This window comes from Anolis carolinensis, chromosome 2 (assembly GCF_035594765.1).
Source record: "Anolis carolinensis isolate JA03-04 chromosome 2, rAnoCar3.1.pri, whole genome shotgun sequence".
NCBI classification, from domain to species: domain Eukaryota; kingdom Metazoa; phylum Chordata; class Lepidosauria; order Squamata; family Dactyloidae; genus Anolis; species Anolis carolinensis.
The window spans coordinates 142,540,584-142,612,672 of NC_085842.1; the positions used below are offsets into that span (position 1 = coordinate 142,540,584).

Below are 72,089 nucleotides of genomic sequence, written 5' to 3' on the forward strand. Positions count from 1 at the left end.
GGTTTGGAGGAAGGGTAAGGGTGAGTGGAGAGAACCAAGAGAAAGAGGGAGTTTCACCCATATACTTCTACTCTGAGGTCCTTAGAGGAAGGAAGTGTCTCAAGGGCACTAAGTGAATGACATATATAAAAGGGATATTAAAGTGATGCTACACCTCCAGCTTCAAAGAGATGATATGCATGATATGTCATTCCATATGTCTTATTTCATGACTTATTTGCTTATAGTGTCCCTAAGGATGATTGTTATGAAATAACCATGTAATAATAAATTAATTCTCTGAGTACAAGTCTGAGGTTCCGTCTAGGACAGTGCTATTGTGGTTTTGGTACCATCTTTCTTTTGGTTTGTTGGAAGTAAAAATGTATGGGGTTTCCTCTTATGGATACTTTCAGTTTTTCTGAGAAAACTTACACACCCTACTTTTTTTAGCACTCGATTCTTCTAGTGCAGATTAACAATGTGTGTGTGATTAGACTGCATAAAATGAAGTTATAGAATAACATATACATAACCATAATATTGGAATTGCTCTTGTACGAAATGCATTTCAAGAGGAATACCAATGCATCAAGATTTGTACATCCTGTCATGCCAAGTAGAAATGATGAATTTGTTTATTGGTAGCATTTTTATTGCTCATAAATTAGTGATATCCTGCATTTCCTCAAAGGAGCTCATGGGGCCATGCATGGTTCCCTCCTTCCCTGCTTTAGTTGCAAAAGAACCTGATAGATGCTCATTTCAAGTACCTTTGTGCAAAAAGAAGTATAGAACTCCAACTCTATGTTTATGTGCTTTCAAGTTATCTGTCAACATATGGCAACTTTAGTTAAGGCAGAAGTTTCCACAGCACTCTGGGCCACATTGGAAACCCTTGTATTTAATGTATTTGTCCATTATTTTATTTTGTGTATTGTTGGAATATTTTAAGTTTATGTTAAATATGTTGTTGTTGTTCAGGCTTGTCCCTGTTGTGAGCCGCCCCGAGTCCCTTCGGGGAGATGGGGCGGGATATAAAAATAAAATTTATTATTATTATTATTATTATTATTATTATTATTATTATTATTATTATTATTATTATTGTAGGCTGAATTCAGTTTGAAGGCAACACATTCTCCTCCCCTGGCTTACAGCTGTTCTTGAACTCTGGCTGCACTATTGGAAAAAACAGGCCTGGCTGGCTCACAATTGAGGTTTTTACTTTCTTTTTTCACAGCAACAAAAATACATGGTCAAGATTGCCCTCTACTGGCAAAAGAGTTACTTTCAGCACTCTGTAAAACTTAAGACCACAAAGGCAGTTGTTCTATGAAGCTGAATCTTTGTGGCTGTACACAGCTAAATCTTGCCACTTTCTGGGCAAGTAAGAAAATGTTGGATCTAGGCATAAATGAAAGTTTAAAAAACACTCACACATTCACTGTTATCTGTAGGTCTTTGCAATACCAATAGGTGAAAGAGAAAGATATTTGCCTTAAAGTTTGTTAAAGGATTTATTGTTAGGTGTAGGAAAGCATTTTAGTTAAAGTTTCTTCGGTGCTTATGGCATCATGAATGTAAGTAGTTCTTGATACATTACTGAGATCTATCACAATAGACAGTTTACTTCTCTGTGTATATTTTGGTAGTTTTCTCTCACAATTTTAATACACAGTTTTGTTAGTAATCACAGAGTTGTGCTGATATCCTAGAGCAGGGGTGTCAAACTCATTTTCATTGAGGGCCACATCAGCCTTATGGATGCCTTCAAAGGGATGTTGAATCCATGGATGGAGAATCCATGGATACACTGGGCCAACTATATATTGTATATAGTGGCCAGTGCTCTTTAGTTTTTACCCAATTTACGTCCCCAAATGTTATTGAACAACAACTCCCACCACTTTTGATTATCTGCAATGCAGACTGGGGATAATGAGAACGGCAACTCAACAGCACTTGTGGCTCAGAGGTTAAAGGATATTTTGAAGCAAGACATCATATCCACAAGCCTTGTATCTAAATTCAAACCCTACTCTCCTGACTAAACTGAAGTCTTTCAGATGTCACTGTATCATAACTCCCAACAATTCTAGTCATGATGTTTAATAGTCATAGAATCATAGAGCTGGAAGACACACATCTAGTCCAACACCCTGCCATTCAGGAAAAGCACAATCAAATATACCCAACAGATGGCCATCCAGCCTCTGTTAAAAACCTCCAAAGAAGGAACTGCCACCAAACTCCGAGGCAGAGAGTTCCATTGTTGAACAGCTCATATAGTCGGGAAGTTCTTCCTAATGTTCAGGTGGAATCTCCTTTCTGGTAACTGGAACCCATTACTCTGAGTCCTAGTCGCCAGGGCAGCAGAAAACAAGCCTGCTCCCCCTTCAGGAGTTGTAGTCCAGCATCTGAGCTGCATAAAATGACATGGAGGTCTGGATTCGGCCCACAGGCCTTGAGTTTGATACATTTGTCCTAGAGAGTCAATGTATTGAAAATACATTTCCACTATATTTATTGTACACTGCCAAGATCTATTCCAATGCCACATCACATGGGTTTGATCTCCAGGAAATGAAGGCCAGAACTTCCACGGATTGAGAAAAGACACCTATACATTTTATAATTGGGGAACCATATCTTCACTCATTGAGATTGTATTCCTATCTTCAATAAAGGTAAAGGTTTTCCCTGACGTTAAGTCCAGTCGTGACCGACTCTGGGGGTTGGTGCTCATCTCCATTTCTAAGCCGAAGAGCCGGCGTTGTCCATAGATACCTCCAAGGTAATGTGGCCGGCATGACTGCATGGAGCGCCGTTACCTTCCCGCCGGAGCGGTACCTATTGATCTACTCACATTTGCATGTTTTTGAACTGCAAGGTTGGCAGGAGCTGGAGCTAACAGCGGGCACTCACTCCGCTCCCCGGATTCGAACCTGTGATCTTTCAGTCTGCAAGTTCAGCAGCTCAGCGCTTTAACACACTGTGCCTCCGGGGGCTCCCTCTATCTGCAATAGCAATGTCAAAAAGAAAATATGTATCTCCTTCTACAGGGATAGGGAAACTTTGGCCCTCCAGACATTTTATGGCCTTCCAATCCCACAAATCATTATTACTAACCCTTATGAGAGTTGTTGACAAAAATATCTAGAGGGTACATATTTTGTCTCTTGTAAGTTGAAGTCACAATTAGCCATTAACAACCTAAGAACTGTGCCCCCTTTGAGGGCTTTGATATATTTTTCTCCAGGTCCTCTACGGCTGTATCTATACTACAGAATTATAGTGGTTTGATAGCATATTAAGTAGCAAACCACTATAATACATGAGTGAGGTCCTGCATCAGTCCATCCAGTTTCATTTCATTCCCCCATTCCCTAGTAGCTGTCAAGTCCCAGGTGGGCTGGGAGCTGCTGCCTATTGGCAGGGAAGGCAGGCAGGTATCACTAAATGCTTGGTTAATACCTATTTCACATACCTATATACCTGGGGTGACATAAAAATCTCTTGGACCAAAAGTGGTCTCAAGTGGAAAAATTTTAGAAGCCATGCTCTAGGCCAACGTTTCTCAACCTTGGGGTCGGGAGCCCTGGGGGGGGGGGTCACGATGGTAGTTTAGAGGGGTCACCAAAGACCAGTATTTTCCTTTGGTCATGGGGGTTCTGTGTGGGAAATTTGGCCCAATTCTATCGTTTTTGGGGTTCAAGGGGCTCTTCAATTATAAGTGAACTATAAATTCCAGCAACTACAACTCCCAATTGCCAAGGTCTATTTTCCCCAAACTCCACCAGTGTTCAAATTTGGGCATATTGAGTACTCGTGCCAATTTGGTCCAGATCCATCAATGTTTGAGTCCACAGTGCTCTCTGGATGTAGGTGAACTACAACTCCAAAACTCAAGGTCTATGCCCACCAAACCCTTCCAGTATTTCCTGTTGGTCATGGGACTTCTGTGTGCCAAGTTTGGTTCAATTCCATCATTAGTGGAGTTCAGAATGTTCTTTGATTGTAGGTGAACTATAAATCCCAGAGACTACAAGTCCCAAATTACAAAATCATCCCCCCCCAAAAAAAAAAAACACCACCAGTATTCAGTTTGGGGAGTATTGGGTATTTGTGCCAAATTTGGACCAGTGAATGAAAATACATCCTGCATATCAGATATTTACATTATGATTCATAACAGTAGTAAAATTACAGTTATGAAGCAACAACAAAAATAATTTTATGATTGGGGGTCACCGCAACATGAGGAACTGTATTAAGGGGTCGCAGCATTAGGAAGGTTGAGAACCACTGCTCTAGGCGATTAACCCTGCTTACAACCAATTAGCCTGTTGGCATGTTTCAGAGGGCAATGTGTAGATGAGCCGACATGCTACATACAACATAAGATCCCTTAATAGCTTCCATGATTGACAAGAGCTACTGGCTCTTTTAAAATCATCTGTCATCTAAACAGTTTTACATAGAACCGAGTATGGCTTTCCCATTTGGCTGCTTTATTATAACTCAGCCTCACTGAAACACAAACTATGGCATTTAATCTATCATCATTGCAGCAAGCCACTTCAAAGAGTCATCATCCCTTCCAGTGCAAAAGGATGAGATGATTTCCCAAGATAGTCCCTAGGAAACACTGGGTATTAAGACAGAATTTCTGTTTTACTCCTTTCCATTTCTAAGTGCATCAGAGGGAAAGTATGTATTTCACAAGTGCATTCTGGACTTTAACCACAAGAGGGCAGATGTCCACCATTTTTCACTTTGCTTTTAATAACAAAACAAGTCCCTAGCCAACTTAGTTCCATTCACTTTTGCTGAGTTGTATGGACACAATTTTCTTCAGTGTTGTACTGTGTAATCCATTCTAGTACTGTATGTGGAAAGTCAGCAACATGTGTGTTGATTGGCAGCCAAGGACTGTAATATTAATGCCCTAATAATAAAGGGCATTAGTAAAAGCTCTACCATGAAATCCAGTAGGCACCGTACTTTCCAGGCCACACAGTTCTATATAAAGGACAGAGATTTGGAAGGTGAAAGACAGTTTTCTGGAGTCTCAAAATTTCAAGACTAATTTGACCACATTAGGAGATAATCACCAAGGCCCCATCTACAGTGACCATTTATTGCAGTTCAAAGCTAGCTAGCTTCAAATTATGACCACCAACCAACAAACTCACATAAAAAGTGTGTGAAAGAAAGCCCTAAATGTTCATCTGTGGTTTGTGTAATCACCATCCAACCCTCAAACTGGTTTCAGGATTTCCTATGTAATCAACTGCACAACAAAACCATTTCCTTCAATTCCAGTTCAAAACTGCATTAAATGCTCAGTGTAGATGGAATCTTAATCCTGTATCATTTAGATTTAACTGAATGACATATACAGCTTGAAAATACTTGAGGCATATATTATCTTTCTCAAAATAAAGGTATTTCTTATCAGAATGAAATAGAAAACCTAATAAATAATGGAACAGACGAATTTTATCTGTGTCAAAGATGTTGAGTGTTTTTGTCTCCTAAGAAAAAGAGATTTCTGAAGTGAAACAAAGTAGAATTGGAAACTTTCAAGAACTTGAAGGGATTGCTCCCTAGCCCAGTTGTCTCCATCTCAGTCTGGTTTGCTTTATAACTCTCTCATTACCCATAACTAGGTGGGGATGATGGGGCATCCAGCTTGTTCCTAGCAGACTGGTTCTGAGAGAGTCTATACAAACTATATTCACACAGCAGGGGTGTAGTAATGGGGATGGAAAAACAAAATGAAGGCATTGCCCTCAAATGCGTATTCTATGTCCTTCATGAGATTTTTCTTAAGTCCCCACATTTCTAACATCACAGAGACTGCAACACAGAAAAGTGTTCATATCTGCAATTCATATTTCCTCTGTTATCAGAATCTTTGTATGTTTGCATGTACCTTTTCTTTGGATGTGTTAACTGTATTCTCAAATGTTCTTTTGGCGTTTCAAACTTATTGCAATGCTTGAAATGTAAGATATTTGTAAATGTAGAAATGACTTCCACTTCCCAGTGCTCCAATTTGGCCAAGTGGTTGAGATTTCTTGGCCTCTAGGTGTGATGGTGAGAATGCACCTCCCTTCCTGGTAGCACTAAGCACAGCCTCTGAGAGCTTGAAGGCCACACCTCATCAGGTTTAATTACTGTGGAGATGACAGAAAGTTCAAAGGCCAAATGCTGCTGGCCAGGGCTGGGACATGCTTCTTTTGGGCTGCCAAATTGCACCACGTTCAGTTGCCAGTTTTGCTAAAAAAGAGCTAAAGGGGGGGGGGGTTGCTTTTGGTAAAACCAATATTCTTTCCAGTTGAGCTATTTCTTAGTGGTTCCAAACTGAGACACAAAACAATGTATGGTGAAAGTGGTAATTTGTTCAGTAAGTGAAGCCCTGATTGCCTTGCTCACAAGGATGGAAAGACCACAATCAAGATGAAGCAGTGGCAGATTCTCAAGACATGCAAATGTGAATGGAATGAACTTTGGTGAATCCAGGCCATTTAATTAAAGGCAACAGACTTAACCCATGGCTACCATGATGTGGAATACAAACCATGGTCCTTCTCCCTACATTAGATACTTTATACCCAAAGCCTCACTGTTGCAAGGCCATGGGAAAACAGTCACTGAAAAGGCTGTGATTTAAAAGACAGTGCACCGTTAAGAACAACTCTTTTTGCTGGCAACTGCTAGGCATAAACACACCTGCTTCCTTTTACCTGAGCTGTATACATGCTTGTACTACATAAAAAGTTATGACAGAAGGCCAAAGCATTGGAGTCATTCTGGATTTTATTTTGTTGCTTCTTAGTCCACACAGTTGGTATAAAATCAGAAAAGCAAAGCAAAATAATTGCATAATAATGTCTGGAGTCTTAGCATCAGAAGGCACCGCTTGCACATCTAATAATACGGCTGCCAGTACATTTCATTGCCAGACACACTTCTGGAAGCACAGAAAAGGGTTACAGAGCATTGGGGTAGAATCCTATAGGGGTCTGGAAGGTTTGGTTACTTCCCTCCTGTCTGTGAGAAGGGGAGGGGTGAAGGGGTAGAAAGAAATACCTTGGTTATAAATGCTTTGTTAAAAAAATAATAATATTGATAGCAACTTTCCTAAGTACAAAAGCAGTTATAAGCTATATATATTACACAGAATTATTTATCATTCCTATTTCTTGGTTTATTTCAAAATTATTATTTGACTTTCCAGTGAGTAAAGGTTAAATGGCTTAGCAATACAAGGAATGGTAAACAGATAGCACCGTTTCACAGATTTGGTATTCTATTTTGTTGAGGGAAGGGGGAAGCAGGAAAGTGTAGGTGAGGAACTTAGAAGGCTTCATTCATTTATTCTACTTTAGCTTATTTTCAAGGAACATAAGGAGAAACTCTTTATAAAGGTTATTGGCTACCATTTCTGAACTGGATGAATTACCGGAATTATTGTTATATAAACCAGTTAGACAAACTTCTTTTCCCTTATCCCACCTAAGTGTTTCTTCCTTCTTCCTTAGCTTTAGCTTAAAATGACCCTGGCCATTTAAAAAAAAAGTATGTGAATATCCAACAGGAGTCACTCACCATATGCAAATAAACTCTAGAGCTTCCAGGTCTTGACTTCTAAAAAAAACTGGCAATTAACAAATGTTGGCATTCCTCTAAGGAGTACAAAGGGGATTTTACACAGGAAATCGATGGCACCAGTATCCAGCTTTAAGATACACAGATGGGACTGCACTTTACATACTTAACCCCATCTTAGCCATCGTCCCAAGAGAATTAGAAGGTAGACATCCTTCTCATTTCTACATTTTGGCGTCACCATGGGCAACCTAATGTGAGTATTCAAGGGTACTGGCTAACATCAGTGCAATGCATGCCACATCATACCTTTTCTGCCACCCATCTGTATTTGGCTTGGGGTTCAAAGTAGAAAACTTTGGAGGAGGAGTCCATCAGCTTCCGTGGCAGAAGGGGTTATGAATGTGTGTGTTTAGGGGGGTTGGGTAGAACCCAGGACCCTAATAAAACTGTTAGAGTGTAAAAGTTCTTAGGCACTTTCTTTAGGCTTTAAACATGGCGGCAGGTCAACAAACAAAAGCAAACAGTACTATGTACATATATGTAAAAAGTGTTATAAATAGGTTTTTTAAAACCATAGATACTATATACATCTTCAATAAACACAGTAACCCTTCTTTCAGTTTGGTTTCTTTCCTTCCTTACTTTCTCATTGGATTTTGGGTGGGTGGGTGGGTTTGGGTGATTGAAGGGATGGATTTGATGCATCTGGTGTGGTGGGTTTTGATTTTGTTCTTTTTGGTTAACTTCCTTCTTTTGTTTCTCCTTCCACTTTCTATCCTCTCAGTGCCCCCTTGTCCCAATTGCCGCTGGGTTCAGTGGCTTCAACTCCAACACTTCATTCACGCTTCCTCAAGATGACATAGATCACCCCACTGACGACAGCCAGTGGGAAGGCCACCCAGGACAGGAAGTATGTGAAGCCATAGGACAGGTTCTCTTCGTGGGAATGCCATTCTGGATACCTCACTGTGTAGATGGCAGCCCCACTCATCACACATAGGCCTGTGAAGTGTAGAGACAAAGAAAATAATCATCATTTGTGAGCAAAATGAATGAACCCACCAAGACACTCCCATCTCACTATCAGGCACATATTTTAACAAGTTCTATCAGATTAATAATAATAATAATAAAATAATAAAACTTTATTTATACCCCGCCACCATCTCCCCAACGGGGACTCGGGGTGGCTAACATGGGGCCATGCCCAGAGCAATACAATATAACAAAATATAAAACAACATAACATAGCACCATTAAAAATACAATAAATGCATCAACATCAAGAAATCAAAAAAACAGCAAAACAAGGGCAGGCCACGTGAACACAAAGATAAAACCTGGGGTGAGAGGGACATAGGGGTACTCCACTGCGGGCAGGGACATATGGAAGTGGGGTAATCTAGAGGATAGATGTTCGGGGTGGGAGTAACACAGAAATAACAGAAGTTACTCACCAAAGGCACAGCGGAAGAGCCATGTTTTCAAGTCTTTCCTAAAAGCTAACAGCGTGGGAGCTTGCCTAATTTCAGTAGGTAGTGAGTTCCATAGTCGGGGGGCCACAGCAGAAAAGGCCCTCTCCCTTGTACTCACAAGGCGGGCCTGGGATAAAGACAGTGGTGCTAAAAGGGCCTCCCCGGATGATCGTAAAGATCGGGCAGGTTTATGAAAGGAAATACGGTCACGGAGGTAGGTGGGTCCCAAACCGTTTAGGGCTTTATAGATGATAGTCTGCACCTTGAATTGGGACCGGAAAATGAACGGCAGCCAGTGGAGCTCCTTAAACAGGGGAGTGGATCTCTCCCTGTAACTCGCCCCCGTTATTAATCTGGCTGCCGAGCGTTGGACCAATTGTAATTTCCGGGCCGTCTTCAAGGGAAGCCCCACGTAGAGCGCATTACAGTAGTCCAGTCTAGAGGTAACTAAGGCATGGACCACCGTGGTCAAATCAGAAATCAGATTAGGAGTTAGTTTTAAGCAAAACCTAGGAACACTTCTTTTTGGGACAACAAAAATCTCCATTATCTGATAAGGCAAGGCATTAGTTTAGCTAAGAAATTTTGAATTTGTTTAAAAAAAAAAAAACAACGCTGTCCTTCAGACCTGGATACCCTTTGGCAACCAAGGAGGCCAAAATTCCACCAGAAACAACCCAGCCCTTATTTCCTCGAAACCTCAGACTTTCTGTGCTATCAAAATTATTCCTCACTCACAATTCTACACACTGAGCTTTTACCTGTCACTCCAACAGTTCTTCTCAAATGGGAAGAATATGCCCCTCAGTTTGTGTGAATAATTAATAGTGCCCCCACCCCACCCACCCACCCATGCAGAGGAAATTAGATAAGCACTGTCTTCATTACTGAGGCACACTAAGATAATTAAATTTCAGGAACTCCAATTCACTTGGAAACCTGTTCCATAATGTACTCTATATAGTAATTAAAGCAAAATCTATCTTCTCTCTCTTTTTGTCTTTCTCTCTTTGTCTCTCTCTCTCTCCTCCCTCCACCCCTCTCTCTGTTTTTCCTCCATCCTGTAACCATCTGTGTCCAAAGCCCTGAGATAAAATTGTGAACAGGTCAAACCAGGCCCCCTCTCTGCATTAATGCCACTAGGTTCAGCTTTCTTTCTGTATCGCTGTATCAGCAATACCAGTTTCTAAAACTATACCCACACATGCGCACACATTAAAAGCCCAGCATCGGCCTGCCAGGACTACACAATGACTCTTCTATTCACTACCCAGAACAAGGCATTTTCGTTGATCCCAGCATATTCTCCAACCTGCTCAAATGTGCCACCACAGTCGTCTGTGTTCCAAATCCCTGCGACGTGCCTCAGGACCACCTACACCTAACCACAGTGATATTTGAGCTGTACTTTCCTCTCCACACTGCCCCCTTTGTTTACTGAAAAGTGCAGGAGTGGGAATGTGTTGAATTCACCAAGCTGCTGATGTAGCTCACATTCTATGGGCCATGGAGAGGACACCCACGGCAACAGCAGGGTCCAAACAGTAACTGCAAGTCAAAACAACAATCCCTTGATTTGGGCCGGATTTCAGAGTATTGGGGGAGGGGGGAGAGAAGAATGGTCATGTTACTGTTCACCTTGAATTCATGACAAAGAAGAGCTTCAATTGTGTTTGTGAAGATCACTGGACAGACTGGAGCAATTCTACTTTTACTTGTGGTTTGAGAAATGTTTTTGCAAGCCTCAATGTCAGGAGGAACAGGAAAACTGCTTCACAGGGCAGGGTGGAGAATATTGATGCCTCTTGTATTCCCTGTCTTGCATAAAGACCCCCCCCCCCCCCCGCAAAAAAAAAAAAAGAACTAAAGCCAGTTTCCCACACAAAATTATCTGCTGCACTTCCCAAGGGAGTAGTACTCAGCAGCAATACGCCACTTGGCACAACTTTAAGCCCATGGTGTAAACTGAGATTCACTTCCTGTGTGCACACTTTACACATGTATCACAGAATATCATTGCAGGAGGAAAAATGAGTGTAGAAAAAGGAATATACATTTCCCTCAATGCTCTATTTGACCTTCAGAACATGTTTTATCATGAAGCTTTCATGAAGTTGCACAGTTGGTGCAACTGTGTTTTGCATGACAAATGTACATACTTAGGTCAATCTTTTATATATATCATAAATATACAGCCATATATGGAAGTATTCAAAATAAGTGAGAAGGTTTTCCTTCTGAGACTTAACTACCTACCATTTGTTTATCTACTGAAGGAGTCATTTGCGGCCCCCCTGGTGTTATTGGACTGTCAATCCTATCAACCACAGGCAATGTAGTGAATGATAAATACAATGGCGAGTTGCAACTCAATATATAGAGGATGATAACTGCCCACCCCCAATTGGAGAGAGAGAGAAAAATGCAAATTAGAGGCAATTATACATTGACAGAGATTTCATTTCATTCATAGAGAGCTGTTTACACTGGATTACCTGACCATTTCCCGTCTCAAATAAGCTTGGTTTATCCCCAGATGGGAAATTGTCAGAACCTGGTACTCTTAAACTATACAGCTTTAAGTTGATTTTCCTGCTGATGAGAAACTTCCCACCGAGAGAGGAAATTAAAACAAATAACCCTGTTCATTTTAGTGTTGTGGGTAGATGATGCAGCAAAAACATCACCATTTATACCACAACTCTTCTTGGCAGGAGCCATGCTGAGTCACACAGGGCAGACGGTTGCCTTGGGGAATATGTGTCTTCCAAAGAAAGATGACTGACAACTTGAGAAGTTACTTTTTCAGTGACTCCTGCAGAAGTGGGTGCCTATGAGCTCCACCCAGCAAAAATGAGATTCCATTTGCTTACCTTCCTACCTCCCCACCCTTTTTCTGCCAAGGATACTTTTTCACAGGTAAGACGTGAACAAGGGCCACCCTTACGCTGGCTTCTGACTTTCCACTGCTTCCAAGTATGGATCTTTATCCACAAAAGCCCCAGGAATGTGATGAGGAAATGCAACACTGACTTAAAAAAAAAAAAAAAAGGGAGCCTTCAGACACGCCTCCAGGAATGCATGCTGATTTCAGCACGAGCCAAGGCAGCTCTCACTCAGGAAGCTTTTAAACAGAGTCTCCTCTTTAGGAACTGGGGTGGGGAAGACACACCAACGGCTAGGCTGGTGGCAAAGAAGGATTTAAAGACACAAGTACTATTGAGGAGAGTGTGGAACTTCCCTTTGCAGCTATAACAGGCAAGAGTTGTGGATTGTCCAATTAATGGTGGTTGATGGTGCTCCAACCCTAGGAGAAGTTATGGCCAGCCACTGATAAGTATGCCACAGGTGGAGGTCAAATTATGAATCCAGCTGCTTTTCCAGGATACATTCCAATACCCTACTGCCAAACTGCTTGATGATCATCTGAGCTGGTGGAAAAACATGAGGCTAGACCTGATTGTGCCAGATCCACAGAGTCTATTCTCCTTCAAGTATGCCAGTCTTTGTTGCCATCTGCTACAGATGGTGCATTCAAATATTTGGAGTAATTCCTTCAGTGCTCAGTAACTGAAACCTTTCCCACACTGAATTCAGTGGTCCAGACTTCATATCTGTGGCAGCCATGTCCAGGCTTATCCCACAGATTTCCTTCCAGTATTCTGTTCAACACTGATGTAAGAAGCCAGGGCTGATGGCAAATTAAGCCCTGGCCAAATCTGGAAGGCAAATTCAAAATCAGCTAGGGGAAAAACTCACCCCATTGTTTTAGCAAGTGAAGCTGTTTTCTGCAGAGAAGAAAGTGGTGGTAGGAAATCTTCACCTGCTAAATTGCTCTACACCAGAGAGGCCTCAAAAGTGACACAGCATCAGTTTCATTAGAGGAAGGTGTGGGGCAGGGTGAGATGAACTTTTGGGTAACAGCAACAATTTAGTTCAGGGTGGGCCACTGGATTTGCATTTGCTTCTCCAATTTTGCCTGCCTCATTGTGTAAGGCAGGGGTCCCCAAACTTTTTAAACAGGGGGCCAGTTCACGATCCTTCAGACCTTTGGAGGGCCGGACTATAGTTGGCCACCGAGCAATAATAACAACAACAACAACAACAACAACAATAAAAAAGAGGGTTGGAAGAGACCCTTTGAGCCATTGAGTCCAATCCCCTTCTGCCTTTGTGCACCAAAAGCACAAGCAAAGCACCCCTGACAGATGGCCACCCAGCCTCAATGTTAATAATAATAATAATAATAATAATAATAATAATAATAATAATAATAAAGAGGGTTGGAAGAGACCCTTTGAGCCATTGAGTCCAATCCCCTTCTGCCTTTGTGCACCAAAGCACAAGCAAAGCACCCCTGACAGATGACCACCCAGCCTCAATGTTAATAATAATAATAATAATAATAATAATAATAATAATAATAACGATCTGCCAACTGAAAAAGGTCACCCTACTGGGATCTGCACGCATCATCCGAAAATACATCACACAGTCCTAGAAACTTGGGAAGTGTTCGACTTGTGATTTTGTGATACGAAATCCAACATATCTATCTTGTTTGCTGTGACATAATAAAATAATAATAATAATAATAATAATAATAATAATAATAAGGGTTGGAAGAGAAGAAGAGACCCCTTGGGTCATTTAGCCCAACCCCCTTTTGCCCTTCTGCCATGGGGGCCGGATAAATGGCTTCGATGGGCCGCATCTGGCCCCCGGGCCTTAGTTTGGGAACCCCTGGTGTAAGGCATGTGTACATCTAAGTTTGGGCAGATTTTGTTTTTGAAGAAGGCTGTTACATTGTCACTTTTCTGTTACATTGTCACTTTTTTAACAAACCCTTAAGATCAATAAGGAAATTATAACGACACTGAAAAAAATAAATTTAAGATGCCTGTGAAATTATCTTCTCCAATAACAATAAAGTAGCTAGAAAATGTATTCGTGCACCAAAAAAAACCCAGAATCACTGTTTGGGAATTTTATTGGTTCCACCAAAAATCTCAATTCACAGTCTCAACCCATTATTTTACTCCTGAAATACAACTAACAACATAACTACTTACAGACTACAGGATCTATGATCAGTTACTTCCAAGCTCATGTATCTATGTATATATGTATCCCATATTTAGGAATTCCAAAGGTCAACACAATTCCGAAATGTTAGTTTTATTCAGAGGAAGTCTTATTCACTTTATCTCTGTTCAAAGAATATATATGAAAGAAAATACTGGAATTCTTTCCCTCTCTTTCAAGAATGTGGGAAAGATTCATGCCTATTATCCATGCCAAGCTGATGTGTGGGGTTTTTAAATCTATGACCATCTAAGTGGTAAACTCCTCACGATTCTTCTTTTATCCTCCATTTTATCATTAGGCCTTGCTCCAGCTTGGAAAATTTCCCCCTGCAATGTTCCAAGATATGCATTTCCACTCCCCTCTACTTACCAGCAAGGATCTGGAAAATGCCAGTAAGGTAGAATCTTCCACCCTTAGTGAGAGTGAACAGCTGGCAGAAGAACAGGAACAGAGACAAAACACTGAAGATGATGGAAAGGATCATCAAGGCTTGGACAGACTGCAGCCATTCTGGAAAGAAAAACACAGCACAAATAGTCACTAAGTATTGAATTCTGAATGTGATCTGACAAAACAGCCCTTAGACAAAAGTAATTTGAAATGAGGGGGCCAACTTCAGCTGTTTGGTACCTGTATTATCATAATGATCTGTATTAGTAATGGCCAAGCACATAAAATGGATAAATTGGGAGTAGCCCCCTTCAAGCATAACTTTAGCTACAAACATACATATTTGTCGTATAACTCAGAAAAGTTATTTCTGGACTACACCCAGTTGGGAGACTCTAAAAGTTGCAATCCAAACACACACACACACACACACACACACACACACAACCCACCAACGTTTCCAAGTTTCAATCCTTCCCTAATGAAGTAACCAAACATTTCTACTGATCGCTATTAAGAGAGTCTCTTGAAAATCTAAGTTCAAATATACAAGGAGAAACTATTTTCATGGTAAAAGTCCAGCTTATTAATATGGTAAAAGTAATAGCTTATTAGTTTGTAATTCTGAATGAAACTGAACAGAGAGAGAGAGAAAGGCAGACAAAATGAAATACTTTTTATACATCGCATAATGTTGACTTCAACATGAGATGGTAACAACCAGAAATTTCAACAGCTTCAAAATGGGACTAAGTCAATTCATGAAGAAAAAGACTTTCAGGACTATGGTTATATATTGAAGCAATATATTTCTTAATCATTGTTGCTGGGAATTAAAAAAAACAAGACATTGCTGTACATACGGCTTTTATATAGCCATCTGGTTTGCCAATGTAGCAACAGAATACTGGACTACTTTAGTCTGATTAATCACAGCTTTTTATTAGATTTTCTTGAATCTAACTATGAAGCTGCTATTAAATATATCATTGATATCAGTGCCAGAGCCTACCTACCACTCTTATCATTTTGCATTCTCAATATCAATGAGATGGCAGCTCATATGCAAAAAAATTAAATGAATTGATGCTACAGTTTAGACTCTCTTCATTTTCATAGTGAGGCTGAGCCTAAAGCAACATGTCAACCATATGATGAAACTAAAAGTTAACTATCTATTCAACTGTAACAAAGTGTAGCTTCCTACTAGAGTAATGATTTCCAATCTTTAGGCCTCACGGTGTTTGAAATTTCAACTCCCAGAAGCTCTAGCCAACTAGAGTTCTATTAATATCAGTTTTTTCCATATTCAGGTGTATCTGCATTAGGTTGCCTTATAAAGAGCTCAGACTAGAATCATTCTGGGACCTATAGTCCAAATAGTCCCAACCAAATAGTTCCCAAATAGGTTACATGAAAAGACATGTCTACCACAAATCCTACTGTTCAACATACTGGTAACAGAATTAAAATATGGCTGTAGCCCCTGGCCATCCACTATGTGAGAAATGTAGTTCTCTGCTTTACTTTAATACCCTTGGCCTGAGAGAAAGAACAATACTAATATTCTTAACTATACAGAAATTGAAGTTTGAAAATGACACTTTACTCAAGGAAACCCTATAAACAAATGAGCTATACATGGTTTTATGTTATTTTAACTATTAAATTGTATATTCCAAAACTTTTTTGTCTGTCATTTAAATCTACCCAAATTGATGTTATTGCAAGCTGCGTAGAAAGCTCATAATAAAGGGCATGATATACCTATCTGTCTTAAATAAATTAAAACATAAAAACCAAGTCCACCCATTAAAAGCCACTTGACTAACCATCAACAAAAAAACCAAGAGCTCTTAAAATCTATTAAAGATTTTTCCTTACATCTACTGGTCTCATACACTGGGTTTTCAGCACTACTGGAATCCTCCATCCAACAAAGAGGTAAGGGAGGACATGGCATTCATACGAGAAAATAAAAGATGCATAGAGGAAATCAATTGAAAGGCCAGAGTATTTGAAAGGGAGTACCAGAGCAGGGAAAGTGTATTTGGACATGATCAGCAATGGTGCAATCCATTATCTCCATGACACCAGTGCAACTACTCTCATCACTGCAGCATTTTATAAACAAGGAATGCTTTGCTGGGACAAGCTTGCTGTTTCTAAGAACATGATGTTTTGTTGATCTGCTTCAGAAAAAAAGAAACCTCTTGCATGAGCCGGATCCAAACCTAGTTAAGAGCATACACACTGGACTCAATCAACCTTAAGTCAACCTTACATTTAGTTCTATTATATTAAATGGTTCTACATTAAGCATCTATGAATCCATCCTTATGGACAAATGTGGTAACATGAAAAAATGGCTAGCACCTAGTTGGAAAACAATGGTGTCTAAAAAGACCTTCACACACTGCTATAGAGACTGGCTGCATGAATTTGAAGTCCTCGTGGACAACAAGTTAAACATGAGCCAACAATGTGATGCGGCTGCTAAAAAAGCCAATGGGATTCTGGCCTGCATCAATAGGGGAATAGCATCTAGATCCAGGGAAGTTATGCTCCCCCTCTATTCTGCCTTGGTCAGACCACACCTGGAATACTGTGTCCAATTTTGGGCACCACAGTTGAAGGGAGATGTTGACAAGCTGGAAAGCGTCCAGAGGAGGGCGACTAAAATGATTAAGGGTCTGGAGAACAAGCCCTATGAGGAGCGGCTTAAAGAGCTGGGCATGTTTAGCCTGCAGAAGAGAAGGCTGAGAGGAGACATGATAGCCATGTACAAATATGTGAAGGGAAGTCATAGGGAAGAGGGAGCAAGCTTGTTTTCTGCTGCCCTGCAGACTAGGACACGGAACAATGGCTTCAAACTACAGGAAAGGAGATTCCACCTGAACATCAGGAAGAACTTCCTCACAGTGAGAGCTGTTCGACAGTGGAACTCTCTCCCCGGGGCCGTGGTGGAGGCTCCTTCCTTGGAGGCTTTTAAGCAGAGGCTGGATGGCCATCTGTCGGGGGTGCTTTGAATGCGATTTCCTGCTTCTTAGCAGGGGGTTGGACTAGATGGCCCATGTGGTCTCTTCCAACTCTACTATTCTATGATTCTATGATTCTATGATTCTATGATTCTATGATTCTATGAAGTAGCAAAGTATTCTAAGCAACGTTCCTGTTCCTATTTGGAACCTTAGGAGATCCACTTGACCACAGCTGTCAGTAGACTCATGGCATGAGCTCAGACAAAGTGATCCTTGATGTCTGAGTCAACGGCTGAGCTACTTGCATGCCTTATGGGTAGCTAAGTGCCCTTGCAAACACAACAATGAGCACTCAAAATGCCACAACAGCATTGCTTTAATGGAGGAATTTTTAAAGAGTCCATTTCTATATGGCATCATTCACTCTTGCTGATAGAAAGGGTTGAAATGGAATCCAACAGACCACATGAGTAAGTGGCTTGACCTGCACACATGGATAATTTTTCAAATGGTAGAAGGTACTATAACTCAGGCAAGGGCAAACTGCAGCCCTTCAGGTGTTTTGGACTTCAGCTCCCAAAAATCCTAGCCAGCTTACCAGCTGTGTTAGGCGTTGAAGTCCAAAACAACTGGAGGACCAAATTTTGCCATGTTTGCTATAGCTGTTACTTTCCTTGAAGTTTTGAAACCTGCAAACTACCCTGTTTCCCCGAAAATAAGACATCCCCAGAAAATAAGACCTAGCAGAGTTTTTGCTGAATTGCTAAATATAAGGCCTCCCCCAAAAGTAAGACCTAGCAAAGTTTTTGTTTGGAAACATGTTCGCCAAACAGAACAGAGCATGAAGGATCGTTAACTGTATGTACCATAGATTGTTGTACATAGAAATAATAGTAGTAACAAGAAATTCTTGATAGGATTCACAGTTTGGTTATGTTGGTTTGTGATAACAACTACTGTACAGTATATAATAAATCTTCAATTTTTTTTTGTTGAACAATAAAATGGAAGAATAAGACATCCCCTGAAAATAAGATCTAGCGCAGGGAGAAAAAATTAATATAAGACGCTGTCTTATTTTCAGGGAAACAGGGTAGTAAGTGGAAGCTCTGATGAGGGCTCCATCAGATATTCTCAGCTTTGTTTTACTCATTTAACTCCTTAGGAAAGGGAATAAGAGAGTACATAGTGCTATTCTGTAAACAAAGGGCCTTGACAGATGTGTTGTGCCTTCTGGACCATATGCTATTTCACCCCATGGCATGCAGGCATGCTCTCATTCATTCCATCTGACAATGTAATTCAAGTGTTGTGTCCTCCTCCCAATATGTCTAGTGCATATCTTTTTATAACAAAACACAGAAGGTCCCATCTTCATAACACCTCATTATGCATGTATCTGCAAATACAAATGTTCTAAAATCCAACAATAATTCCACCTTTTGGTTTTATTTTGTTTTTAAAACTACTTAGAAAATATTTTTGCACTGACATTTTTATAACAAAAATTAAGACATTCCAGTAATATCAGAAACATCTAAAATTTATAATTTTAATTTTCCGTAGCCAATCTACAGAACAGAAATATTTTTGTTCAATAGAACTTTCAGAACTCTTTGTCATGATCCCCCATCTCATGCCATCTCTGAACACAGAGGGCTGACACAGAACAGATGGCCAGCCATAAAACCTCAGTTGGGGACACAGAGGGATGTGGTATGTGGGAGGGGCAAAGGCACTATGTCTCTGAGAGTGATTTATAACATTGTAGCAAGCCCCTATATAGATGGGCGATAGAATAGACCCTGCTATTCCATACAATAAAGCTGTTTGGATCTTCCTCATCGTGTGTCTTGGTGTGTTCTTCCGGAGAAGATTAACCCACAGCACAACTGGAGATGAGAACCTTACAATTTGTACGGAATCCTCTTTACTCTCTCTAGCTTCTGCCTACAGCAACATGGAGGGAGGAGAGAGAGAGAATCAACTCGAAAGTACTTACCTTACACTCTTATTGCATAATCATTCCAAGAAGATACTTTCTCCTCTTGCTTTTAAATAAATGTTTTGTTTATACAATAAAAACTCATCTAATATTTAGAATGTAAATCCACAGATGTTTGCTTGGAAGCCAATACACCTGAAAGACATATTCCCCACTTACTTCTAGAGGAGCTGAAATGGAAAGTAATTATTTGATTGGTACAAAAGGCATTGTAAATGTGTAGTAATAGGAAAAGAATATGTTTTGGGTGGTTGTACCCATAAGGTTCCCAAAACAACTGCTTATTTTATATTATCACATATTAATAGCTTATAATGTTTAGTAGTTGTGTGATGTTTCATCAAATGCAACTTTCACAACAGTTAACAAGTAGATTCATAGAATTGGGATTATCAAAACTGTACAAAATATATTGTCCTTGATGTTAATTCTTTGCTATTGATCATGCTGGGAAGGCTATGCATAGAATGATGTGATTTCAATGAAGGGTTTCCAAGCAAGGACCTTCCATCTCCATCTGGCTACATGGTTTGCAAAAAGTAAAGATATATTGTTGTTACAGTACCCTGACTAGAGTGGCAGCAGGACATATATCAATATGTGTCTTGTATACAGATTCCCTTGGATTATCTAATAGGAGCCAAATGTCTATAAAAAGGAGACAATTTGCGCTAAAATGAACAAAAGCTGACTCATAATATCTTTAAAAAGTCATTTTTCTAATATTCTGCCCTTTTCAAACATCAGCCAAAAGAAACATATAAGTACTCCAGCACATTTGAAATATTTATTTATGACACTTGTGTAATTGTCTTACTACATTTTGGAGAATAAGAATTATTGTGGTTTCTCCTACATGGGAGATTTTCGGATAGTATGGTATAATCAAATTCTTCCAATGGAAACCAAAGTCTCCCATTATTTTTTTAAAAAATCAATAAATGTTTGCTTTGAATCAAATGCTGATCAAGGAAGTTTTATTATAGAATGAAAAAAGACTGAATGGCGGTGATTTCAGAGAGAGCTGTGAACGGGTTGGTTCACACACAGTAACACAGAAGGCAGGTTGTGTTGGAAGGATACCACAATGTAAGTGGAGCAGCCTGCCTGCCTGCCTTTGCAATCCTACCATACCCACATACATATATGACGGTTATCCAGAAAGTAGATTACGTTTTGGAATTAAAAATGAACAAAGTATAGGAGAAAACATTTACCATATGCAGTTGAAAGCCACACCCAAATACCACTCCTCAACATAGTGGCCGTTCAAATCTAGGCACTTATCATAGCAATGAATGAGCTTGGCAACTCCTTCCTCACACAACTCTGCCGCTTGTGTCCTCAACCAGCCGGTCACCCCTTCCCGCAGATGTGCATTGTCGCCAAAACGATGTGTTGAGGACGCAAGCGGCAGAGTTTTGTGGGGAAGGCGTTGCCAAGCTCATTCATTGCTATGATAAGTGCCTAGATTTGAATGGCCACTATGTTGAGAAGTGGTATTTGGGTGTGGCTTTCAACTGCATATGGTAAATGTTTTCTCCTATACTTTGTTCATTTTTAATTCCAAAACGTGATCTACTTTCTGGATAACCCTCATACAATCTCCAGTTGAAAGCCAAGCCTTAGGAGGAATGGTTTAGGTAACTGGGTATGTTCAGCTTAGAAAACAGAAGGTTGTGACATTTTAAAATATTTGAAAGGACATCATCTTGATGATGGAGTAAGCTTGTTTTCTGCTTCTCTGGAGACTTGATTAAAGCCACAGGAAAAGAAATTCCACATAAACATGAACTTCCTGCTGGAATATTTTGCCTAAGGGTGTGGTGGAGTCTCCTTCTTTGAAGGTTTTTAAATAGAGACTGGATGACCCTCTGCCAGTAATACTTTGAATGTGTATTCCTGCTGATGGGAATATGTATTCCTGCTGATGGGGCTGATGGGAACTAAAATTCAACAAATCTGGAGGGCAAATGTCCTCAGACAGTGACGCTGGGGAAAACCTCCCTCTGAGACCTCAAGACAACTCAGGATCAGTAAAATTGGTCTAGATAAATCAGTGGTCTGGCTCCATATAATACAACCTCATAGCTGAAAACACTTTGCAAAGAAAGTGCACAAAAAGGAGGATTTGGATGAGATCTGACATTAATCAGAATTATAAATAATATCTGAATTAAGAAACAGTGAATATCTGAATTAAGAAACACCATCCAAGTTGGATCAGTCATTGCAAGAAGAGAGAGGCAGAGTTTGGTCCAGTTACTTTTTTAGACTAGAACCCTTAGAAACCTCCAGTCATCTTATTCATTTGCATGAACACAGCACAGAAAGTAAAATATCTACTTTCATGCAACTGCAGCTCTGGCATTCTAAGACAAAACTCAAAAAAGCTGCCAAATCAAATTGACCATGATAAGCAGAAATGTAAGTTTTCTCTAAATATTGAGAGGCAGAACAGACTGCCAGAGCAAAAGCACTGGCTTCAAAAATATATGTGACATGTTGATACATAAAAGAAAATATAACAATGGAATAATAGGTGCAAAGAATGTAGTATATCTTAGATTGGTGCCTAAGTCAATGGGTTTGGTTAACAATGAAAATATGTAATCAAATTGGCATAAGCTACTTTTGGTAGAAAAAAAAAGAGTGGATTGGAGGGCCTGTGGGGTAGCTCAACCTCTGCTCTCTTCACAGTATGGGTGCATTCAACTCAGTATATGGCTCCAAATTCTTCTCAACCAGTCAGTATGAAAAGTGAAAAGCTAATTTCATTTTTAACAGAGATAGGAAACCGAGGCCTCATCTACACTGCCATATAATCTAGTTTCTGAATTCAGATTATCTGTTTTGATCATATGGCAGTGTAGACTCATATAATCCAATTCAAAGCAGATAATCTGGATTTAGAAACTGGATTATATGGCAGTGTGGATCCAGCTGGAGAGCCAGTGTGGTATAGTGGATTATGTGTTGGAGACCTCTTAATCCACTTAAAATGGAAGGAGACCAAATTCTTACTGAGTCATAGAAACCCACTGGATCATCTTGGTGAACTCTTTCAGACGAAGGCAATGGCAAGCCTTTTCTGAAAAAATCTTGCCCAGGAAACAAACAAATCTGAATCAAATGGAGAGCACACCACACCAATAAGTGGGAATGATGTAACTATTAGGGATAGTTGGTGATCTGCACAGATTTTCTCATCACTGGCTGTAATTCCTAGGACTGATGGGAATTGCAATTCAAAAACATCTGTAAAATGGCCCATTCACTCAATACACTTATCAAGCAGGTAATACTCATAATAATTATTATAATTATAATTAATTATAATAACTTTATTTTTATATCCTGCCCCATCTCCCTGAAGGGACCCGGGACAGTTTCTATATCTATATATCTGTATCTATCTATATCCATAATAAAAGTGAAAACCCGTATGTGTGTACGTGGCACAGGTGTCCACTCACACAGACAGCCTCCGGCCTCAACAAACAGGCTATAGTTCCCAGTGCTGAGGAGCCAGCAGGTTACTCCCTTTCACTGACATTGCAGTTACAGCGAGCTCCATGAACATGTATCCCAACCCCTGCCAATGTCCTCCTCAAACACTACAGCCCACCACCCAAGGAATGCTTTTATTTGGGGACCATTTCATCCTAAATTTTGCATTGTCCTCCATCACAGTCAGGTATCCCAGGGTTCTCCATTGGTGTGGAATTTGCATGAGCCCACCTACTGCCATTCCCTTTCAAATCTGTCTCCATAACAAACACAGCAGAACTGAGCAGCAACTACACTTACTGGAGGAGTTTGGGGAATTGACTCCACATGCTGGAAGTTGTAGTCCTCTACATTCCCTCTACATTCTCCTCTACATTCCCCGGTAGGAGTCACAGTGCTCTGACTTGATGCAGGGTTACTGCATCAAGTCAGAGCACTGTGACTCCTACCGGGGAATGTAGAGGAGTTGTAGTTCACCTACACCCAGAACCCACTATGAACCCAAACAATGATGAGTCTGGATCAAACTTGCCATGCATACCCGATATGCCCAGATCTGAATACTGGTGGATTTGGCAAGGAATTGACCTGGACATTTGGGAGTAGTAGGTACTGGGATTTATAGTTCACCTGCAATGAATGACCACTCCAAACCCCACCAATGATGGACCAGGACCAAACTTGGCATGCAGAGCCCCCATGACCCACTTTACATCCTGGTGTGGTTTGGGGGGGGATGGACCATGGATTATGGGACTTGCAGTATCTTCACTCACTTCCCAAGAACATTCCGACCACCACCAATGTCTGATCAAGAACAAACTTTGCACATAGAGCCACCATGAAATACTTTACATCCTGGCGGTGTTTGGAGGGGATGGACCATGGATGATGGGACTTGTATATGGGAGTTGTAGTTCCCCACACCAACTGAACCCAGCTGACACTGGATCTAGCCTAAATTGGAACACAGGCAAACAATGCCTTTCTCAAATGACCCGGGCACCGCCGGGTCCCCAAGCTAGTACACAATAAAATACATAAATCCATTTAAAACATATAAACATAAAATCATAAAACATATAATACATTAAAACATACTCAAGCAATAGCTACTAATCAGGCACAGTGAACATACTCTACTGGGGGCAAGGTCTATGTACAATATCTTATAAACCCTTACTGAATGGACTGGAAGAAGAGCAGTAACTGGGTCTAGGTGGAGGTAAGGGACACTCTGCTTACTAAAGGAGCAAAAAGTAAAATAATTTCTTTCCCCGCAACTAATTTTTCTCTACTTACACTTGTATAATCTCACTGTGATTTGCAATTGAATATGGTTGGGTTAGTTCACAAACCTTCAGAAACAAAACAAAAAAAAGCACTGCCACCACCAGCACCCAAAAAAGTGAAGCCCCCCCTCCCATAGAATTAACCATTTCAGAAGGTAACCATATATTTTGGAGACCCTCCTACAAGTCCCATACAGAGAGTGGTAGTATGCTGGGAAGAGATGCAATCAACTTCAAAGCACTATTTTACTAAGATATTATGTGACTTACAAAGAACACTTCGCCACTTACATATCAACTTGCTTAATGTTTTGCAAAGGTGCCCTCATGCCCACATAACAACAGACAGTACCCTTGAATTTCCATCATATGTAAGTCTGGTTCTAGTTTGGCTTATCATAATCATAATCATAATAATAATAATCATAATCTTTATTTCTACCCCGCCCCGTCTCCCTGAACAGGCTTAGGACAGCTCACAAAACGAGTAAAGCACAATAAATAATATATACAAAGTAAATTACAAAGTAATAAAGGAAAACAAATAAAACAAAATAACCATTAAAAAGTAAAAAGTAAAAACATTAAACACATTTCAAACATAATTATTTCAATAGATTAAATAAGTTAAATAAAACCCAAAGTGCCTGAGTGTATCTATAAAAACAAAGGCATCGTCCATACTAAGGGTTACTAATCATTTTCAAAGGCCTGCTTAAATAGCCAAGTCTTTAAATCTTTCTTTAAAATTATGAGGGTGGATACTTGCGTAATGCAAAATTTCTGGCAAGTTTGGCTTATCCCAACAATAATGCAAAACTTGTTATCAAAACAGGCAAAACAATAGGAATGGATGATAATAAATTTCCAGTTTTCAATCTACATATTTAACAATGGCTTGCTATATTTTTATTGTTACCCTGAGTTCCAATCCAAAATGTGCACTGCATTTGATGCACATGTAAGGGGGAGGTATAAATTGACAGCTTTGTGTTCTTGTTCTATATGCTTTCAATGCAGTATCTGTCTAGTAGATTTCATATTAATCCTTTAACGCCAAACATGCTCACTACCTATTGGCAGTTCCCCGATTTATTTATTTTTTAGTAGAGGTGAAAGCAGCTATAAAATATAAAGAATTCAAAAAATGCACTCGGACACCCTTCTTCATATCTCTATGTACCAGCAAAATATCTACAAGATTTCAAACAGATTGCACTTGGATTTGCTCACTCACCTACATGGGTGTTTTCTACCTGGTACCTTCTCCATAAGAGGAAGAAAAGAGTGCCCCAAGAAGAGGCCTGGCACACTCAAGTCTTTCTGATTAAAGGTGCATCTACACTGTAGAGTTAATGCAGTTTGACATCACTTGAACCACCAAAACATTTGGATGAAACATAACAATTCTTTCTAAAAACTGAAAAAGTACCCACTGCAACAAAATATGGTATTGCCAATTTTTCTCAACTGGTAGCAATTAAGAAGTTGAAGAAACACTTTTTGGCATGGAAGGTTTATGTGGCCAGAGCTCTTTATGCTGCTGTTAAAGAAATAGCAAAGTAAAGAAATGCAAACTTAAAGTCAAATTATTCTGTAGCTGCTGTCAACATAATGCCTTCCAAGTACCCAATGCAGGATGGCCACGAGTCAGATAGGACTGGATTTGTAACATCTGGAGAGCATAGAAGGTTTTACAACATGCAAAATTCTCTGCTGAAGATGTCTAGTGCCATAGCTCAGGGGAGAGTGCTAGAGCCCTCAAATAATTATGGGTACCTTACCAAACTACAAAACTCTGTATCATGATTTGCAGATTTCCCAGCAAATTCCAGAGTATGGTTATGGAGTTAAAGTGCTATCAAAATGCTGCAACAGTACAGTGCATACCTCATGACTGTCACTCAGATACTTTTTTAAAAAATTACCCACAATATGCTTGAATACAGGGTATTTTCTGAATGTAATAAACATTCCAATGTATTCCATAGTCTAAATGTGCATCATATCCAATGTACCCAAAGCCAAAAACATGTTCATGTGAGGCAAAACACTTGTCCTGACTAGCTGTTGGTCTTCTTTGTCTACAAAAATAAATCTATACTTACTAGGTGGCTGAAACTTACAAGGCAGGGGCCAGGATCTTACATTAGTACAGTAGAGTCTCACTTATCCAAGCTAAACGGGCCGGCAGAAGCTTGGATAAGCGAATATCTTGGATAATAAGGAAGGATTAAGGAAAAGCCTATTAAACATCAAATTAGGTTATGATTTTACAAATTAATCACCAAAACATCATGTTATAGAACAAATTTGACAGAAAAAGTATTTCAATACGCAGTAATGTTATGTTGGAATTACTGTATTTACAAATTTAGCACCAAAATATCACGATATATTGAAAACATTGACTACAAAAATGGCTTGGATAATCCAGAGGCTTGGATAAGCGAGGCTTGGATAAGTGGGACTCTACTGTACTATGATAAATAACAATGATGACAGAGCTACATGCCTGACACAATACAGAATCACACTAACGAACTACAATGCTGCACAACAGGGCATCGCATAGTATGTCCAGTTGCACTGTGGGGACTCCTATTGTGCAACAACAGGTGTTACAAGTTACACAAGATGGGTAATACTCACTCCACTTCTGCAAAGTGCATCATCTCCACTCCACTCATGAGAATATGAATGCTGCACAACTCAATTCAACTTCATAGGATCTTAAGTCAGTTTACAATGACATAACATCTCAACAAGGATACCAGCCCTTATTTATAATAGTTCATGTAACAACACCATAACAGTTTTCCCAGGAGGTCTGGAGCCATGTGAGTTTCGCAATGGAATGTGCTGAGGGAGATCAAAGCTACTTGGGTGGTGCACAATTGTGGAAATCCCTACTTCACAGCAGAACCAAAGAGGTCATGAAACACGTTCCCAGATGGGTTCTCCTGACACCATCCTGGTGGTGTACTCAGTCCCAGATAAAAGGTAAAATTCAACCAGGCAATTCAAATAACTCCATTAGAAAGAAATTTCAATTTTAAACTGTTCTTTGATTCAGGATGGTGCTTATTTGTGATTTCTGCTGTATTACTGCTGCCTTTTTGTTTGTTTGTTTTGTTATTTAAATTATTTTATGCTTACTTAACACAAGCCACTGCTAGAACTCTCTGTTCTGAGAACACCAAACCAATATCATAAATAAGTAAATAATTGAGGTAATACAGCTGCTATATTTTGGAAATAACGAGAAGTTCTGGAAAACCTTGATTCTCTGAGAACATGAAGAAACATTCAAAAATCACCCAAAATACACAGAAGGAGAACTCTAGTGTACCAAGACAAAGAACTCTGTTATTCTCATTAGCCAACCAGATTATTCTGAGAAAACCATCACAGGACATGTAGGCCATAAGGAGCACCAACCAAAACACAACAAAATGTTTTGTGCATAATGATGACAATGGCAATAATAAGGTATCTGGTATTTTGAGAGGAAGGAACTGGTCAAACCACAACCAAGTATTCCTTGCCTTTTAAAATCCCATTAAAATCATGAGGTCACCATAACTAGTAAGGCGATGTAAAGGCAGATGCATATGCACGCTCATTCTGATGCACCTATGCACAATTATCATTTCTTGCAGCCACAATACTCTGTATCCCATACTCAGCGGTGTAGTAAAATGCCATCCACTATAAACCAACGTTTCCATTTTGGGAGGAAATCGTATTTTCAAGCTGTGGATGGTATAATCTGTGGATGCTGAATCTGTGGGTTAAGAAGGGCCTACTTTTTTGGGAGATATAAGGAAGTTCTGAAATAGCCAACCTCAACAGATGATTGCAACAAGCTTATTACCAATATAAAATATAAACAGACAGGAGTTAATAATCTCATGTTTTTATAATTGTGGTAAGAGTGTCAGATTCACAGGCAAAGCCCTTCCTAACATTCATTTGTCAAGGAAGACTTAACGGCTGATTTTTTCTGATTGTGAAGCTGATGAAAACACAGGAGCCCTATGTCCTCTTTCCATTGAAAGATCTTACACAGAGCTCGCATTAGTGTTGCAATGTCATTTACTGGCCTTGTTCCTAGACTTCAAATACAATCTGATCCATGGAAAAATACTGAATGAAGCTTTACTGCTGCTGATCTTCCACCCTCTGTATCAAAGCTGGGAATCATGTGACCTTTCAAATGATGCCAGACTGCAAGTCCAGGCAACCTGGAGGAAAGCTGGGAATTGCAGTCCAAAAATATCTGGAGGGCCACATGTTATTCCATCCTGTGTTAAAAGGACTGAATAATGGGGCAATGAGAAAAGGTAAGGATTCAGCCATTTTAAGAGTATGCAGGACTCAGTAGCACTGGGACTTTAGGTTCATGTTTTTCTGCATTAAACACATGCATGGTAGAGTATCAAAAATATCAAGTAGAGGAAGGGGGAAAGCAGGGATGCACTTCACGCTCCAGCAATGTCATTCAAAGAATGTTATCTAGTCCTGATGAAGAGTTTGCAATTCCATGGGGTCTCTGGCACCCATCCACCAGCTCTTGCCTGGGGCTGCTTCCATGGAGATCTGACCAATAACCTTTTGATGCACAAGTGGGATTCAGTCCTGAATTCCAGAGATAAGTCTGCACAAGGAATGTCTGGCAGGACAAACCAAACTATGAGAACAGCGTTTGTACTTGTAATTGTGGCATTCTGATCAGTTAATTGAGGAGTGATTCTAACGGGTAAGAATGTACTCAGTCCAAACAAGTATGTTCCAGACGTGAAGCCTAAGGGAGGGGGGATTTCACTTTTAGTGATCCATTTTTGATTCCAGAATACAAAAGCAGCATTTCCCCACCTCACCCTACCCACAAGAGTGCTGAATTACTGAAAAGCAGCATTACAATAAGTCACCTGTAACCACGGAATCCATTTCTGTGGTTTCGCTTACCTGTGCCCAGGGGGAAAATGGTCTCCCGGGTTATTTTATGATAATCTCCCCATCCCCCAGGTAAATTACCAGAGTTGCCATGGAGGAGCTAGTAAATTCCAAGAAAGGATGCCTTTACAATATGCTATATTATGCTATGTGAGGTAGTGGTGTTCACTCATATCCATGGTTTCATATAAGCATGGACTGCCTGGAAATCTACCTCACAGATATGGGACATTTTATTGTATAAAATGTTAAAAGGTTTAATATGAAGGTTTTCAAATACTGCTCTTAAACATAATGACAAATGCTTACCTAAATTCAAGAGGCCTTATATCTTAGCTATTCCATCAAAGTACAGCTCTAGATCTACATCGAAATCTTCAAGGGAAACAACACTTTTTTATAATACTGAAAATGCTTGTTATTGTTATTGTGTGCCTTCAAGTTCTTTCCTATATATTGTGACCCCAAAGGAATTCTGTCATGGTATTTTATTGACATGGTTTTCTCGGAGAGTGTGTGGCATTGAAACCTTCTGAGGATGAGAGTGTGTGACTTGCTCAAGGTAACCTTGTGGGTTTCTATTGCTGAGTGGGAATTCAAACCCTGTTCTCCAGAGTCATGGCCCAACTCTCAAACCACTATGCTGTGCTCTTTGTTTTTTGTTTATTCAAAATCATTAAAATTCAAAGACTCACCAAACTTCATCAAAAAATATCAGAGATTCTAATACCTATTCTTACACAAAACAATACACAGTTTTTATTTAAATCTATTCAAGATATATATACACTACATAGAGCTTGAACAAAGTACTAGAACATGGGCTTGGCTTTTGTTTGAGAAAGAATATTTATTTCAAATATGCATTTGTCTCCCTCAAACATTCAAATTTTGACAAAGCAAACAAACAACAAAATGTGTTTTCAGTCACCAGTTGTTTGAACCCTATGTTAACCTGCATACATGCTCTTCACTAGTCGGCCTTCTACATTTGAGGGTTTGACTTACATATTTTTTGCTAATTTGATTAATATATTCTCTCTAGAAATCTCTAGGTCCTCCAGAGTGACTCTATGGCCCACTTCCATTAGAAGGTGCACTGGAGGACTTAAAGAGATTTTTAGAGAGAACACTTTGCTGTCATTTGTAGGTCCTCCAATGAGATTCTGTGGTCAACCTTAGGTGGAAATTGACCTATGGCATACACTGGAGGAACTTGAGATCCATAGCTAGATGTTCTCTCAGCTTAAGAAACTGGATTTTAATTATGGTTTTTCACTTTCACAGGAATCCCATGCCCTAACCCCAGCAAATACAAAGGGCTGACTGTGTCTAACTCCTGGCACTTAAGTATCTCCTGCTAAGTACAGTGTTCCCTCACTTATCGCTGGGGTTAGGTTCCAGGACCACCCGCAATAAGTGAAAATCCGTGAAGTAGGGACACTATATTTATTTTAATATTTATACATTCTTTTAGTAGTTATACACTATTTTAAGTCTTTATCGACCAATCGTGTGTTGATAAATCGCCTCCTTCTCCTCCTGTTGCTGCTTGGGCTCCTTTTCTCTCCCTTTGACTTCTCCTTCCTTAGGCTATAAATTGTAATTTTTTATGATTTATAATAGTATTTTAGAGTTTATTGAAAAACCGCAAAACAGCGAATCTGCAAAAAGTGAACCGTGAAGTAGTGAGGGAACACTGTAGTATGATGCTGTGGAAATTTCAAACTTTATTTTTAAACAGATGAAGTCTATGAATGAAAAGCACAATTAAAGAACAATGACTACCTAATGCAGTCTAATAAACTCATGCCAGTATTACGGTTGGCTGGTGAAATCTCAACCACTTCCCAGTAGCAGTTCTTCAAACTAAAAACAGCTCCCAATTTATAGCATCTTCTTGGAAAGGAGCAGCATATCCGAAAGTATTCAGATGCTACAGTGAATCAATTGTCCTTAGAAATGTTGCCAATCTTGCATTAGCTTACCTTGGTTTTGACAGCATCAGTTCTATATTTTTAAGTGCCATATTTACTTAGACTGAACAGGAGCCCTTGAAAGGCATAAGCATTCCTCACAAAAAAACTACTGCATACTCATCATCTTATACAGTCGGCGTCGACCCTGAACTGAATCATATCCAATTCACTGGAGGCTCTTCTGCACCTCAATCTGGGGACTCCTTTTTCTTCATGTCTGCCATGAGTGTTACTACCTAGCAGGAGTAGTACCACATCCAGTGCCCTAGGGCAAAGATAGGGTATACTCAACTCCCTATGCCCGGAATGGTCAACTACATTCATAATAAGTATGGGAGTTGCATTTCAGAAACACAAAGAATGCCACTATGGTAAATTCTTGGTGCACATATGTCAGACTCAACACTTGTGGGCATGGCACCCGGCTTTGAAATGTCCTTTAATCTTTCCCCAACCTCAGAGCGACACGTGATGTTTGTTTGCAATCCCCATTATCCCTAGTTCACATGGCAGATAATCCAAAGTGATGGGAGTTGTCATTCAATAACATCTGGAGACCGAAACTGGGTAAAAACTAAAGAGCACTGACAACTATGTAAAAAAATTATAGTTCACCTTCTGTACCCATGGATTTCATGACCCTTTGAAGGAAACCATAAGGCTGATGTGACCCTCAATGAAAATGAGTTAGACACCCCTGGCCTAATGGGCTCATGATGTGTGTTAAGTGGTGGTCTTGGCATATCAGAATGCTGAGGATAGGGTAGGGAGGGACAGGTTACAATGCCAGATTACAGCCAATTCATTTATAGGGCACAAGCAGAGAACATTTAGCTAATTGAGACTTGCAATACTGTAGTTTTTGTTAGACTCCTAAGATTCAAAAGCTTTTCTGTGTTTACCACATGATAATAAATCTGATAGTGGCAGCAAAGAATGTCACCTCCTGACAATCAAAATCATGGAGTAACAAGAAGAAGGAGGGGGTTAGAATAAAGCCCACTTTTACAGAATGGTCTCATGATTTTAACTTCTGCAAATGATTACTTCAGAAGAACCAAATCAGAAGAGAGCTGTTCTAGATTTAGAACAGAAAAGTACTAAATAGAAATCAGCCTCTTCAACATGAGAGAGAGTAATGAAATTATGTAAAATAAGTGGTACTACCACACCTACTTTCCTGGCAATAAATCCTATTTAATAGAGGAAGACTTGCTTTTAAATTGACATGCTGATGATCAGGGCATTAGCTCCATAACCTTTTCAATCCATTTTTAAATTAACTCTTTAGTTCTAAACAGATTGCCCATTTCTTCTAGAGAAAATGCTCCACTAGCAAAAATTCAGACATAAACCGGACTAACTTAACCATTACATACGTGTCATCTTACAGCATGGCTCTAGTGAGGCTGGAATTCAAAATGTGGTCCAGTTCTTGGGAGAGCTCTAATGTGTGCTTCTCTTACTCCTTTAAATCAATTCCAAAAGATCCCAAAATACATCTGCATACTAAAATCTAAATGCCAAATACAAATTAGAAAGCACACAAGTAGACAAGCCTAGCAATACTGCAAAGCATACATCCCCAAACAAAATGGTATGGATTTATCCACCAAAAACCTGAGCAAACTGAACAGCTGCTCCTGAGGCATATAAAAGTTCATAACAAGAGTATGCACCAGACCTCTATAGGTGTGTCTGTATGTCCAGAACTGGGATTCAATAGAAGCAATATGTTCACCTCAGAAGTTTCCTAGATAATTTCTGCAGCCAAGAGTTCCTAGTTGGAATTCACACAGCTTCCATGCAAGGTCTCCAAAGCTCAAAAGATAGAATTCCATAAAAACTGGTGCTATTCAACTGAGAACATTGATCTATTATTTGACCAAAATGATGAACAAAATGTTTTTGTATCCAAAACTGAATTTTAAAAAGTTACTTTTGGGGGTACACATAGACATGCTGGATGGGAATTCCGGGGTTGTTAATTCAAAAGAAACTTTCCTATCTCTGACCAAAAAATGATCTCACAGGAAGAACAGAGTTTTTGAAAGGAAGAAATGCCTGGGTTAGCTGCCCAAAATGTGTGAAATCTGGCAAATGTAAAGGCATGATTTGTATACTGGAAAGATATGAAGGCCTCCAACTCCTTCTGCTTCCATCTAATCCTGTTTGTAAAGACTTTACTTATCAAAGGTTGAGTATTTCATGGTGGCTTTTTCTGAGATAAGACACACTTTTTCTCTATATATTTTTGAAGTTTGGATCTTATTCATTTCACTACTCAAAACAATCCTGACCTCTCTCTTCTGGTGCAAACAAGTTTCACAATTCATAGGGCAACAATTAAAAAGAACATCTATAATGTGAAATACAAGCACAGCCAAATTTGTCCATGCATGAGTGTCACGACCCAGGCGGCAGAGGCACCAATAACCATACACAGAGGCCAGAATCTAACTAATATCTTTATTGAAGGAATATATAAAGTTAATAAAAACAAGTATAGAAAATAGTCCAGAATTAGACCCTTCAGGAAAGGTCAGAATTAGTCCAAAAAAGCAATGTCCAATAAGAAATATTAAGGTCCAAAATTGTAATCCAATAACCGAAACACTCACTTTGCCAAGCAAAGTGAGGGGAGATGACAAGGTCCTTAGTCCATAAAACTTGAGCGTGGCTAGGAAATAACTTGATACTTGAAACAAGGCTTGAACGTGGAACAAGGTAACTAAGAACAAGAACAAGGTCCGTGGAATAACTTGGTAAAATCCGTGAAACAAGGCAAGGATTAGTCCTGGGAAACAAGGCAAAGTCCGTAGGTAAACAAAGGCTGGGAAGCAAGGCGAAGGCTGGATAGCAAGGCAAGGCTTGAGCTGAAGCGAGGCTTGAATCGGAGCGCGCTGTCCAGACACAACTCGCTCCGTAGGCTGACGAATTGACTCCGCGAAGTTGCTACGCGGGCAAAACACCTATATAGAGTCCAACTTTCTCACCAAAGCGGTTCTCTGGGAATCAGAAACGAAAGCTAAACTCTGAGACCAGATGTTACACTCCTTAAAGATTCTCACGAGAACCAATGTTAATTGGCAACATTCTTAGCTGCTATCCTCGCACTCCTGCGCGAAGCTGAATCCAAACTTCTCTGTTGTTTACAAAACTCCCGGCGCAAGAACACGGGAGAAGTAGGCTCTGGGGTACAACTTTCTTGCAGGTGCAAGGTTTCCAGATCTGCCTGGGAAAGATCTGGCTGAGAGGAATCCAGTTCAGACTGGGAAGGTAAAAAACCCAAGTTTTCATCTTCATCAGGGATTACAATGTCCTGAGCAGGACTACAAGGCCCATGGTTCATCACACTATCCCCCTCCTCAGGGCCCCTCCCAAACTGGGGTCCTCTCCCCGAGGCGCGAGGTCGCGGTTTGGTGGGATAGGTCTGATGAAAGCGACGGGTTAGATCAGGAGCATGGACTGTGGAGGCGTCTTCCCAAGAGCGTTCCTCAGGCCCAAAACCCACCCAGTCAATGAGATATTGTAGGCGGCGGCGATGAAAGCGAGAATCCAAAATGTCCTCAACCTCGAACTCCTCCTCCCCATTCATCAAAACAGGAGGGGGGGCCGGTTGGTCTGTATCAGGACGCACACCATCCGCCGGAAGAAGCAGGGAACGGTGAAACACTGGGTGAATGCGCATTGAACGCGGAAGTTGGAGTTTGAAAGTCACGGGGTTTAATTGCGCCACCACTGGATAGGGCCCAATGAAGCGGGCATCTAACTTCCGGCATGGGCGGTGGGAGGGCAGAAAGCGAGTGGACAGAAAAACCCGATCTCCTACCTTGATTTCGGGGCCCGGCTGGCGGTGTTTGTCAGCGTGGCGTTTATAGTCCTCCTTGGCTTGGTCCAGTTGCTGGAGCAAAAGTTGTTGCACCGCTGTGAGTTCCTGCAGCCAATCCTCTGCTGCGGGAACTTCTGAAGTTTCAATGACAGGGGGAAAGAAACGTGGATGGAAACCGTAGTTTGCAAAGAACGGCGTTTCTTTTGTAGAAGCTTGAACTCCATTATTGTAGGCAAACTCAGACAGTGGTAACAGAGAAGCCCAATTGTCCTGTTGGTAGTTTACATAACAGCGAAGATACTGCTCCAAAGTGGCATTGGTGCGCTCCGTTTGCCCATCTGTTTGGGGATGATGAGCTGAAGATAAGCGAGAGTCTATGCCCAGTAGTTTTTGTAGTGCCTTCCAAAAACGAGAGGTGAATTGAGATCCACGGTCTGTGACTAAACTCTTGGGCAACCCATGTAGTCTGAAAACATGCTGAAGAAATAGATCCGCAGTTTCTTTGGCCGTGGGGAGGCCTTCGCAGGGAATGAAATGGGCTAACTTGGTGAATAGGTCCACCACCACTAAGATCGTGGTGAATCCACAGGAAGGTGGTAGGTCAGTGATGAAATCCGCGGAAATTATTTCCCATGGGCGAGATGGGGTAGGAAGGGGGTGCAAAAGCCCTGAGGGCTTCTCCCTTCGTATCTTGGAGCGCTGGCATACTGGGCAGGTGTTGACATATTTTTCCACATCCTTGCGGATCTTGGGCCACCAAAAATCTCTTAGGATCAAATGCATGGTTTTAAATAGTCCGAAGTGTCCTGCTGGTTTGCAGTCATGACACAGACGAAGCGCTTTTTCCCTGCCCGGTCCGGGTGGGATATAAACATGATTTCTATAGCAGAGCAGCCCATCTTTAAGCGAAAAGGGAAAATGCAGACCTTGGCGAAGTTGGTCCTGCGCCCAGGCATCTGCTTGCTGACTAGCCCTGATTTCTTGAGCACAGATGGGTCCTGGAGTAGGGGAAGTTGAACCAATGGGACTGGATTTGGTGTTCCCCACTGTGAGCGTGGCAAAGTTCTCAGGTTGTAGCAGTTGGGATTCAAAGGTCTCCTTGCGTCCTGCAGCGTATTCCGGTTTACGTGACAGGGCGTCTGCTTGCTTGGTTTGAGCTGGGGTCACATAATGGATCTGGAAGTTGAAACGTTCAAAGAATAAAGCCCAACGTTGCTGCCTCTGATTTAGTTTGCGGGCAGTTCTTAGATGTTCTAGATTACGATGATCAGTGTGGACTTCAATGGGGAATTTGGCCCCTTCTAGCCAATGTCTCCAAGTTTCAAAGGCTGCCTTTATGGCCAGTAGTTCTTTTTCCCAAATGGTGTAATTCCTCTCTGGTGTGGTTAGTTGACGAGAATAAAAGGCACAGGGGTGGAGGTGATCTCCCACCGGTTGTAAGAGTACAGCCCCAATTGCCACATCAGAGGCGTCCGCTTGCACCACAAAAGGGGTTCCAGGATTTGGGTGCTGTAGAATTGGCTGGGAGGTGAATAGTTTCTTCAGTTGCTGGAACCCTTTCTCTGCTTGATCAGTCCAGCGGAAAGGCTGCTTTCCACGGATGCAGCTAGTGATGGGGTCGGACCAGCGGGCAAAATCTGGAATGAACTTGCGGTAGTAGTTCGCGAACCCCAAGAAACGCTGCACCTCTTTCTTGTTAGTTGGCGCCCGCCATTCCAATACTGCTGAAACTTTGGCTGGATCCATGGAAAGCCCTAGAGGCGAGATGCGGTAGCCAAGGAAATCTACCTCTTGTAGATCAAAAGCGCATTTTTCTAGCTTGGCATAAAGTCCATGATCCCGCAGTCGTTGCAACACCATTTTGACGTGGTTCTCATGTTCTGATTGTGATCTGGAAAACACCAAAAAATCGTCCAGGTAGATTATCAAGAATCTGTCTAGATAGTCCTGAAAAATATCGTTGACAAAATGCTGGAACGTTGCGGGAGCTCCGCATAAACCGAAATTCATAACTCGGGACTCGAATAATCCGAATTTAGTCTGGAAGGCGGTCTTCCACTCGTCCCCTTCTCTGATGCGAACTAGATTATAAGCCCCCCGAAGATCCAGCTTGGTGTAGACCTTGGCTCCTCGAAGTCGGTCCAGTAGATCCGAGATTAAGGGCAGGGGATAGCTGTTCCGCTTGGTGATATTGTTCAATGCTCTGTAGTCCACCACCAAGCGTAATTCCCCTGACTTCTTCTTCACAAACATCACTGGGGAGGCGGCTGGGGATTGAGAGGGTCTGATGAACCCCTTGCGAAGGTTTGTCTCTAAGAATTCCCTGAGAGCTTCTTGCTCTGGTTCAGTCAGGGAGTAGAGATGCCCTCGCGGGATCGGGGCCCCCTCCACCAAGTCAATGGCACAGTCATAAGGTCTATGTGGGGGTAATTTTTCGGCTTCTTTCTCATTGAATACATCCCAATATTCGGAGTACTTCTTTGGCAAGGTGATGATGGGCTCGGAGTCTGTGGCATGGCATACCTTGGCTACGAGGCAATGGTTTTGGCAGTACTTTGAAGCAAACTGCAGTTCTCTGTTGGACCAGGAGATGTTAGGGTCGTGGAGTGTCAGCCATGGAATTCCCAAAATCACAGGGAAATGGGGAACCTCGGTAACAAAGAAGGAAATCTCTTCCATATGTTCCCTTATCCACATCCTGGTGGGTTCCGACCACTGGCTTACGGGGCCCGTCTTGAGGGGACGGCCGTCTATGGCTTGCACCACACGGGCATTCTTGAAATCATGATATTGTAATCCCAGAGAGTCGGCATACTCTCTATCGATGAAATTGTTGGTAGCTCCAGAGTCTATCATGGCGTGGATCATGACGGGTCCCCTTTTTGCTGACCATAATGTGACCACGAGAAGGAACAGGACCCCGGTTGGCGGCTCTTGGATGGATTTTTTGACCGGGTTGGCGAGCCTCTCTACACCCGGTCGTTGGCTTCCCCCGCCGGCTGTGTGCCAGTCGGCTCAGACGCCTTCGACTCCGTGGAGGACGCCGCCGCAAGACGGGCGGCAGGCTTCCCTTTGGCTGGGCACTCTCTGGCGAAGTGGCCCCCGTTCCCGCAGTACCAGCAGAGGTTCAAGCGTTGACGACGGGCCTTCTCGGCGGCATCTAGTCTGGGACGCACATTGCCCAACTGCATCGGCACCTCCTCGCCTCCTCTGGGGTATGGGGTTGGCGGCGGGGGTCTCCACACCGGACGTGGCTGAACACTGGCGGGAGCGGGGGGTTTTGCCCCGGCTCTACCGCCCTGGCCTCGAACCCATTGTTTCCTGTTGGCAATCATGACTTCAGCCCGTAAACATTGATCAATGAGTGCCTCGAGGGTCTGGGGAGGATCCACCTTGGAGATTTCTTCCAGCATTTCAATGTTGAGACCCTCCCGAAATTGTCCTCTGAGGGCTACATCGTTCCAGCCGGTGTTGTGGGCCAGCACGCGGAACTCGGCTATGTACTGAGACATGGGTCTGTCTCCTTGAAGGAGGCGCCGGAGTTTGTGACCGGCTGCCTCCAAATTGTCCTCGATTCCCCAGGTCTCCTTAAGGTGATCCAAGAAGCGTTGTGCTGAACTTAGGTGGGGGGAGGCTTGATCAAACAGGGCCGTCGCCCAGCTAGCCGCTGGTCCGTCTAGAAGACTGTAGACCCACGCCACCTTGATGTCTTCTTGGGGAAACTCGGCATCACGGGCCTCTAGATAAGCTTGACATTGGCGGCGGAAAACATGAACCTTAGCAGCTTCTCCAGAAAACTTGGTAGGCAACGCCATGGCCGGGAGGCGAACTCCGCGCTCCCTCAACCCTTTTATTTCTCCATCCTGCGCGTTGAGTCTGTCACGGATGCGGTCCACTTCGTCCTTGCTGATGGTGTAGCTGAGCGGCTGTCCAGCCGGCGCGGCTCCGGTAGACATCCTGGCCTCGGTTAGTTGGTGCTTATGGGTGGCGGAGTCAAACTGTCACGACCCAGGCGGCAGAGGCACCAATAACCATACACAGAGGCCAGAATCTAACTAATATCTTTATTGAAGGAATATATAAAGTTAATAAAAACAAGTATAGAAAATAGTCCAGAATTAGACCCTTCAGGAAAGGTCAGAATTAGTCCAAAAAAGCAATGTCCAATAAGAAATATTAAGGTCCAAAATTGTAATCCAATAACCGAAACACTCACTTTGCCAAGCAAAGTGAGGGGAGATGACAAGGTCCTTAGTCCATAAAACTTGAGCGTGGCTAGGAAATAACTTGATACTTGAAACAAGGCTTGAACGTGGAACAAGGTAACTAAGAACAAGAACAAGGTCCGTGGAATAACTTGGTAAAATCCGTGAAACAAGGCAAGGATTAGTCCTGGGAAACAAGGCAAAGTCCGTAGGTAAACAAAGGCTGGGAAGCAAGGCGAAGGCTGGATAGCAAGGCAAGGCTTGAGCTGAAGCGAGGCTTGAATCGGAGCGCGCTGTCCAGACACAACTCGCTCCGTAGGCTGACGAATTGACTCCGCGAAGTTGCTACGCGGGCAAAACACCTATATAGAGTCCAACTTTCTCACCAAAGCGGTTCTCTGGGAATCAGAAACGAAAGCTAAACTCTGAGACCAGATGTTACACTCCTTAAAGATTCTCACGAGAACCAATGTTAATTGGCAACATTCTTAGCTGCTATCCTCGCACTCCTGCGCGAAGCTGAATCCAAACTTCTCTGTTGTTTACAAAACTCCCGGCGCAAGAACACGGGAGAAGTAGGCTCTGGGGTACAACTTTCTTGCAGGTGCAAGGTTTCCAGATCTGCCTGGGAAAGATCTGGCTGAGAGGAATCCAGTTCAGACTGGGAAGGTAAAAAACCCAAGTTTTCATCTTCATCAGGGATTACAATGTCCTGAGCAGGACTACAAGGCCCATGGTTCATCACAATGAGTGACTCTGAAATGGCCTGTCTGCCCCTGCATTTACAATCAGTACCTAAACTAATACCACCAAATGCTGATTAAGGACATAGCTGCCAACATATAAATCTGCTGCATTGTTACAAAAGATATATCCAGGCTCCCGCATACTAGGTTACCACTAGGGGTCAGCAGAGAGTCACAAGAGAGGACAGTCTGTACACACCCATTTTGCTGCAAGTTCCCTTTTCCTGAAAATTTTGGGAGCCGTAGACTTTTCAGCATTTGTCATAGCTGAAATTTCCCAAAACAGCAGAACCTGCTCAACATGGGACACTCATTGTTTGATTACTGAGCTGTTGAATTAGGAGCCTTTGGAACCTAAACTATTGCAGGTCTCAAATATATATATTGAATTAATTTCGTTTACCCAATTATTTCCAATTCCTTCTGGAATTTTTGGATTTAAAAACAAAATATTGCCATTCAGAGTATTGTTCTATTATTCGGGCATAGGCCAAAAGGAGGCACTGGACAGAGAAAGATAGTTCATTTTATGGGAGGGGGAGGGAAAGATTGGAGAAAACTATTCCTCCTGTTTTCACTAGTGATTCCCCCTCCCCACTTCCTATTTTATAAACGAGGGTTGTTTTCATGATGGGGACATGAGTGGAGGGAATAACAAGAAAACAGGGTAATGGTTTTGCTCCTTCAAATCCCCCTCCACCTGTAAAATGGACTGTCCTTCTCTGTCTAGCATTTCCTTTTGGTCTCCGCCCAGATAATGGAACAGTACCCAGCTCAGGAATTACTCTCTCCTGGCCACCTTCCTACCCAGGAGGCAAGAATCTATGCAACTAAAAAAATGTTCCAGATTATGCTTTTCACGGACAGTACTGAGTAGCTTTAGGCAGACAACATGAGACAAGAGGAGGTATGAGATACACTGAGATATACATGAATTAAATAAGCAATGGCCAGTGGTCTCAAAATATCCTAAGTGACAGCACTGCCCACTATTCCAGATTGGTTCCTGATTGTCATCGTGGATGTGGCAACAACAGGTTCCATGGGAATATACTGCAATGCCCTTAGCCCCATTAGGACCACAGATTTTCTCATTCCCTAGGAGCCCAATACCTTTTGCTGGATGAAATGAAAAATAAGATGGGACACTCTTTCCATTCCATGTCAAAAAGTTGATTGAACTGAAGAGTTTAATTTCTCCACTACACTAGCAATGAAAAAGCCCCCTTTCAGACACTCAAACAGGAGAAGTAAGTTCCAAGAACACACAACAGGCATTGTGGCCCACAGCAATGTCCACCAACTCCTTACTGCCAACTCCTAGTATCTGTCACTTGAAGCTGCCACTTCACTCAGCGTAATTGTTAGGTGAATCTAATCTCCCTCCTGCCCACATACACACATATGGTGTTATGATTGAATTCCAAGTCATTTTGGGTCTCAGCCTGAGAGAAAAGCAGGACACAAAAGAAATAAATGGCCAAGCAGAGTTTCATGGAGCAGAAGAAGTCCCCAGATGTATATGGTGTCACTTTTCCATTGATACTGACTTGGAAATCCAACAAAATTTTGCCATTAGCCTACATTTAATGTACAAGAGCAGGGTATTCAACACAAAGATTACCTTATGCCACAGTATGTTAACTTACAAAAACTATAATGTAATAAAGAACATTAAACATGGCACTCCATTGCATGACCACAAGTCTACATCTTCCAAAAATGTATGTGCATTTTTAAGTTTCCAAGCTTAATTCTCTGAAACAGTACCATGGGCAAACAAGATCAAGGGGATGTGAAAGTACAATGAAATCTTAATTCATTAAATCAACAACAAAGGTCCCTTCCAAATTCAGTTTATGGGGATTAGGAATGTAGGACTCCAGTGAAAGTGAAAAATTGAATAAAGAAATTTCTTTTTAAAAAATGGAGAGAATACACCTCTAGGAATTTCCCAAACAGGAAGGAGCACAACTGTTTACACTAGCCCAAAATACAGGCAAGCATCCCATGACTTCTCTTAATTTGTGACAAGGCCGCATTAAGCAGCGATCTCCAGCATTAAGTGAAATGGATGTTTTGTGCTTTGTAGACAGCACGTAGTCCATTCACTCCCAGGGCCAATCCATATGGCCCATTTAGATGAGCCCTGTGTCTCTTGTTAAGTGTACTTAGTAGTGCAGACCTATTTGGTCATACAAGTTGAATATCCCTAATCCAAAATACATGGGACCAGAAGTGTTTTGGATTTTTCTCCATGGATTTTGGAATATCTATGTCTGCATGTACATACATAATGAAACATCTTGGAGATGAGGTTCAAGTCTTAAAACAGAATACTTTTATGTTTCATGTACACCTTTTACACATAACCTTAATGTAATTTTATACATTTTAAAATAATTTTGTCAATGAAATAAAGTTTGTATACATTAAACCATCAAAAAACAGAGGTGTCACGATTGCAGACACCCATATGGGCGATTTTGGAGTGTTTCGGATTTTGCCATTCTGAATAAGCAGTACTCAACATGTAATAAGAAACCATGCTATATTTGTTGTTTAGATCCTCCCTCTGATGGATCATTGTGACCATCTGCAACATTTTACTTCCTCATAATTCTTTAATCCAAAACTTCCAGCTGTTAATCATTACACAAGGGGGGGGGGGAGAGGATGTGCTGATAAATGTGGAACTGAATTCTTTCAAGGACATTAATTCCACATTGAGCATTTTGGTGGAGCTCTTCAAAATATTCAGCATTCTAGTGGAACAGAACCTTTAACTCAAGTTTTAGCTGTGAATAAACCTGAAAGGCTCACTGAAGAGATTCAAAGGAAATGCCTTAGGGCTTACATCTCATGATGACTCAAGCTAAGGTCATTCAGTGAAGTTATTTGTTTATAGTTAACATTAGACTATGGGGATTCCATCTTCAATATAGTGATGAAAATGTTATAATCAAGTGAAAGCCTTAGAGACATTGTCTTAGAAACAGGTAAAAGGGAGTGGAAACAATGCTTTTGGCGCCAGTGTGGACCTAGCTTTATTTCTTTAATGACATCCTCAAGGCAGCAAATAACTATAAGGAGAAAGGTGGGTGACAGCTGACAATAGACTTAATGTGTTGATATGCCACACATTGTTAAATATGTTCTTGTTCTCTTTTTACAACATTTGGCAAGGATGTAGGAGTGCCACCTCCTTACAACTGTTTATATGGCTTCTTTCTCCTACTCACCCCCTCCCTCTCCAATCTCCCCAAACCTACATCTTCTTTGGTGCACAGTAGGAACATATCTTAACATTTTCTCCATGAACAAGTCATCTAAACCAGTTACCAAGAAATGCAAGAATTTGAGTTGTGTGGAGTATATGACTGCTGACAGAAGAACCACCTAAGGTCAGTGGGTATTTATAAACAACAAATTGAAAAGAATTAAGTACAGATCACAGTTCAGATGTTTATTTCCTCACTTTCTTTCATGGTCAACATATTGCTTTCAGCTACATGCCTGTCTTCTCTTGATGTAAGACCCTAACTTATGGCTATGCTTTAATTTTGTACTGTACAATTTTAAGTTACCCAAATAAATAAAAACAGCCTTACTGAATCAGACGAAATACTTGTCTAGTTTTCTTATCTGCATTTTCCAGCAAAGTGTCATCAGAAAACTTATATACAACAATACAATCCATGAACCAGTGTTCCATTCTTAGCCATTATGGCAAAAAATAGCAGTGAGCTCATGTGATTCCTCCTCCCTTACTTTTGTATTCCCCAAACTGATATCATAACCCCAATGCAAGAGACCTGAACCTCTTCAGCATCTGGGCAGCACTTCTGTTCAAGCTGGTTGGAGCCTTCAACATGAGCTTCATGTCAGTGCAGATACATTGTAACAATTAGTGTCAACCCCTTGAAATGGCAACATGAATTGATACATTTGTCTTCCATGGAAATGATGAATTTGTGACATCTATAGCAAAAAGTATCATAGTACTGGATGTACTGAAGGAATCCATGTTTTAGTAAAGTTTTGTAATAGAAAGATTATTCTACCAGGACTGGCCCTATTTTCATGCAAGGGAAGGTGGCAGTCCAGGGCAGAAGATACTAGAGAGCAGAGAAATGCCAGGATACAGGGCTATGAGCATGCCATATGGCCTGACTGTTAGCATTAGGTTCTGGCATGCTACCAGTATTGATCTGCTAGCCCTCATACTTTCTGAATGTAAAATTGGAGGCAGTATCCTTTGTTCCAAAGCTACACTTCTTCAGCTGAATGCTTTGCTTCCATACTTTCCATGACTAATAAATATTCATTGGGCTTTACTTGTAGGTTATTTTGGAAATCTAAACCATGTACTAATCTACTCAATATGGATTACAACTCCTTCAGAATTTTAGTTACCCTTTTTGGTACCTTCTCTATCGTGATATTTTTGCACTGGGATGACCAAAACCAATATACTGAAGAAATATGTCAAACTGAGTCTGATCTGCCATTGGATTTTTTCACCCCTGCTATTATGAACTTATACCAGTTTTTTAATGATGTGCTTACCTCATTGTTCACTTCTCTATCACCTCATGAATTAAAGTAAGTCAATATAGTTAATGAAGCAACAGATAGGAAGGAGAAGTTAAAAACATACTTCTTGGTAGAGAAAAAATATATTGTTTATTTAATATTTATTCACATCATGTGTGCCTGGTCTCTTGTCCCATGGATACAAAACACATTTAGAGACATTCAATGAAAAACTGTCTTAACCCCTTTTAATATTAAAGAAGGAAGCATAAAATTATAAAAACATGCCACATGAAGAAAAATACTGGTATTATCTCATGAGAAATCTTGTACCCCCTTATATTTGACAAATGTTGGCTACAAAGTGTTCGAGAACAGAATATTTATTTTCACTAAACAGGAAACACTAATTTTATAAGGTTCCTAAGGATCCAGTTCCTAAGTTGTCAAAGCAAAATGCTGGCATTCTCTAACCTCTCATCTTATATGTTGGTGGCTAACTGAAACTGTGAGTAAGTACAGACTGGAATCCTGATGTGCCAAATACTACAGTTCTCAGTCATTTGTCTGCAAAACACTAGCAGTGATCCAGCCTGTAAAATATTCTAGCCCAAGAAAATTATTTTTCCTTTATACCAATAGAAATATTCTGCTCATAAAGATACCACAATCTTCCATCTGTTGTCAAGCTTTGGAACACAGTAACCAAGTTCAGAATGCCCTCACAGTTAAAAGAAATATCAATTGTTTGTAAATAGCTATTCAGGCAAAGCAGAAGGCATCAGACAAAGCAGACCAGATATAAATTCATGATTCAAGCAGCCATTTCTGAATTAACCACTCCCTTCATGTGTAATACTGCACTTTCTTTCATCAGTAAACCAGATACCAAAGGTTCCCATGGTCTTTAATAGATGGCATACAGCCATTTCTTTTAGCAAGTGAAAAGAGCATATGCCAATAAAACCCAGAGGCTCTCAGTGCAAATCAGATCACCAGGTCTGCTACAAGGGTTAGCCAGATCTTGAAAAAATGCAGAAGACCTGTGAGCATTTTGTTTTTAAGGGTGAGGATAATACTACAAAGTACACATTGTTGTGGGACTGTCTGCAAACTACGTGGAGAAAGAATAATGTAGTGATTTGAGTGCTAGACTAGGATTCTGGGAGACCAGAATTCAAATCCTTACTCAGCCATGGAAACATATTGGGTGGCCTTAGATATGTCATATTCCCCCAGCTTCTGAAGAAGGAATGGATATCCTCAGAGCTAACCAAGCATAGAAAACCTCACAGTAGGCTCACTTTTGGATTGCCATAAATTGGAAAATAATTTGAAGATATACACCAACAAAAAATACAAGCAACACTTAGAAAAGACTAGCTTATTATCACATCAGTCTGGAAGAATCATAGTACAAGAAAGAAGGGTAGTGAGAAGGGTTTTTCATCACACAGTAAATCAGAAGCATTGCAACTGAAATTCTTACCATTTGTGGATGATGTGAGACAACGAAATGAACTTGGGGACCCATGTATAGTGCAGTTTTGCCAAAGATCTGCTATGGAACCATTCCCTACAAGCCATTGCTGAAAGAGAAGCACAATATTATGAGAATGGGAAAGGTCCAGAGCCCCACAGAAGCTAAGCACCATGGAAACTTTGCACTACATAGACCCATTTCTCCCCAGAGAAGGTTTCCATGCAAATTCAGCTTGACTTAATTCCCTGATGTTTTAAGGAACGAAATAGATAAATCCAGAGACAAAAACACTTATAAGTTTTTATAGAATCTATATGCAAAGATAAGGTTCCTTTCCCCAAGTGAACACATAGTTGTACATATTCCTCTTTTCACTAACCACAAGGATATGTCACTCCTTCATTCTTTTGACCCCAGTAGGGGACCAGAATGAATCTGCCAAAGACTATTACCAACACCTTGGGAAAGGGAAATCCCATGCCCTCAAACTACCCCTTCCAAAAGCAAAGCTTTGGGAACAGAGATGCTCCTAACACCCCCATTATGAAGTTTATATGCAAGTGTAAGACTTTTAAAAAAAGCATATAAACAAAGCTTGCAAAAGTAGCTGATTGCACAATAAACAACAATTGGATATGGATCCAAATCTACTGCCATATCTCTGCATAAAACAACAGAATAGTTACTTCTAATATAAAAAAGACCATGGATATAAAATCTTCAGCAGTATTGGGAGTCTTTTTTCTGATGCTAGATAATACAACAGCTGAGAGTAGTAACATAGTATAGAAGGAAACCACTCTTTACATCCCTGGTTGCACTCCAGAACCAGAACTTGAGCTCAGATTAATCAAATCTTTGCACAAAAATTTAAAATGTTACTTGTTAGTGTCAATTACCAAAATACAAGTAATATCTGAAAAATCAGACTTATCCTTGGCCAATTATTTAACATACAATATAGGTATCTTAACTGCAACCCTCATTCTTTTTCTTGTAACTAACAGGGCTTATAACCAATCAATTCCTTACTAAGCAAGACACCCCAAGCCTAAACTTATTGAATGAGATTTCCTTCAAAACCAACTAAATTTAATCCCAAACCAGCAGATATAGGACTGAAGTTTTAAAATTATATACATCAAAACAAGCTCCTATCTTTGAAAATAGTTTCTAGAGCAGCTTTCAATGACTATTAAACCCTAGAAGCAATCTGGCAGAAGTAAAAATAAACCAAGAGTGCTATTTGTACTTACGTTGACAATTGTAGAAACGAAGAGAAGGACAAGCACAGCAACATGGAGCACAATGATTACCAACAACAAGAGGAGCATTTTGGCAGAACCGTTGATCTAGAAGGAGAAAAAAAAACCTTTAAGTAGAAGAAAAGAAGTCTGTTACCTGTAGTAAGCTGTGCTATATGAACAGAGGCAAGCCTATCCTTCAGAAGCAAACAGTAGAGGGTGCCTCTGGGATAAAATAAACTGAGCCCAACGGTTCACTGTAAAGAAACCAAATATACCTTTGGGTGGCTTAAGACCATGTGTGGAAAGTGATGGAAAGTTTTTTACTTCTTAAAAGAAATAGGTGATGAATGGTGGGTTTGGGAGGCAGACTTTGAAGGATTCAACCAATCTGGCAGGTTTGAAAAGAAAGGGGGAGGTTTGAAATAAACCCAACCCAGGAAAATGGGGCACACTCAAAGCACCATCAACCAGAATTTACAAAGTTTTGAAATTTCCTAAAAACCTACTCCCTAAAATATTGCACCTTTGCTTATTTCCCTTCCCAAAACTGCATTCTATTCCTCCCTCCCCCACCCATTCAAATTTGAAAAAGCTTATGATGATTCCAGGAATATGGAGGAAACTCAAACATTCTCACATTCCTCAAAGTTTCCACCTGGGGAAGGCGCTCTCTTCTGAAATAAGTAACGGACACATTTTAAAGGTTCTTAAAAGGTGTGCTCAAGAAAGGAATTTTGAGTCAAAAGCTAGCAAGACATAAATGAAGTAGGAAAACAGAGTGGACAGCCCTGGGCTCAAGGGACCTGGTAGGCGGGAGTGGAAACCGTTATGCCACAAAGCCACCATTCTCCTCCTATGAATATCATCAACATTTTGAGTCCATTGGGAGTCGACAGCCTCAGCCAGCCCCACTCTTCCCCCATTAAGGCTGGAAACAAATCTCTCTTGACAAATACAGAAAAATACACACAAAAAGTTGGGGTGGAGAGGAACATTTTTAAGGAGTGCAGTTATAGGTTAAGTAGGACCAGTTTGGAGGGAGCATGCAAGCCCCAGACATTCAGAACCATCACAGCAGGAGATGTGTACAATAGCCTAGGAAATACACAAGGGCAATAAATAAAGAGTGGAACTAATGCAGTAGATTCATGGGAGTTGTCGTTTTACAAGCCTCTTCTTCTTCACCAGTTCCTGTCAGAGCATCTACTAGACTGTAGTGTAGAAGGAATGCAATTTGACACCGCTTTAATTGCTATTGCTGAATGCGGAGTCATGGATAGTTTAACGAAGTTGTAAGCCTTCTTCTTCCCATGATTCCATAGGCTTGAGCCCCTAGCTCTTAAAATGATGTAAAACTACATTCATTCTAAAGTGTAGATGCGCCCAAAGTGGGGAAGGGGTGTCTTTTTAAGGCCCCATCTACACAGCTGTATAAAATTCGGATTACCTGCTTTGAACTGCCAGTGGCCCTTCCACACAGCCATATAACCCAGAATATCAAGGCATAAAATCCCACAATACCTGTATTGAACTGGGTTATCTGAGTCCACATTGCCATATATTCCAGTTTAAAGCAAATATTCTGGGATTTTTCTGCCTTGATATTCTGGGTTATATGGCTGTGTGAAAGGGCCCAGTGTAGACTCATATAATCCAGTTCAAAGCAGATAATCCAGATTATCTGCCTTGATATTCTGGATTATATATGGCAGTGTAGATGGGCCCTAAGACTGGAGGAAGGGTTCAAAGAGAAGAGCTCTGGTATTTCATGAAATACAACAGAAGTAAACACACACACAACCAAGGGGCCAAGAGCAGCATCTGATGGAGCAAAGGGATGCCCCGAATTCTGTCTCTCAGCGCCCTTCCAGACAGGCCCTATTTCCCAAGCTCTGATCCCAGGTTTTCTGCATTAAACTGAATTGTTTGAGTCCCCACTGCCAGATAATCTAGGATAAACAGAAAACAGATCCTGGCATATAGAGCCTGTCTGGAAGGGCCCTCCAAAGTGCTACGCAGGATCCCTTTGCAGGCTGCTATCCCGTGTTAACATGGCCATGGGTTTTCGCCTTCTTCACAGACGCACGCCCCTCGCGGGGCGGCCCCAGGCCCATCCTCAGAGGCGGGCTTCCAAGGCTGCCAAGCGCCGCGCCGGGAAGGAGGGAGGAATTGAACTCCGGGGAGGGAGGGAGGGATTGAGGGGGAGAGACCTACGTGCTCAAATGTTTCCAGCCGTTTCTAATTATATCAGCCCCGGCGCAGCCCAGAGTAAACGCACTCGCTTTCCTCCCCGCGACGAGGCAAAGCCCCCCGACAGTCCCCCCCCCCTTCCGCGCTTCCTTCTCTTCTGTACATTGCGCAGCTAAGGCAGTTCGACGCCACTTCGCTCTGCCCTGGCTCCATGCTGTTGAAAGTGCAGTTTCCCCGAGTCTTTCGCCTTCTCTGGGTGCCTCACTGTAGTACGTTCCCAAGGCATGGAGCCAGGACAGTTCTACTGCTGTCGGGCAGCATTGACTCGACAACATAGTATCTACAAGAGGTCTCGTTTCCTCCCCCCCCCCCCCCCTCCCTGTTGCTTTCAAAAAAGGCGGGAAAGGTGCCACTACTACTTACTGCTCTTCGGGAGGGAAAGTTGCGTGTGTGTTCCCCACTAGGTCCTGGGCTGCGTCGCGCGCGGGCTCCTGCTCCTCCTTCCTCTGAGCCGAAAAGCGCGCCTCCCCGCAGGCCTCTCCCTCCCAAAGCCGACGAAGGGAGGCGGGGCGCCAACGCCAAGAGGGGTAGGCCTGCCTTCCCGCCCGCCTGCCCCGAAGGGCTATAAATACTCCCACGGAGGGAGGGAGGGAAGGAAGGGGCAAAGAGAAAGGCAGAGGGCGCAGCTGGGGGCAGAAGCCCCCAGCAATGCCATTCCCTGCGAACTCGCCCTGCCCTCACTCTGGCCCCTTCATTGCTCCACTGTAGGGAGGTCGACGGGCTTTGGGTTTGGAGGAATGAATGTTAGAAGCCGAGGAAACAGAGGCCGACCCGAAGCAGGAGGGAAATCACTATATAGCTCAGGCATGGGCCAACTTGGGCCCTCCCTCCAGGTATTTTGGACGTCAACTCCCGCCATTCCTAACCGCCTCAGGCCCCTTCCTTTCCCCCCTCAGCCGCTTAAGCGTCTTCTTCTCTCCTCCTCCTCCTCGCTTAAGCGGCTGAGGGGGAAAAGGAAGGGGCCTGAGGCGGTTAGGAATGGCGGGAGTTGAAGGCCAAAACACCTGGAGGGAGGGCCCAAGTTGGCCCATTCCTGGTATAGCCCCATCTCCATGGACCATTTCATGCAGTTCTGAGCTAGCTTCAAACAGCAGCGGCTAGGCAACAAACTTCCACCAAAGTGTTGGGTTTCATCCCTGAACTGCACAAGTTTCTTGCGTCATCAAGTTTCCAGTCCTCAATGAGTAGCTAGCTTAGAGACAGGGCTAAGCCCAGGGATTCCTTTCCTCACATTCCTAGGCATGCTTTCCCAAAAAGGGCTTTGGCCTTCCTCTTCCTGCTAACCACTGTCTCCACCCCCTTTGATGATGTAGTAATGGAATTCTATGAGGGAAACGGTGTTTTTTAAGTTTTATTGCCCTTAGCCATTTGCCATTTTTCAGTCTTTTGTTTTTCTTTCTACCTGTGAGGATGCACATCTTGCCCCTCTAGGCAAAATGTAGCTCCATGGACTTTTCACCCCTTTTATAAGGATGGTAAAAACATCAAAAACATTCGGGCGTTCCCTGGGCAACGTCCTTGCAGACGGCCAATTCTCTCACTGCAGAAGTGACATGCAGTTTCTCAAGTCGGTCCTAACACTAGGGAAAAAAACTTCTTTAGAAGATGAAATTTACTAAGCTCGTAGTTAGCTCCAAGACCCTTTTCTATCAAGAATGTGTTTCTTTTACTTCAAAACATATTTTTGAACCTGAAGTTCTGACTCAGCAATCCTAAGCCATCCTAAAGAATGGAAACTTATCCCAGCTCACCTCACCGAAGTTTCTGCTGGCTAAGAAGTTTACTTCTGATACTCTGCTATATTTATGGTGGAATCACCTCAACGGAGGGTCGTTTGGAGCCTAGCCGCTTCGATTCCCCAACAAAAAGCGTGCGGAAGGAAACGCCCAAGAAAGGCGCATCCCTGCTCTGCGGGGTGTGTCCGCCCCATCCAGGCCTCAAGTTGAGCCCAGAATTTCCTCTGTAAACATCTGCGGAACGAAAACAGTCTCTTCAAGAGCGGTTTTGAAATGGCATTGAATGACAAGCGTGGATGGGGCCGGGGGGGGGGGGGGAGTCCTATTTATCAGGAGCGATTATATTCCTCGAAAGAAGGAGGAGGAGGAGGAGGAGGTTCAACTTCCCAAAGTTGCCCCCTGAAAAAAGGGCAGCTTGCTAGAGTCGGTGCCCCCTCTGCCTTTGCCGCCTCCCTCCCCGGATTTACATTATTATTGTGTTCCCAAATGCCCATCTGGTTTGGGCGGCCTCGCAGCCATTCTCTGTCCCTGGCCTCTCGGTGCCTCTACACCAGGCATGGGCAAACATGGGCTCTCCAGGTGTTTTGGACTTCAACTCTCACAATTCCTAACAGCCGGTCCAAAACACCTGTAGGGCCAAAGTTTGCCCATGTCGTCTCTACACTGTCGCCTTCATGCGCTCTGACCGCGCTCTCATACTGCCAAGGGCTCAATGCTAAGGAATCGGGGAGCTGTCATTAGGTGAGGCCCCGCAACCTTGACCAGTGAAAGTTAAAGGCGTTGTCGAAGGCTTTCATGGCCGGAATCACTGGATTGCTGTGAGTTTTCCGGGAAGTATGGACATGTTCCACAAGCATTCTCTCCTGACATTTCGCCCACATCTATGGCAGGCATCCTCAGAGGTTGTGAGGCCTGTTGGAAACTTGGCAAGAAAGATTGATATATCTGTGGAAGGTCCAGGGTGGGAGAAAGAACTCTTGTTTGTTGAAGGTAAGTGAGCGTTGAAATTAATCACCTTGGTTAGCATTGAAAAGCCTTGCAGCTTCAAGGTCTAGTTGCTTCCTGTTGGGAGGTGTTAGCTGGCCCTGATTGTTTCATGCCTGGAATTCCCCTGTTTTCTGAGTGTTGTTCTTTGTTTTCTGTCCTGATTCTACAGTTTCCTTAATACTGGTAGCAAAATTTTGTTCATTTTCATGTTTTCCTCCTATCTGTTGAAATTGCTTGTGGATTTCAATGGCTTTTCTGTGTAGTCTGTCATAGTGGTTGTTAGAGTGGTCCAGCATCCACCAAGGATTCCCCCAGGCAGGAATTAGCCAGGCCTTGAAGCTGCAAGGCTTTTCAATGCTAATCGAGGTGGCTAATTGTATCATTCACACCAGCCTCCAACAGACAAGAGTTCTTTCTCCCACCCTGGATCTACCACAGATATAAATACCCCACTTGCCTAGTTCCTACAGACCTCACAACCTCTGAGGATGCCTGCCATAGAGATGAAAAAGGATACTTCTGAAACTTCTGGGTTATACAGCCCGGAAAACTCACAGCAACCCAAAATTAAAGGTCTTGTGAAACTACAACCCCCAGGTTTCCATAGCATTGAGCACCGGCAGTTCAAGTGGCATGTTCACCGGCAGTTCAAGTTTCCCTGATCATTGGCTGAGGCAGCGGGGCTTCTGGGAGCTGAAGTCCAAAACACCTGGAGAGCCTTTGGGAAACACTGGGGCTGTGGCGGCATGCTGAGCCAACTAGTGTCTTCATCCAAGACAGAAACATACAAACACAGGGTGGATCTACACTCCCCTATATCCTAGGATCTGACCTCAGATTATCTGTTTATCCCAGATTATCTGGCAGTGTAGACTCATATAATCCAGTTTAGAGCAGATAATAGATCCAGCCACACTCCAAAGCAGACAGCAAGGAGCCGCGCCCCAATGATCCTTGCCTTGCAGCCTCGGGCAACCGGAAAGCAGCCTCTGCTGACTCCTGAACCAGGAAAGCTGGGCTGCTGCTCCTTTCTCTCACACCCTCCTGCCGCCTCCCCGCCCCCCACAAATCCGATCTCTTTCGATTTAGTGTTTGTTTCTTAAGGAGATAAAGCGGCGAAACGAAGCTCTCCTCCTTCGAGCGATTCCGCCCAGTCGGAGTTGCCGCTTCCCAGACTTTCCATCATTGTGTAAAACGAATGCAACATGACACCACTGTGCCCGCTATGGCTCCAGGCTAGGTAATCCCGAGAGTTGTCGATTCTGACAAAGTCCTTCTCTCCCAACAGCGTCGGTGCCGAACTATAAACTCAAGCATGACCCTTGGCAGTTAAAGTGGGGGTTTTTCGCGTCAGGAGCGACTTGAGAAACTGCAAGTTGCTTCTGGTGTGAGAGAATTGGCCGTCTGCAAGGACGTTACCCAGGGGACTCCCCGATATTTGAATTTTTTTACCGTCCTTGTGGGAGGCTTCTCTCATGTCCCCGCATGTTAAAGTGGTGTCAAGCTGCGTTCATTCGACAGGGTAGAAGCATAGGGAACTGGAGCCCCACTTCTAGGGCTGCAGCAGGGTCCGAAGGGAGGAACGGCCCGAGGGTTTCATTCAGACGAACCACCTCAGGCTGGACCTGCACTCACCATGCACTTCAAACTATTGTCGAAGGCTTTCATGACTGAAATCACTGGGTTGCTGTGAGTTTTCCGGGCTGTATGCTATGCTCCAGATTCATTCTCTCCTGACGTTTCGCCTCATCTATTGCAAGCATCCTCAGAGGTTGTGAAAGAACAGACAAGAGTTCTTTCTCCCATCCTGGACTTTCCACAGAGATATAAACCCCTCTTGCTTAGTTTCCAACAGACTTCAAAACCTCCGAGGATGCCTGCCATAGATTCAGGCGAAACGTCAGGAGAAAATCCTTCTGGAACATGACCATACGTCCCGGAAAACTCACAGCAACTCACTTCAAAGTGCATTCAGTGGCGGTGTAGATCCAGACTCAGCTAAGAGGTCAGTGCTCACAGAAATCTCTCCCCTCGAGCGGGAGGCTGGTGCTAACCAAGCGGGACTTACCAGGATCAGCGGGGTGGGCGAGATTCCCTTAGAGAGCCAACGCCAGGGGAGATTCAAGCCTTCCAAATGCTGGGTGCCGGGTCCAAAAGAGAGCCGCTGTCCTCCCAAACTCCTCTTAGTCCTCCTCCTCCTCCCGCGCTGGTGCCAAATGCCCGACTGCGAGCGCCGGTCTCGTGCTGGTCCGGTTTATTCTAGCCCCCGCCCCGACGCCCGCTGAGGTCCCGGTGGCCTGAGAGAGAACACCCGCCACGATTTAAAGGGCCAGCGGCTCGGTCTGTAGCCACAACCAGGGCGCCAACGCCTAGTGAGAGGGGAGCGAAGGGATGGTTCTCTCCGCTGCTGGGTGCTTTACTGCTTGGAAGCGCAAAGCCTCGCAGACCAGACAGCCCCAAGCGAGGAACAGGTCTTGTCGACAGGGTTTGAACCCTACTCAATGGGAGACTCAGCCTGGAACTGCCATATAATATAGTTTGGGACTGTAGGTCAGTGTGTTGGTTGATATAATGCAGTTGAACTGCATCCAACGCAACATATAGGTGTAGATGACTCATATAATGCAGCTCAATGCACTTGAACTGCAGTACATGGGTCTATGCACTGACAAAATAATGCAGTTCCAAATTGCATTATATAGCCGGGTAGATCCAGCCTCCTAGGAAGCTGAGGTGAGGGCAAGAGCTGAAATATGGTCAGGGAAAGAGGCCTGGTCTTCACAGCATGGGAGACTCAACTTGGTTCTCCCTTCCTTATAATATAGTTTGGGACTGCATTATACAGTCGGTGTATAGATTTAATGCAGTTGAACTGCATTGAACTGCAACTTATGGGCATAGATGACTCATATAATGCAGCTCAATGCAGTTGAACTGTAGTATAAGGGTCTACACACTGACCATATAATGCAGTTCCAAATTACATTATATGGCAGTGTAGATCCAGCCTCCTTAGAAGCTGAGGTGTGGGCAAGAGCTGAAATAGGGTCAGGGAAAGAGGCCTGGTCTTCACAGTATAGATCTCTGGTTTTCTGTGAAGCAGTGGTTCCCAACCTGTGGTCCTTCAGTGCTTAGGACCTCAGCTCTCAGGAGCCCCAAGCAATTTGGCCAACATTTAAGAATCTTGGACGCTGAAATTCAAAATTCCTGAGAAGGCCATGTTTTGGGAACCGCTAAAAGTGCATCTACACCAATGATTTCCAAACTCCGGTCATACTAGTGCAGTGGTTCTCAACCTGTTTTGGCCATCAGCTCCCAAAAATCTTAACAGCTGGAAAACTGGCTGGGATTTCTGGGAGTTGTAGGCCAAAACACCTGGGGACTCACAGGCTGAGAACCACTGTACTGGTGTTTTGGACTTCAGTTCCCAGAATTTCTGAATACTGGCCAAAATGGCAGCTAGGAGTTGAATTCTAAGCCATCTGGAGGTTCACAACAGAATTCATGCAGTTTGGTACCTCTTGAAATGTCCTATATCAGTGCTAAGGACTCCTCAGAGTTGTAGTTTGGCAAGACCTTTAACTTTCTCTGCCCAAAAGTGTTGGTGCCTCGCTTAAAAACAGCTCCCAGGATTCCATTGTATTGACCCATGGTGAGTAAAGTGGGGTCAAACTGCATTCCTTTTATCATGTAGACACCTCATACAGTTTAGACCTCAATTTTACTTGCCTGAACCGAAAAAAGGTTGAAACTCAAATCTGTCTACAGATAACACAAAAAATGGTTCTAAATTTCTGGTGACCTCCTGGTGCAAAAAAGATAGACCAGTGGCCAGAGTTTGAAAAATGTACTTTAAAAAAAAACATAGAGTTTCCCCACTGGCTGTACTTTCTGTGGAATTCTAGGAATTGTCCTCAAAGCACCTTCCCTGACTGTATTTCTTAAGGACCCCCCTGGTTTTTAGAAGTATAGCCCTTCTGTCCGTAGTTGCCCTGGATGTCCAAGGAGAGCTCGGGGAAAACCAAACTTCCACCTCTTCATCAATGATTTCCCTCACTCCAGATTAGCACCAAATCACTTTCATCTACAGGGATAGCAGCTATACAGCATAAATCACATCTTTGTCAATTCCTACTAATAATGTGACACAAAACTATGAGCCCTCTTGGATTCTTTGAGCATGAATTGGAATTGAGAGATTCCCTGTATTTATTTAATTTTTGAATTAGATTTACAAAACACAAGCTTCCAGAAATGCAGAGACTGTTGCCTCCCTATAATGAAATTACTGATCTATGACTGTATCCATTCATTTTACCAGCCCTGTCTCATGATTCAAAACAACTCTCTAAAGTCCCAGCTCAATGAATCTCAGCTTAGAACCCAATCTGAAGCCTGCTTCTGTTGTACACATATACCTACAATGTTGTACTATACTGCATCTGTCTTTTAAACAGATAATTTGTTCATTTCACTCCTGAAATTTAGTTGAATAACTTTCTGTTTTTCACAGAAGTGGTCCCCAAGGTATTAATCCCAGATGCTACTGGACTGGAAATCCCAGAATCCATTTAATCTGGCTGAGCATGGACCTCATAATTATGGGGGAGCAGAGGGCCTCCAGTTGCTCCATCCATGATTAGGCTAGGGCAATTGACACATACAAGAGAGGGAGGGAGGGAGATGGAGAGATAATATTGCAGGATTTCTATGTTGCTGAACTTCCTCAGGCCAGATACGTAAGACTGATACTAACTCTATGCTGCTCATACTCTATGATAGACTGAACTGTCAATCCTTTAATCTCCTAATGTACTCCACCACCACCACCACTACCCATTACCCTCATGTACCATTTTGTCTATATTGGCTACAACTCTTTCTTTTCTGAAAACGTGCCATGGGGTTGGAAGCTGATGGCTCACCAACCAGTACTGATCCACAAACCACTACTTTGAGTAGCACTGTACTCAAGCACAAAAAGCACACTCAATAAATGAAAACAGCAATTATTTTTGAGTCCACCCAGGAATAATAACACCTACCTGCAACCTATTCTATGTACAATGATTTGAGAGTAAGCTACGCCAAGCACATTGTGCTTGTAAGAGTTTTCCTATTTAAGAGTGGAGAAAGCAACTGGCCCACTCACTGCAAGTAGGTAAAATGAATAGCAACCAGCCTGTCGGAGTTGAGGCCCCTTCCATCTGAAAACAGCTGCAGTGTCCCTGTGGCTGAGAGTTTAGGGAGATGAAGCCCACCAGCATATGTGGTCCAAGGATTCAAAAACACTTCCAAAAGAGGTATTTCACTAAAAAGCAGTTATTGTTCTGTCATCATCAGTTTTGCACATTTTTAATTGTTCCTTTTGCTTGTGGCTGAAGGAATGATACCAATGAAATTCAGAAATGAAGGGTTAAAGAGGATGGTTTGAGTGATGAACTATGACTCTGGAGATCAGGGATTGAATTTCTCCTTAGGCATGTCAACTCAGTCAGTGAAATGAGGTAAGTTATATCTCTCAGTCTCAGAAGAAGGCAAAGATAACCCCCTTCTGAACAAATCTTGCCCAGAAAATACTGTGATAGGACTTGAAGGCACACAACATCATCATCATCAACAACAACAACAATAGCAACGAGAAACTTATGTGTTATAATGGCTTTTACATTCATTTACAGACTGCTGTTTTATGATCCTATAAAATAGTATCTAAGATTTCAGAACTAGGCATATTTCCTTAGCAACATCCAGTCTAATAAGATTTGCATCTCAGTAAACATCCATAGGATTAGAGTTGATGTCATATACTGAGGGTAAAGCAATGAGATTGGGAAGTGACTGTGGTTGGCATTCCCTCTTTTTTATTATTATTATTATTATTATTATTAAACTTTATTTGTACCCCGCTAGCATCTCCCGAAGGACTCGATGCGGCTTACAAAGGCCAAGACCTCAACACACAATATAACAATACAAAACAAAAGGCAAATTAAAAACAATTAAAACAGTATAAACAACAAGCAATAAACAATACATTAAAACACAATAAAACTGGGCCGGGCCAGAGTAATGGGTACAAGATTAAAAGTGCTGATGTGACAGGTGATATATAAGGCTTCTAGGGCAAGTGCAGAGTGCGATATACGATCTTAGTTCTAATAAAGTGCTTATGGGACTTGGTATTGGAGATTTCCTATTAATCTGGGAAGGCACATTGGAACAGCCAGGTCTTCAAGTTCTTTCTGAAGACTGCCAATGTAGGGGCCTGTCTGAGATCCTTGGGGAGGGTGTTCCAGGGTCGGGGGGCCACCACAGAGAAGGCCCTGTCTCGTGTCCCCACCAACCGCGCTTGCGACGCAGGCGGGATCACGAGCAAGGCCTCTCCAGATGACCGAAGTGAACGCGTGGGTTCGTAGACGGAGATGCGGTCACGGAGGTAGGATGGTCCCAAACCGTTCAGGGCTTTGTAGGTAAGCACCTGCACCTTAAATTGGGCTCGGAAAGTAAATGGCAGCCAGTGGAGCTCCTTGAACAGGAGGGTTGACCTCTCTCTGTAAGGGGCCCCAGTTAACATCCTGGCTGCCGCTCGTTGGACCAGTTGGAACTTCCGAGCCGTTTTCAAGGGCAGCCCCACGTAGAGCGCATTACAGTAGTCCAGTCTGGAGGTGACCAAGGCATGGACAACCCTGGCCAGATCAGCCTTCGCGAGGTACGGTCGCAGTTAGCGCACGAGTCTCAATTGTGCGAAGGTCCTCCCAGACACCGCCGACGCCTGAGCCTCGAGCGTAAGCAATGAATCCAAGAGGACTCCCAGACTGCGGACCTGTGGCTTCAGGGGGAGTGTAACCCCGTCCAGCACAGGTTGCCACCCTATACCCCGGTCAGGATTACGATCGACCAGGAGGACCTCTGTCTTGTCGGGATTGATCTTCAGCTTGTTCCTCCTCATCCAGATAGACACAGCAGCCAGGCACTCGTCCAGCACCCGAGAGGCCTCCTTGGAATTAGGTGGAAAGGAGTAGTAGAGTTGTGCGTCATCTGCATAGAGGTGACACCCAACTCCAAAACTCCGGATGACCTCTCCCAGCGGTTTCATGTAGATGTTAAAGAGCATGGGAGACAGAATAGAGCCTTGCGGGACCCCACAGCTCAAAGGCCAGGGGTCCGAGCAGGCGTCTCCCAGCTTCACCATCTGGGATCGACCCTCCAGGAAGGATCGGAGCCACAACAAAACCGTGCCCCCAAGACCCATCCCAGAGAGTCGTCCCAGAAGGATACCATGATCGATGGTATCGAAAGCCGCTGAGATGTCCAAGAGAACCAACAGGGTCACACTCCCCCTGTCCAGCTCTCTACGGAGGTCATCCACCAAGGTGACCAAGGCTGTCTCGGTGCCGTGACCAGGCCTGAAACCAGACTGTGACTGATCTAGGTAGTTGATGTCATCTAGAAAGCCCTGGAGCTGGGAGGCAACCACCCGCTCCAGCACCTTACCCAAGAAAGGGAGGTTGGAGATTGGTCTGAAATTGTTCAACACCGTGGAGTCAAGGGAAACCTTTTTAAGGAGTGGACGAACCACGGCTTGTTTCAGGTAAGATGGAAAAAAACCCTGCTCCAACGATGCATTAATGATCAACACAAACCAATCAACCAGCCCCTCCCTGGCCGATTTAATTAGCCAAGACGGGCAAGGGTCCAGAACCGACGTGGTTGCCCTCACAGCCCCAAGGACCTCCACCACGGTCTCAGGAAGAACAAGCCTAAAAGCATCCCACAAAATTGGACAAGCAGATGCCTCAATCACCTCCCCTGGCACTGTGGTGAAATTGGAGTCGAGCTCAAGGCGTATCTGACCGACTTTGTCTGCAAAATGGTGTGCGAAATCGCGACACCGAGTTGCTGGGTCGTCAAAAGTCTCCTCCACCACAGGTGGCTGAAGGAGTTCCCCAACGACCCGAAACAACTCCGATGATCTATTTGCTGCAGACACTATACGGGTAGTCATATAGGACTCCTTGGCTGCCCGTATAGCCACGGCATACGCCCTAAGAAAGGCTGTAGCCCGTGCTCGGTCGGACACGTCCCGAGAACTCCTCCAAGTGCGCTCTAGCCCCCTCCTCGTATGCTTCATCACAGCCAGCTCCCCGGTGAACCAGGGAGACGGCTTGTCATGACGCAACGTGATGGGGCGTTCGGGAGCGATCGTATCTATCGCCCTGGTCACTTCCCTGTTATAGAGATCGACCAGGACGTCGACAGGATCGCCAGGCTCCATGGCAGGAAGGACCCCAAGGTTCCTCAGGAATCCCTCCGGATCCATCAGTCTCCTGGGGCGGACGATCTTAATTTGTCCTTCACCCCTGCGGAGGTTTAGGGTCGCCGAAAGTCTAAAACTGACCAGATAATGATCAGACCATGACACAGGAAGGGTGTTTTGTTCTTCCACTCTGATCATTCCACTGTCCGCCACAAAAACTAGGTCGAGTGTGTGTCCAGCCTGATGGGTAGGACCAGCTATAATTTGTGATAGCCCCATGGTCATCATGGCGGCCATGAAATCCTGAGCTGCACCAGTCAAGGGAGTCTCAGCATGAATGTTAAAGTCTCCCAGCACCACCAGGCACTGGGAGACCAAGGCCGAATTGGAGACCACCTCTGCTAGTTCAGTCAGGGAAACTACTGGGTCGCGGGGTGGGCGGTACACCAGCAGAAACCCCACGCTATCACGGTTCCCCACCCTCAGGTGGACGCACTCAAACCCAGATGCTCGCGGAACAGAGCATCTGACCGCGGCGATGGATTGCTGATAGACAACTGCGACCCCTCCTCCGCGCCCCCTCAGCCTGGCCTGCTGATGCACTCCGAAGCCTGGTGGGCACAGCTGAGTGAGATTTACTCCCCCCAGCTCATCCAGCCAGGTCTCGGTAATGCAAGCCAGATCCGCCCCTCCATCCAGGATCAAGTCCTGAATGGCAGCGGTCTTACCATTGACGGATCTGGCGTTGATCAGCAAGACCTTAAGGCAAAGGGGACTGCCATGGGGCCTACCACTTCCTACCTTTTCAAGAGTACTCTGTTGCGCTTCTCCCTAGGGTGTTGGTGACCCGCAAGTCTCCTCCCCCACACAACCTGAATGGCGCCCCCTCCTCCGGTCCCCCCTCCCCACCTACATGGTTGGGATCTGTGGCTAGTCAACTTTCAGAAGAAGTAAGGCTGGAATATAGTCTCCCTTGGGCTTCAGGTAGGGATGCTTCCGATGTTAAACTGGAAGGGGAGCCATCGAGGGAACTAAGTGGACTAAACAGGGGAAGTGTTCTTGGGCGGGAAAGTGTGGCTGATTGTGTAGGGACAACTGGGACAGATGGAGTTTCAAATTGGTACAGACCAGGAGGGGGGCCCCTAACCGGGGAGCTATCTGTGGATTTATTACAGGGACCTGATGGAAAAAGGCGAGCAGGTACCACTGTGTCAATAAGGGGGCGAATATGAGGGTCCACAACTACCCTTTTGATGGTGATGCCCCATTTCTTTAGGCAAGATCGCATTGCCAGTAGCTCACCAAGCCATAAATTGTCTTCCGGTGTAATTAAAAGACACGTGGAGCGGTCAAGTGACTGGTAGTCCCTCCGCAGCCAAGTTATGGCTTTCAATCTTATTTCCCATGGTCTTTTTGATAGGATTTGGGCCAGAGAGTCACAAACCGCCCTCCTAGAGGTCCATCTGCCTCTATTGATCCTTAGGTCAGCAATGTCCACCGCAAAATTGTCTGTCATTAGGAGATGTTGATCCTGAGTAGAAACTGCGGTTGGCTGAGCAATAGGATCTGATATTAAATTAGCAGTTGTCCTCTGAATGTCCATAGGTGTCGTCCGCCAATCCAAGATGTTTTCGTTTCCATGCATACCCAACAACCCTCCCCTTCCCTCAGTCATCTCATCATCCATCCCTCCCTCCAACCCGAGATCCAATGAGCCTTCCTCTCCATTTGAGCACAAGTCCTTGGGCAAATCTGCACATAAGGGGTTGTCTGCCCTTGGGAGATCGGATTGCACTGAAGTTCTGGTAATATGGACTAGTCCACTGAAGTCCACTTCTCACCTGCACCCCGACTTGGAATGTTTAGGAATGGCATTTTTGAATTTACCTCTTGTCAGGAACTTTGATTTAAGTGCTAGAGACAAATAAAAAAACCCCTCAAATACCAAGAAAGCTAAACAATCTCAGTGTTGCTTAAGTGAAATATTATTAATTAAAAATTATCTTAAGACATACAGTTGAATCAAGTGTTCATCAGAGCCACTGTGGCACAATGGGTTAAATCCTTGTGCCAGGGGAACTGCTGACCCGAAGGTTGGGTTGCTGACCTGAGGTTGCTGGTTTGAATCTGCAAGCCTGGTGAGCTCCCATCTGTCAGCTCTAGCTTGTGGGGACATGAGAGAAGCCTCCCAGCTAACATATCCTGGCATCCCCAGGGCAATATCTCTGTAGATGGCCAATTCTCTGACACCAGAAATAACTTGCAGTATGTTCTCAAGTTGCTTCTGACACAATAAAAAAGTGTTTGTCAGTGTAGAAATAGGTTCAGATCTGACTGATGAATCTGAAAAATTCATTGATATACATTGCACATGTAATTGAATTCAAAGCTGCTTCTCTCCTCCTCTTTTCCCCCTAACCTATTTCTGTGTGTGTGTGCATGCACACACATGCATATGAGGGTATATGCACATGCACATGCACATGCACATTCACATACTTTTCACTGAAAGTATTCTAGAAGACATTCCAAGTCAGAGACATTTTTTTTCAAGGAGAAAAGAATTCAGGCCTTCTTAGTTTGTGATGGTCTGCAGATAAAAGTGTAGTTTGTTTCAAAGACTGAGTGGGCACTTTGTTCTTTGCACACAATGCCCACTTTCTTGAAGCGAGTGCTGAACAGAATCATTGCCTTCTAACTTGGAGTCCAAAGTAGCTGCCTAACAGGCAAGGGATGGCATTTGTGTAGGGGAGGTGAACAGGGGCTGCCTCCAAAATAAAGTCTTGAGGTGCATGCAGCCATGTGTACCGGAGAGAATGTGGCTCACTCATCAGGGCAGCCACACCAATATTCAGATCCCAGTTCAGAAGCCAGTGTTTTATTTTCTGATAAGATTTTCATTTAGTACTCTTGTTTAAGCATTAACATTTATTCAGTTAACTGCACGAGACAGAAAACTCTTCTGTTGTATAGTAGAATAGGATCGCATTGGGTGATCCAGGGCTGCATTTTCAATTTGGCTTTGTTTTTGAATGTTTCTTGCTTTGTTAAAAAACAAAATCTGTTTTTTTCTAGTCTGCCCATACAAAGCAGAGCCAAACCTGCAAAATTCTTCTAGGATCATTTCAAGTGAGGGCCCTCCCACATAGCCATATAATCCAATATATCAAGGCAGATGATCCACAATATCTGCTTTGAACTGGGTTATCTGAGTCCACACTGCCTTATAATCCAGTTCAATGTGGATTTTATACAACTTTGTGGAAGGGGCCTGATTAGGATTAAGAAAGAGCAAGTGACCTTACCAGTAATAGGCCGCTTGTTTGTTCCTTCAAAACCTGATGTTCATCTTCCATTTGTTTGGATCCAAGAACTTCACCAAGAACTGCCTTAACTGTCAGATACTATGCAAGCATCAAAGCTGAATATCCTTCATTTGCTGACCTAGAGCAAGGATGAGAGTTGTGTAGCCCTACAAAATGTTGGACTATAAATTCCATCATTCCTATCATGGGCTATACTGGCAAAGACTTTTGAGACTTGGAGTCCAGCAACAGCTTGAGGGCTACCTTATTCTCACCCAGAATGAAAAGCAAGCCTGATAGCTAAATTCGGTTTCAGGGATGTTCTCAGGGACTACTTCATTGGTGCGAACTGGCAGGGAAATCTCCTAAAAGTTCAGCTAGATGTTTAGAGATACAGTCAGCCCTCCATATTCATTGTGGTTAGAGGCAGAAGACTATGATAAAGGTGGAAAAACTGCAAATAAAAATGATAGTTGTTACTTGAGAAAGCACCTCTCTAGGAATGTCTTAGTCCTCTAGCATGACTCTGTGGTCAACATCCACTGGAAGCTGACCATAGAAGCTCACTAGACAGTCCAGAGATTGATAGGATCTCATCACATCACATCCCCCCCCCCCCCCCCGGTCACCATTTTTAAACCCTTCTAAAACAGTTCCCTGACCTAGCATCACGGAGCCCATCAAATGACACAGACAGACTTCCAGCTGTTATCCGAGATGCTTTGTCAGGGAACTGTTTTAGAAGGGTTTAAAGGGGGGGATATGTGGAGAAATCATCTTCTGAGCTCATGATTCATATGGAAATGGGAGAAAGAGAGGAAAAACATATTGAATAGGATTTGTCAAATTTGACTCTGTTTAATTGCTTCAATGACATGGAATAATGGGCATTCTCCAATGGGCTGTCTCCTATTGAGCACTGACATTTCTTTCCGAAAATCCTGCTTCATGAGCTTGACATTGTAATTTTTAAAATTAATGAAGTCATTAGAAATACTGAAATGTCAAGATATCACACCTTTGTTTTTCCTGTCATTTCTCCTTCATATTCGTCTTGGCTTCCAAAATTGCGCTACTGCTAGCTTTTTAAGTTTCAGACTTACACTATTGAGAGTAATGAGATTGGGAAGAAAGGAGAGGAACTCAGAAAAGCCTTAAGAATAATGCCTCCTGTCTCATTGAGAGTAAAGATATTGGGAGGGAGAACAGAGGAGACCATGGAGAGAAATGGTGTAGAATGATGCCTTCTGTTTCCTCTAAGCAGATGGTTGAGCTGGGAGGAGGCAATTCTGTGTGATGGGAGTAAGTAAATTTTTCATCTTCTTTAAAGACAAAATGCCACATAAAGTAGACAATTACACATACAAAGAAGACAATTTTCCCTGTTTTCCCCCGTTTTCCCTCTAACTCAGTCTGATAAAGTTTTCAGCTTCCATAGAAAGTTGACAATAGAATCACCCTGGATAACCTACAGATTCCTAGAGATAACATTTTTCTCAACTCCATGAATAACCAAATTCATAAAAGTCAAACTTGCGAATGTGTGTGTGTGTGGGGGGGGGGGGGGGGCAACTGAACAGTTTAGGTATGCAATGAAAAGTAGCAGCAAAGATACCAGGAAAATGCATATACAGTAAATATAATAGTTTTTTATTTAAAACAAATGAATTTGAGTGTCCCACTCTCTGTAATGCTTGAACTATGAAGGAGATTTTGTTTGGGGGCAAAATTCTTATTTGGGGGCAATGCCCTCATTCTCTCTTCTTGGTGTGCTTCAGAAAAAGAAAGAAAATAAGACACTGTGGCGTATTACACTTTTAACTTTGTGTAGGCCTGTTCCAATTCATCCAAATAGAAAGGAGCATTGTTTGGAAAGTTGCTAACAAAGGGCTTGGTGCATCTCAATTTGAGTTCAAAGAAAATGTAGAATTACCAAAACATTTAGCACCCGGGTTAGCTTACTTTTGACAGATACTATGGAAGAAGAGGTTTTTAAAAGACTTGTAAAAACTCAACTTCCGGTATTCTGAAATGATCTCTCTTGCAGCAAGTTGGCGTTGGAACACACTGTGGATAGCTGGCGTTTGCATTCCTTCACCTCCCACTTCAGGCACTCCGTGAACCAGGAGGAGCTGCTCCACTGATTTGAAGAGTTATCATACTAGTAGTTAACATATTACAGATGCTCCTAATGTGAAATATGTTTCATTTGGCCATTTCCCCCGCTTCGTTTTTCTATTCAAACAAACCATCAAAGTACAATAGAGTCTCACTTATCCAACACTCGCTTATCCAACATTCTGGATTATCCAACGCATTTTTGTAGTCAATGTTTTCAATACATTGTGATATTTTGGTGCTAAATTCGTAAATACAGTAATTACTACATAGCATTACTGTGTATTGAACTACTTTTTCTGTCAAATTTGTTGTATAACATGATGTTTTGGTGCTTAATTTGTAAAATCATAATTTGATGTTTAATAGGCTTTTCCTTAATCTCTCATTATCCAACATATTCGCTTATCCAACGTTCTGCCAGCTCGTTTACATTGGATAAGTGAGACTCTACTGTATGTGAATTGTTTATTGTTCCTCACTTTTTTTTTTACTCCAAACATGGTTGGCTTTACCATGAGGCAGATCAAAGCCTCATTTCAGGGTGGCTAACTGAGGATTCAGTTTAAAGACAGGTCTTTTTTACTCCAGATGTGTAGACCTTGGGCACCTAAAAACATGTAGACACCTCTAATTCAGAGTGGTTAAGGTTTGACATGGGTTAAAGAAGCACAAAAATGGGCCACACATTGTTGTAAAAGTTATTTCAGTCACTGCTCATATCTGTATTAGCAGTGTAATCTAGAGAAAATTTACTAAAATTTTGTGTTGAGCAGCCCTTGCTCCCTGAAAAGCACCAGTGGCAGCTGGTGGCTTCTATGCCACCGTGTCAGTGAACCCACTCTGGGTTTTAGCCCAAACTTCAAAGGAGCTGTTCATGGCACTGTATCTATTCTAGGAAAAGGGTTTGGGTTACTGAAAGAACCATCCAAGAAGCAGAACCCAAACATCCAAATGTCATGGATCAAAACCTCAGACAGATTCACCTTATTGCTGTCATTAAAATCCTAAGCTGACTGTGTGGGAAATGTTATTTTTGGACTTTCATTATAATGAAGGTTCACCTTTTGAACTTTGAATCTTAATACATACTTGGTTTTCAAATAAATAGAGCCATGGATGAAAGCATCCTGATTGTGAAATATTGGGATCCTGATGTGAGTCATTGTGAAGAAGACTATCCTGGGGACAAGGATTGGCATTTGCTACATCTTCTCCTCTGTCCAGCAGAAACAGGCCTGGGTGAGTCCCTTTGTTCCACAGATGCCAAACATAGCTTTGAAAGTGCAAACGATGCAAAACATAAACACAGGGTCAGAGTAGCCTATGGCTGAGGAAGACGTTTCTGGCATGTACTTCTAGATTAGGAAACAGGGAGGAAGCACATACGTGAGATCCCATCCTGCCAGTAATCCTGTCTCCGAAAGGGTTTTGTCTCATTCTTGGAAAGAAAAGCAGTCGAAGCAGACTGCAAACCTTGGACATACTTATTGAGCATATGGTTTCCATTATAGCTCTGGATTTTTTTTTTGAAAAAAAAAATGCTACTCGCAATCATGTGAACAAGGCACAAGGAAAACTATTGTGCTTGCATTCTGCAAGGAGAATGTATAAAGGGCATAATATAGTTGGATTTTTCATGGACAATAGAGGGGAAAAGATTTTGCCTGGATATGTAAAAAGAAGGGAATTACTTCTTTGTAGCAGCAAACCCCATTAAATGGAGTAAGACTCCCTTCTGAATTTGTTGTTATTTCAAACTTATGGTTACCTTTATTATGAGACTTTCTTGGGAAGATTTTTTCAAAGGGGGGTTGCCATTGCCTTCCTCCAAGGTGAGAGAGTGTGACTTGCCCAAGGTCATCTAATGGGTTTCATGGCTGATCTGGGATTCAAACCCCGGTCTCCAGAGTCATATAGTCCAACATTCAAACTACTGGGTCTCTACTACAAGAATAACACAGATGATTTCTGCAGACATTCTCTGTTGCACCAGAGGTAGGAGTGGAATCAAGGCGGATCTTGCTAAGATTTCTATTAAACATTTAAGATAACGTGGCCCCACATTTCTTCACTGGATGCATTTAAGAAGAGACTGCACACATATACCCCAGATATCCTGTATCTATAAAGGTTTTGCATTTAAGAAAATGTGTATGCAACCAAATCAAGAAGCCATTTCTATTTTTCTCAAACAGCATTCTCTCCTACCATATCCTCAGTACAGAGCCAGAGCAAGAATCTTATAATGCTTCCTTTCAATCTAATTATCCACTGCATTTACTGACATAATCATAATATATCTGCACAGGGTATTAGGGAGTGGTGTAAAAATACAAGGTGAAACATCTGATTCTATCAAAGATACATGGAAGCTGAGCCTGTGCAGATGCTTCTCACTGATCCACCTACACCACAGACTGCAAAGGCAAATGGGCAGCCAAATGGAAGGCTTATATCTTTCACACTAACCTTTATCATAACATTTTTTTCCTGTAGAGGCCAATCTGCTACATAATTTATCTGTCTGTGGCAGAGGTTCTGGTCATTGCTTGGTACATGGTAGGATGTAGAAAATCATATGTGAACTGAATGGTCACTGATATTGTTTCCCTGGGTTACTGCCCTGGTTATTCCACACAGCTTTATCACAGGGAATTGCCATTGGCTATTGTGTGATCATTCACTGTGAACATTTTTCTGTTATAGAAGACCGTGTCCCCAGAAAACATGGCAAAGATTAAAATATACAAATACTGCTGTCTGACTAGGGTTCCAGATCTCAGAGGCTGGCACCTCTTCTCTGGACTGTAGCCATTAGGAAGGAATCTCAGAGCAAAAGAACTGTCTTCAAAGGTATGAGCATGCATTTTCCTCAGTTAGTGTCCTTGGTGTTTCTTCTTTGAATATTGTATTTCGTTAATCTGCAGTTAATATTTAGCACATTATACCTAATGACTGTATGAGGTGACTATCCTTGCAAGATCACAAGAACAAACAATTCAACAATTCACAGAAGGAAACAGGACATTGTAGGGGTTGAACTGACTGACACGTTGTCCCTATAACTTAATGATTTAATCAGTATCAGAGTATGGTCAAGATCTCAATACAGACAAAGCTCTGTTAACAAAGTATCTAACAAAGATGCTCATTTAAACAACTTTTTACATCCATCATTCTCTGCCTAACTGAAAGTTTTAGCAGAACCAGCATAGAGAAACATATCAGTTTGAAGTTGCTGCAGCTTGTCTGCAATGAACAATGTCATAAAACTTGAGCTGGGAAAGAATGGGATTCTCCTAGTGTAACTGTATATGTCTTCCTGCAACAGGAAAAGTGAACAGCGCCTGCCCCCATGATGCTTGAACAACAAAACAGATAAAAGTACTTTTGCTTGTCTCCCCAGCATTTTTAAATACATCTATAAGTCTATACATTTGACCAAATGGGAAACTGTATGAAAAGGGCAGGCTGCTAAAAGGGAACAATGCCTGGATGCATTTCAGGAGAAGCCTTCAATTGATCTCTAAAAGGTTGTACATATTTCTTTTTTTCCATATGCAAGACTTACTTGATGTGGTTGTTTAATTTCACACACTCAAATTGTTAGTTTTGGATAAAAGGTATGCTGAAAATGGTTGAACTACTTTTTCTTTCTGTGGTGTAAGAACTTATCCCCATTCCCCATTCCTATCTTAGGGCATATGCCACAGCCATAGATGCTACAAAGAACGTTTTCTTTGCAGCTAATATTGCATCCACAAAGAACCATCTGGCGGAGCTGTTTCAAGTTGACAGAGGTTTGTTATATCCCATCCCTCAAGACGGGATCCCTGACAACTCAGCAGCCCGCTGTGAAGCATTTGCTCGGTTCTTTGCGGACAAAGTCTCTCTGATCCGCTCTCGCTTTGACACCATATTAATGGCAGTCTCCGAGGATGTAGCACGAGCACCTGCTTGTACCATTTTGATGGATGCTTTTCAATTGGTTCAGCCTGAGGACATGGAAAAGGTGCTTGGAGAGGTGAGGGCGACCACATGCATCCTCAACCTCTGCCCATCCTGGCTTGTGAGAGAAGCCAGAGGGGGATTGGCCGAGTGGGTGAAGGTGATGGTGAATGCCTCCCTTCGGGAAGGCATTTTTCCAGTGAGCCTTAAATTGGCTGTGATCAAACTGCTGTTGAAGAAGCCATCACTGGATCCCACTCAATTGGACAGCTATTGGCCTATTTCCAATCTCCCCTTTTGGGCAAGGTTGTGGAATGTGTGGTGGCCACACAACTCCAGGCATTCTTGGTAGGCACCGATTTTCTGGATCCGGTACAGTCTCATTTCAGGCCAGGGCATGGTACCGAGACAGCCTTGTTCACCTTAGTCGATGATCTACGCCGGGAACTGGACAGGGGGAGTGTGTCCCTGTTGGTTCTGCTGGACCTCTCAGCGGCCTTCGATACCGTTGATCACGGTATCCTTCTGGGATGCCTTGCCGGGATGGGGCTCGGAGGTACTGTTCTGCAGTGGCTCTGGTCCTTCCTGGTGGGTCGCTCCCAGATCGTGTCACAGGGGGACACCTTCTCAGCCCCACAACCACTGTCTAGTGGGGTTCCTCAGGGGTCAATACTGTCCCCCATGTTGTTGAAGCCGCTGGGAGAGATCATCCGGAGTTTTGGGGTGCGGTGTCATGGGTACACAGATGATGCCCAGCCCTGTCACTCCTTCCCACCTGTTTAGGAGGCTGTTTAGGTGTCTGGCCGCTGTGTCGGACTGGATGAGGGCGAACAAATTGAAATTGAATCCAGACAAGACAGCGGTCTTCCTGGTCAGTTGTAGGGCCGAACAGGGTATAGGGTTACAGCCTGTGTTGGACGGGATCGCACTCCCCCTGAAGGCGCAGGTTCGCAGTCTGGGTGTTCTCCTGGACTCATCGCTGAGCCTGGAGCCCCATGTCTCGGCGGTGGCCAGGGCAGCATTTGCACAATTAAGGGAAGTCTGACTTGGCCATAGTGGTCCACGCTCTGGTTACATCCCGTTTGGACTACTGCAACGCTCTCTATGTGGGGTTGCCTTTGAAGACGGCCTAGAAGCTCCAACTAGTACAACGGGCGGCAGCCAGATTAATAACTAGGGCATGGCTATGTGCCCAGGCTTTTAATGAATAAATGACAAATATGACACGGACTGACTTATGGATAAAGCACGAGGTTTTTTGGATGAACGATCTGAGCATACGTTTTTAAATTTATATATTGTAATTTTATATTGTATTTAATCATTTTAATTAATTTTATGTATTGTTTGATATTGATTTTGTGTAGGCATTGAATTGTTGCCAGTGTTGTAAGCCGCCCTGAGTCACTTCAGGTGAGAAGGGCAGGATATATATATATATATATATATATATATATATATATATATATAAAATAGATCTGATCTGGCAAACCTATGTGTGAGACTACTTTAATTTATTGTTGAATGAGGTCTATGGGGAACCTGCATGGAAGCCCTCATATCCGTCTTCAGGGTGTGAGTCCATTTAATCCTAGAAGATTGACCTAAAGGGTTGGTTTTTATTTCTACAATGGAAGAAGTTTAACTTTATAGCCTTGATCTGCCACCAAAGGAATGATTTCCCCATTTCCTCTGCTGAGGATTGGGGAGGGGGAGGGAAAGAATGTGCTTGAGGAGGGGAAGTCAGAAGTCAGGATTTAGGTCGGAAAACATGGGATTCATAAAGGGGTTGGAAGAAAGGGGCGTAGGCATGAAGATGGAGAGACTGTAGTAGTAGTATTTTGTTTACATAGCTGGACAGGAAGGAATGTATATACAGCAATGTGTGTTTCATATGCAAAATAGAAATGCTGATAAGAGTTTGCTTTATGTTATTTCTAAAGTCTGTTTGGAAACTGGTCCATGATCAGGGTGAGAATCCCAGGGCCTTTCAACCAAACTGGTAGAGACTAGAAAATCACAGTTTAAAAATAATTGTAGTGTTTTGTTTTTGTTTTGTTTTTTCGTGTCAGGAGCGACTTGAGAAACTGCAAGCCGCTTCTGGTGTGAGAGAATTGGCCATCTGCAAGGACGTTGCCCAGGGGACGCCAGG

General features: G+C 42.7%; 1 protein-coding gene across 2 annotated transcripts; it reads right to left on the reverse strand.

Annotated features, from left to right (window-relative positions):
* Positions 1-6,789: 6,789 nt before the first annotated feature.
* Positions 6,790-54,546, reverse strand: pmp22 (peripheral myelin protein 22). Of its 2 annotated transcripts, none has more exons than XM_003217081.4 (5): positions 54,372-54,546; positions 47,340-47,435; positions 46,090-46,189; positions 14,535-14,675; positions 6,790-8,604 (listed from the first exon to the last, which is right to left on the reverse strand). In XM_003217081.4, exons 2-5 carry the CDS (start codon positions 47,415-47,417, stop codon positions 8,438-8,440), a joined length of 486 nt encoding a protein of 161 aa, XP_003217129.1. In that variant the 5' UTR covers positions 47,418-47,435; positions 54,372-54,546; the 3' UTR covers positions 6,790-8,437. The 2 variants fall into 2 exon arrangements, with proteins under 2 accessions (XP_003217129.1, XP_003217130.1); XM_003217082.4 differs by lacking the exon at positions 54,372-54,546 and adding an exon at positions 49,944-50,090.
* Between the last annotated feature and the right edge of the window lie 17,543 nt (positions 54,547-72,089).

Excerpts from the sequence above, each read along its gene's own strand:
- pmp22 (XM_003217081.4), bottom strand. The coding sequence starts at position 47,417 with ATGCTCCTCTTGTTGTTGGTAATCATTGTGCTCCATGTTGCTGTGCTT. Across the intron at positions 46,190-47,339 it reads TCGTTTCTACAATTGTCAAC|CAATGGCTTGTAGGGAATGG; the intron begins GTAAGTACAAAT and ends CTTCTCTTTCAG. Across the intron at positions 14,676-46,089 it reads TCTCACATCATCCACAAATG|AATGGCTGCAGTCTGTCCAA; the intron begins GTAAGAATTTCA and ends TTTTCTTTCCAG.